We start from the raw sequence: 72,089 nt of genomic DNA on the forward strand, positions 1-72,089 counted from the left end.
TATATAATAAATAACGTGCATTACTAATAACTTCCTATGCAGTTATGAGCAAAATCTTGCAAACCAGATCTTCGTTTCAGTTATTGTCTCAACTTGAGTATGGCAATTCAAGATGCAATAATAGAATGTTTATTTAACTCGATCACCTTTGAGTGTTCTCAAGGCCTTACGCTAATCCACACTTTTCTTTTAGAATAATTCAATAATAAAACAGAAACCAAACAAGAAAAGAGAGCAAAGAACCAAATTGAAAAATCAAAATCATAAACAAAAAAGTGATCATGTACCTAATTCTGAAGTAGTGACTAACATACAAGTCTTGTCCCCATTGAGAGTATTTTCTCATATCAAATAGACCATGAAACCAAAGTAGACAGCCACTTCCTCCATCACAGATATCTAAATTTGCATATGCTGTACAACAACTATTTTTAAGGCATGACTTCTTACATTCATCAAGCTCAATAGTCTTATTAAACCATGATGAAATGATGTCTGGAAATTTCAAGTTTGTATACTTGAAGAAGCTATCTGTATAACTGTTACTGTAATTAGATTTATTATTTGAAACACAATCATCAGAAGAAACTTCTATATTCCATGGACCAGGAGAACTAGGAACAAATCCTCTCAAGCATTCACATGTTGCAACGTTTCCATCGTAATTGCATATAGAATTTACACCACAAAAGGCATAATTCTTGCGTGGATCTTTTGCCCCAATTGAGACTACCTTCTAGGTGCTGGTTTGAGTTGTCCAAACTAAAATCATCCTATTTCCTGAATGTGGCAGTTTCAATATCTTGAAGACCGACCAATCAAGAAGCTCTCACTCAAAAATACTCCTCTTTTTCATTTAACACAATTTTTTGCGATGCTTCACGAGTAGGAACCGGGTTACCAAATGTAAACACTCTGTTCCATGATCCTCCTCTTGATATCATAATGGATCACTTGAATTTAATTATTTGAGGATTTCCTCTAAGATCAATTTTTGCAACATAGTTTCCCTTCGCAGGATCGTCAGAACTTTTCCAAGATGATAGAAATCTTTCTAGGTCAGTCTCTAAGTTCTATCCAAGTTGCATTCCTGGCAACAATGTATTACCTGGATAATCAAAACTCTACCACTAGATGTTGTTCTTGTTTGTTTCCTGTCCATATTTCACTACAAAATTCCCGGAATCCAAAAGATGTGCAATTGGATTATTATTCACTTCTATGCTTGATATATTGGATGATGACCAAATGGCGATGCTTTTATGATTGAGAAGCTCAAGAACCCCTTTTTCATTGAGTTTGAGAACTCCTGAGTTATTCTCAATAGGTGTATTTCGGTTAGCCACCCACACTTTCGAACTAGGGTTTACATTTTTTAACCACACACCCAAATATCGCTTTGATAAATTGCCTAGTGTTAGGTGACATAGGTCATTTAATTTGTTTTAAGTTTCTGTTATTGATATTGTTATTGTTGTTAGGTGATGTGGGGTATTTGAATAAATTCTGTTATTGTTGGATATTTTTTTCCTAGTTATTTGGTTTGTTTCATTTGCACATTGGGCACATAGGAGTTAGTGGCTAGTGTAGTGGATCTTTTATAAATAGAGAAGATTGTCATTGAGTAATTGTATTCTTGCGGGAAGAAATAAAAGCCTTCTTCTTTCCTTATATAATTTCTCCTCTGCATTTTATATTTAACATTTGGTATCAAGAGCAAGGTTATTTTTTAGTGTAAAAAGGGAAGGGTGAGAGTGTAAACACGGAAAGGTTAAGTCAAAGGGAAACACTGGGAAGTGAGGCAAAGAGTCTGAAAAAATTATTTTGATTCCCATTTAGCAGCAACAATAAAGAACAATGGCCACAGACAATTTCGTGCAACCTGTTATTCCTCGATTTTATGGTCATTATGACCACTGGAGCATGCTGATGGAAAACTTCTTAAGGTCCAAGGAGTATTGGCAAGTTGTATCATATGGAATTCCTGTACCAGAGGCCAGCATGGCAATGACAAATGCAAAAAAAACTGAAATAGAAGGGTTGCGTTTAAAGGATCTCAAGGCAAAGAATTATCTTTTCCAAGCAATTGATCGCCCAGTCTTGGGAACTATCCTTTGCAAGGATACATCTAAGGACATTTGGGATTCTGTGAAGAAGAAATACCAAGGTTCTGCATGTGCATAGAGGCAGCAACTTCAAACACTTCGTTCGAAGTTTGAAACACTACGAATGAAGTCAGGAGAATCAGTCACATACTATTTTTCACAAACAATGGCTATCGTCAACAAGATGCGGATCCATGGTGACAAAAAGGAGGATATCACTATAGTTGAGAAAATTCTTCGGTCCATGACTCCAAAATTCAATTTTGTTGTTTGCTCTATTGAAGAAGCTCATGACATTAAGGAACTCTCAATTGATGAATTTCAAAGTTCCTTATTGATTCATGAGAAGAAAATTAATGACCAGGACATAGAGGAACAAGCATTGAAAGTCTCAATAGAAAATCGCTCAACATCAAAAGGAGAAAAAGGACGAGGAAAAGGGAGAGGTAAAGGCATCAGAGGTAGAGGTTGGGGAAGCAATGAGCATGGCAATCAACAAGAACATCAGCAACACCATGAGAATCAATTCCACAGAAGAGGAAGAGGTCGAGGAGGCCATCATTTTACAACTCACAAATCAAAGTCAGTAGACAAGTCAGATGTTGAATGCTACCAATGTCACAGGTATGACCATTATCAGTCAGAATGCCAAACTAACTTGAACAAAGACAATGGAGAGAAAACTAACTTTGTTGAAAAGGAAGAGGAGGTGTCTCTTCTGATGGTGTGTCATGTGAAGGAAGAAACTCAACAAAACATGTGGTATTTAGACACTGGATGCAGCAACCATATGTGTAACATCCCATTTTTCGTAAGCCAATCTAAAAAGAATTTTATTTTTTAAATAAATAGAGTTTTAGAAAAATGATCAGGTTTTTATAAATAAATAAATAATGAGAAATAATGATTTGAAGGAAAAAAAAGGAGACATTTGATTTATTCATCTGATAGAGAATAAAATAGAGTTCTTTTTTTATAAAATATTAAAAACAAATAAATAGAGTAATAATAAGTTGTATGTACCCTAGGTATAAATAGCGATATTAGGTAAGTTTTCAGAATGACGACGCCTCTCCTTTTCCTCATTTTTTCGTTTTTTCCCTTCTCCTCTCAAAACCTTTTCTTTCTCCAGTAGCCTACCAAACCTGTCTTAGAAAAATAATGATCTCGGACTCATTCACCGTTGGATCGTTGTGAAATTTGAGCACCACATTCACAACCCAATTCCTAGCATTTTCATCGTTGGGAATTTCGATATCATGTTTGATCTGAGAGAAATACTTTTCGCATCGTAGCCTTTTCCTTTCCCATAGAAACTCAAAACGGTCTCAGTAAAACTACGATCTCGGTTTCGTTAACCGTTGGATTTTCATGAAATTTTGATATGTGGTTTTCAGTTTAGTTACGCACACCTTCACCGTTGGGATTTGCGAGATAATATTTACAGAGTGATAAAAAGGAATCACACCAAGACAATACAAGTGGAGGCTTGAATTCCTTCTCTGTCTCTCTGACGTTTGGGAACTCTATCGAAGCAGTTAGAGAGAAAAAAAAATCTGGAGGAATCTCAGGAAACCGCTAGAGATGCTGCTATCGCTGTCTGAAGACACATGAGTCCGCTTAGAGGTAAGAGATGAGTTATTCACAATTGAGGATTAGTGAGAACATGTGTAAGGATCCTTATAGATATCAATTGGAATGGGTTTTGAGGTGTTTTTGCAATTTTCATTTTATCCTTATAATTATTACAGTGAATTATATATGTTTGATGAATCAGCTGATCTCATGAGAAATTGTTGTGAAATTGATGTGTTCTTGTGTTGAGTGTGAACCCCTTAGAAAAATTAAGCTCTTTTTATTAACGTAAATTATATTTTAAATAATATTATTCAATGACTTATTTTATACAGACTATTATCTTGTTCTAATTTTTCTACGACGATGATCAACGTGTTATATGTATATAATTATTGTAATACTAGAATAATAAATTAAAGAAAATTGTAAGGTTAATGCCTAGTGGTAATTTCTTTTTATGTAATATTAAATTAATTGTTATAGAAATTCTTTGATTAAAAATACTGTAGTTTAATTTACTATATACATATACATATATATATATATATATATATATATATATATATATATATGTTTTGTATCATGCAAATATTATTATTGTGTAATGTGTATATGAGTTATAAGATGTAATAAGTCATTATAATGATATTATAATATTATTGTGAAGATTGAGTAGTACAAAGTTGAATGTGTCAATTTGCGAGATACATGTAAAAATGATATGGTTGATGTGATATTATGAGATAAATTGTGGGCATGATATTAGATTGTGAATAAGTGTGTGTGTTTGACACTTGATGTGACAATCATTCTATTGTGAGCTATGAATTATACAATAACCCGACCAATATTATCTTGAGAAAAGCGTTGATGCGCAGTGTTTAAGAGAAAGTGTAAGTTTCCTATTCATGAACCAGTGTTAAATTGTAGCGCAATGTGTTAAACGTGTTTGAAACACGAGTGTAAGGTCGTGGGTATTGTATAATTCATGAGCAGTGCTTATAAATGAAATATGTAATGAATTGTGGAATAATATGTTGTCTTAAGATTATAATATTGTTATTGAGATTGAGTAAAAGTGTAAATTATAACAGGTGTTGAATTGTGAGATACATGAAAACATGTGATGGTGGATTGTGACATTATGAGATGTGAAATTGTGAATGAGTTTGGTTGTGAATAAGTGTGTGATTAACTCTTGATGTGACATTATTTGTGTTGTAAGCTGTGAATTGTACAATAACCCGACCAATGTTATCTTAAGAAAAGTGTAAATGCGCAATGTTAAAGAGAAAGTGTAGGTTTCCTATTTAGGAACCAGTGTTAAATTGTAGCCCAATATGTTGTATGTGTTTAAAACACGAGTGTGAGGTCGTGAGTATTGTATAATTCATGAGCAGTGTCTGTGTGTTAAAATGATTTTAGGGGTTGGACCTGAATCAGGAGGGAGAGGCCCTGACGGACTCTTCGGAGTGTAGACCTTGGGGGTCACCGGGTTTGAGTGCTCCTTTAAGCCTATGCTGATCCCATATGGCTGGAGCATTCTCACAAAATATCGTGACCCTGACTAGTCTCCCTATGATCTTACTTAGTAAGAGTGACCAGATCGACAAACTCATTGTGGGGTGTGTCTTGTCATGTACTCCTAAGTGCCCCAGGATGGTTTTTCACTGACATGGTACCACATTGCATATAGACTTGAGTCTTAGCATAACTGTCTCATGCGCTTGCTAATTGTTTATTATGAAATTGATGTGTTATTATGTATGGATCAGAGTGTGTGATTCTTGTGTAATGTGATTGATGATTGAAAAGTGTGATTGATGGATGAAAAGTGAACCTTGAATGACAAAGTGGTGGAATTACGTGAATTACATGTAAGTAAGTTTTATTTGGTTTATATGATATGTATATCTAGTTGTCTTGTTTCTCTATTAGTTAGGAATGTGATAACTCACTCCCCATGTGTTGTTTCTGTTTGGATCCTGTAATAATCTTGAACTTTGTGTTTGGGGGAGCAGATGACTAGGTGAATTGCTTTAAGGAACCTTGTGCTGAAGGACGTCGAGACACAACGCTCTGATAAGATGTGACATTGGGGTATAGGGTTTTATATTAATTGTATGAAGTCTTAGACGGTCTTGTTTGAACCGAGATGACTTTATTATTTATTTGGACAAGTTTGAATATGATGTAGAAGAAAGTGAATGTGAGTCTTTTATCCCTTTGAAAGGCTTGTATTTAAAAATGTAAAAAAAAATACTTTTAATTAATATTTGAATTTTTATTCCTTTGTTAGTATATATGTGAGGGGTAGAGGGTGTCACATTTAGTGGTAGATGATCTTGAACTTTGTGTTCGGGGGAGCAGATGATTAGGTGAATTGCTTTAAGGAACCTTGTGCTGAAGGACGTCAAGACACAACGCTCTGATAGGATGTGGCATTGGGGTATAGGGTTTTATATTAATTGTATGAAGTCTTAGACGGTCTTGTTTGAACCGAGATGACTTTATTAATTATTTAGACAAGTTTGAATATGATGTAGAAGAAAGTGAATGTGAGTCTTTTATTCCTTTGAAAGGCTTGTTTTTAAAAATGTAAAAAAAAATAATACTTTTAATTAATATTTGAATTTTTATTCCTTTGTTAGTATATATGTGAGGGGTAGAGGTTGTCACAATATGTGTGGAGACAAGATGATGTTCTCTGATTTAGAAGAAACCTTCTGCAATACAGTCAAGTTTGGTGATAATTCCACAATTTCTGTCTTGGGGAAAGGAACAGTAACTCTCCAAACCAAGGAGAATTCAAGTCACACTATCTCTAATGTTCTTTTTGTCCCAGATTTAAAAACCAATTTACTTAGTGTGGGTCAGTTGCAAGAAAAGGGGTATGAAATTTCTATCAAAGATGGAGTATGTCAGATTCGAGATGCTAAAATAGGCTTAGTTGCTCAAGTTAAGATGATAGCAAATCGTATGTTCCCACTTTATCTCCACAACACCAATCACTCATGTTTTTCAACCAAATTGAAGAATGGTGCATGGCTTTGGCATTTTCGCTATGACCACTTAAACTTTAGTGGATTAAAGATCCTATGGCATAAAAATATGGTGATTGGACTTCCTCAAATTACATCGAAATCAGTTTCCACAAGGAAAATCATGGCGAGCAAGAAAGGCATTGGAGTTGGTGCATTCTGATATCTGTGGGCCAATAAATCCATATTCAAATAGCGGTAAAAGATACTTGATCACTTTTATTGATGACTTTAGTCGTAAGACATGGGTGTATTTTTTGCAAAAAAAATCTGAAGCTTTCACTGCATTTAAAAATTTTAATGTACTTGTTGAGAAAGAAGCCAATAGCCCAATAAAAGTACTTCGCAATGATCGAGGTGGAGAATACAACTCACATGAATTTGTAAATTTTTGTGAGGCCCATGGAATCAAGAGGCAACTTACAGCTGCCTTCACACCTCAACAAAATGGTGTTTGTGAGAGGAAGAATCGCACAATTATGAATGTGGTGCGCAGCCTTTTGACGAGGAGTGGTGTTCCCAAAACTTTTTGGTCTGAAGCTGTAAATTGGAGCATTCATATTTTGAATAGAAGTCCCACACTTGCTGTTCAAAATATGACACCAAATGATGAACGACCTCAATGTGTTAGAAAAAGGCCAGCCTGGATGATCAATTATGAGGTAACCGGAATACACCAATCTGAAGATCCTCTTATACATTTTGCTTTATTTTTGGATTGTGACCCTACAAATTTCGAAGAGGCTATAAAAGAGTCAAAATGGAGAAATGCGATGGATGAAGAAATTGTAGCCATTGAATGAAACAACACTTGGGAGCTTATTGATCTTCCAAAGGGACACAAGACAATTGGTGTCAAGTGGGTGTACAAGACAAAGTTGAAGAAAAATGGAGATGTTGAGAAGTATAAGGCACGCTTAGTAGCTAAAGGCTACAAGCAAGAATTTGGTGTTGACTACAAAGAAGTGTTTGCTCCTGTTGCTCGACATGATACTGTCAGGTTAGTAATTGCGCTTGCAACTCAACATTCATGGCCCATTTTTCAATTGGATGTCAAATCGGCATTCTTGCATGGAGATTTGGAGGAACAGGTATTTATTGAACAACCTCCTGGATATATTAATTTTGGAAATGAGCATAAAGTATATAGATTGAAAAAGGCTATATATGGATTAAAACAAACTCCAAAGAGCTTGGTATAGTCGACTTGAAGCTTATTTCTTGAAAGAAGGATTTAAAAAATGTCCATATGAGCAAACATTTTTTTATAAAAATTAGTAATGGTGGAAAAATACTCATTGTATGTGTATATGTGGATGATCTTATTTTTACTGGGAGTGATGCTGCCATGTTTGAGAAATTCAAGAAATCCATGATGATTGAATTCGATATGACTGATCTTGGCATGTTGCATTATTTCTTGGGCATTGAAGTAATGCAATCTACTGCCGGAACCTTTATTTCTCTAAAGAAGTATGTGCTAGAAATTCTGGACAGATTTCAAATGAAAAATGGTAACTCTGTTAGCACACCTACTGAAGTGGGTTTGAAGCTTGTTCGAGATCCCGACGAAAGGAAGATTGACAACACTCTTTACAAGCAAATTGTTGGGAGTCTGATGTATTTAACAGCCACAATACCTGACATAACTTATGTTGTAAGTCTTATTAGCAGGTACATGGAATGTCAACAACAACAACAACGCCTTATCCCACTAGGTGGGGTCGGCTACATGGATCAACTTCCGCCATAATGTTCTATCAAGTACCATACTTCTATCCAAATCATTAAGTTCGAGATCCTTCTTGATAACCTCTCTTATAGTCTTTTTGGGTCTTCCTCTGCCTCGAATTGTTTGCCTTCTCTCCATCTGGTCTACTCTCCTCACTACAGAGTCTACCGGTCTTCTCTCTACATGCCCAAACCACCTAAGTCTATTTTCCACCATCTTCTCTACAATAGGCGCTACTCCAACCCTCTCTCTAATAGCTCCGTTTCTAATTTTATCCTGTCGAGTCTTACCACACATCCACCGCAACATCCTCTTCTCCGCTACACCTACTTTAGTCTCATGTTGGCTCTTGACCGCCCAACATTCTGTTCCGTACAAAATCGTCGGTCTTACCGCAGTCCGATAAAACTTTCCCTTTAGCTTGATCGGTACCTTTGCATCACATAACACCCCCGATGCTTTTCTCCGTTTCATCCATCCTGCTTGAATGCAATGATTCACATCCCCTTCAATTTCTCCATCATCCTGTATTACAGACCCAAGATATTTAAACCGTGTGACTTGAGGGATAATATGGTCTCCTATTTTCACCTCTGAGTTAGATACCCTCCTACTTTTGTTGAACTTACATTCCATATACTCCGATTTGCTTCTGCTTAGGCGAAAGCCATGTGTTTCTAGAGCTCGTCTCCAAGTTTCCAACCTCTCATTCAACTCCTCCCTCGACTCTCCAAGGAGGACTATGTCATCTGCAAAAAGCATGCATCTCGGCGCTATCTCTTGGATTTGTTCCGTGAGGACATCCAGAATTAAGGTAAAAAGGTAGGGGCTAAGGGTTGACCCTTGATGCAAACCAATTGTGATGGGAAAATCATTTGACTCTCCACCCTGTGTACTAACACTAGTCGATACCCTATCATACATATCTTGGATAGCTCGAATATATGCAACCCTAACCCCTTTCTTCTCTAGAGCTTTCCACAAAATCTCTCTAGGCACTCTATCATACGCTTTCTCCAAGTCAATAAAAATCAAGTGCAAGTCTTGTTGGTCCATGCGATATTGCTCCATCACTTGCCGTAATAAATAAATCGCTTCCATGGTCGACCTTCCCAGCATGAAACCAAATTGATTCTCAGTAACTTGAGTCTCCTTTCTTAATCTCCGTTCGATCACTCTTTCCCATAATTTCATGGTATGACTCATGAGCTTGATTCCCCTATAATTTGCACAATTTTGTATATCCCCCTTGTTCTTATAGATTGGCACTAACGTGCTTCTCCTCCATTCCTCCGGCATGCGTTTTGACCTCATAATTTCATTAAAGAGTTTGGTGAGCCACTCAAGACCTCTATCTCCAAGAGTTTTCCACACTTCAATAGGTATGTTGTCTGGCCCTACCGCCTTACCGTTACTCATTCTTTTCAACGCTTCCTTTACTTCCTGTTTCTGAATCCGACGATAATACTTATAGTTCTGGTCCTCTTCTCTTGTGTCTAGATTGCTAGAGTCATATCCATATCCATCATTAAATAAGTTGTGGAAATACACCTTCCACCTTTCCTTGATATCTTTTTCATGCACTAAGACTTTGCCTTCTTCATCCTTAACACACTTTACGTGATCCAAATCTCTAGTCTTCCTCTCTCTACCCTTAGCAAGCCTATATATAGATCTTTCTCCGTCCCTGGTTCATAGAGCTTGGTATAGTCCGTCAAAAGCTTGGGCTCTTGCCTCACTCACCGCCTTTTTGGTTTCATTTCTAGCTATCTTATACTTATCCCAAGTTTCAGAATTTCTACACCTAGAGCACTCCTTGAAACACTCCTTTTTTACTCTAACTTTGCTCTGAACACTTTCATTCCACCACCACGATTCTTTACCCCTAGGTCCAAAACCTCTAGATTCACCCAACGTCTCTTTAGCCACTTTAATAATCTCTTAGGACGTCTTGTTCCACATATCATTTGCACTTCCTTGTGATTGTCCACACCATCCCTCCCATATCTTTTGTTGGAAGATTCCTTGTTTCTCACCCTTCAAGTGCCACCATTTGATCCTTGGTGCTACCATAGGACTTCTTCTCTTTGCCCTATCTCTAATTCTTACATCCATAACCAAAACTCTATGTTGGGTAGTCAAGCTCTCTCCCGGGATAACTTTACAGTTCAAGCAATACTTCCTATCAAACTTCCTGATAAGGAAGAAATCTATCTGAGAACATGTCCCTCCACTTTTGTAAGTGATAAGATGTTCCTCTCTTTTCTTAAACCATGTATTGGCTATAGAAAGATCCAAAGCCTCCGAAAACTCCAAGATGGATTTACCCTCCCCATTCATCTCCCCTAGGCCAAAACCCCCATGCACCCCCTCAAAACCTCTATCCACGCTACCTACATGTCCATTGAGATCCCCTCCTAGGAAAACTTTCTCTCCTTGGGGTATATCCTGAAGTACCCCTTCTAGATCCTCCCAAAATTTTACCTTAAAGTGTTCTGCTAACCCAACCTGAGGTACGTACCCACTAATAACATTAAAGGTGTCTTGTCCCACTACCAATTTTAAGGCTATGATACGATCTCCTACTCTTCTTACATCTACGACATCCTTCTTCCACTCCTTGTCCACAATAATCCCTACCCCATTTCTTGATCTGATTTTTCCCGTATACCACAGCTTAAATCCCGAGTTGTCTAATTCTTTCGCTTTTTCACCTGTCCACTTAGTTTCTTGTAGGCACATAAAATTGATCTTCCTCCTCACCATAACATCCACTATTTCCATAGATTTTCCAGTAAGTGTGCCTATATTCCATGTACCAAAGCGAATCCTCCTGTCATGAACTAGCTTCTTTACCCACACCCGTTCACGAAAATGTGGGAACCCTTGCTTACTTTTCACTACATCCGGGCGGCGATGCAGCGGCCCTTGCTCTTTTGACACTGTACTCGAGCCATACAGCGCGTTGCTTCCGGGCAACGACCTAGCATTCACATTATTACGTAATTGATCCATGTCATAGAGATTCGACAAAGTTTTACGTTGGCTGTCGAAAGCCTAACACAACTCTCTCCTTTTATGGAATGTCCAAAAAAAGAAATGCATCTTCTAGCAGCAAAAAGAATTTTTCGGTACTTGAAAGGGACAGTTGGTTATGGGCTGTTTTACAAGAAAGGAGAAAGTCAAATTTAATTGGTTTCACTGATAGTGATCGATTATGCTTGAGATCAAGATGATAGAAAGAGCACTTCAGGTTATGTCTTTATGATTGGTTCAGGAGCTGTCTCATGGTCATCAAAGAAGCAGTTAATTGTCACTTTGTCAACAACTGAAGCTGAATTCGTTGCTGCGACTTCATGTGCCTGCCAAGCTATTTGGGTTAGAAAAATTCTTGAAGAGCTTTGTTTCAAGCAACAAGGACCAACTCCAATCTATTGTGAGCAGTTCAACAATTAAGCTCTCTAAGAATCCAGTTTTACATGGGCGCAGTAAACATATAGATGTGAAGTATCACTTCTTGAGGAATCTCTCAAATGATGGAATCATAAGTCTGATTTTCTGCAGAAGTAAAGATAAAGTTGCTGATATACTTACTAAACCTCTCAAAGCACCTTTATTTCAGAAGCTACAAAAATTGCTTGGTGTGGGCAGTTTTGAATAATTAGTTTGAGATAATATTTTGCTGCTTATGTTGTTTAAACTGAATATTGATCATTCAGTTTACGGGAAGGAATGTTAGGTGACGTGGGTCATTTAATTGGTTTTAAGTTTCTGTTATTGATATTGTTATTAGGTGATGTGGGGTATTTGAATAAATTATGTTATTGCTGGATATTGTTTTCCTAGGCACCTAGGAGTTAGTGGCTAGTGTAGTGGCTCAATTTCTTTTATAAATAGAGCATATTGTCATTGAGTAATTGTATTCTTGCAGGAAGAAATAAAAAAGCCTTCTTCTTTCCTTATATAATTTCTCCTCTGCATTTTATATTTAACACCTAGACTAAAGAAACCCAGTTCTGTAATTCCACCTGCTGAAACCAAAGGCTCATTCTCACCATCTCGGATGGATTGATTCACTGTTAAACTGTCAAGTAAAGTGCAATTTCCTGAGAAGTAGGAAAATAAGAACGAAATACATAACTTTATGATGCTATACGCATTATGGAAGATGTGGTTTTGTGTTGAGTAAGGGCTCTTTATTATACAAATTGCAATAAAAGACAAAATTGAGAAGAAATTAAACAAATTTCAATAAAGGCTAGGAATGCCGTATGGGATGGAATAAATAATGTTACACTGCTTAATGATTAGTGCCAATTGTTGTTCGAAGAAGAATACTGTTGTATTTTAATGGTAGAGACTAGAGACCATTTTAGTTGCCACTTGACGGCATAGAAATATAGCTTCGTAGAATAGGTTGAGCTCAATAGAATAGGTAGAGACTAGAGAGCATTTCAGTTGCCACTTGACGGCATAGAAATATAGCTTCGTAGAATAGGTTGAGCTCAATAGAATAGGTAGAGACTAGAGACCATTTCAGTTGCCACTTGACGGCATAGAAATATAGCTTCATATATAGAATAGGTTTTTTTTTCCTGAAAAAAAAAAAGTTGTTTTCATCAATCTGAAAAATTGTAATTAATGATTATTTCTCAACATATTTCCCTTTCAGCACTTTTTCTTATGTAAAAGTTGATTTTTCGGTGCATCCAAACGAATACTTGCCTAAACAATCATTTATTCTCATTATAATCAATTATAAAAACAATCAAATATACATGTAATGGATTATTAATGCAATTTAATTTTCCCAATTGTCCCAAACACACCCATTACACTACCAAACTTCATAAAGCCCTCGTTAGTTTACTTCTCTTTACCTTGTTCCTTTGCCATTTGTATTTGCTCTCGCACATAGTAGCGAATGATCAAAACCTCTTCCTTGGAGCCCTATATACTAAGCCTTCACGAAATTCTTTCTAAACATGGTTGTTAAAGGACAACAAGTACCCTTTAAACCTGTGTCCAATTTTCCTGTAGAGGTTCATGAAATGTGAATGAAGACCAAGTGTGTGCTGGTGAGATGGTGAGTAAAGAAGTTTAGGAAAATGTGAATGAAGAGCAAATGTGCATGTGATGAGAGAATGAACACAATAGGTAATTAAGGAAATTTTGAATGAAGGGCGAGTGTGTATTGATGAGAGGGTAGATACAATGTGTTAGGAGAATTTGAATAAAGAGCAAATGAGTAGAGTGAAAATAGGTTAGGTTATGCGGTTTGTCTTTCGTTAAAAGTACGATTTGAGTCTGACTTGTTTACTTGTCAAAAATAAAAATATATATGTTAAACTTTTTTTGATGAAATAAAATATTCTTTCGTCAAAAGTTAAAGATTCATTCTTTAGGGTAATAAGATTCATGAGTTGATCTTTTCTAACAAATATCAAAGATAAAAATATGTGTTAGACTTAATAAGGGTTAAATATAAATTCTTTATTTAATATAAGCTTAATTATTAATTTAGTCCATTTATTTATTTAGAATAATTTTCAGTTAGCTAGATCCTTTATTATTTTAAAAATTCTCCAATCTGGCTTTTCTTTCCAATTGGAATTGCCAATGTTAATTTGCAACATTCTAATATTTACTCCAATGTTTACATCTATGAATAATGACAATTTTCAACCATTATCACATTTATTAATATTTTAAATTTAAAAAAACAAATCATATCAGTGTGTGATTTTAATATATTATTTTAATTATTATATCTGAAGAAAATAATATTTTTTAGAGTTATTGATAGAATAACTCGATCTCTCCTCTTATAAGAAATAATCAAATTACTCTAGAATAATTTTTAAAAAATCACACTAATGATTTAAATAAGTAACTTATATTTAATTATTTTAATAAAAAATAAATAAAAATAACTATTTTAAAATTATTATTGAACAACTGTATTTGTAACCTAATTTAAATTCTTGATAAATTTACCATTGTATACAAAATTGCTACAAACTCGTGAATGAATTAACAATGTCTCAAACCGTAATAAAATATGAGAAAGCTTGGGACATTTATGTAAGGATCCAAAAATTATTATACTTTATTCTGTTTGACGTCACCAGTGACGTCCAAAGTCAATATAAAAATGCGTGAGCTACACCTTTATCAGTCAATAAAACAAGTTGAGAAACAAAACGAATAAATACTCTATTACCTTATCCAAGCAGAGTGGGATCCACATTGCTTGCCCTGCTTCTCCTTAAATTTTTTAATTTGTTTAATCTAAGTATGTAATATTACAAACGGAAAACTCTGGCTTGCAGCGGACACCGACTGTGAGAGTGAGGGTGAAAGTAAAGTATCCCGTTGTAAAGGGGGACCTTCGGAAGAGAGGAAGTTCCGAAAAAAGACGTTTCACAATAATAATTTAAAGATGTTAAATAATTTTAACAGTAACAACCTATTAAAAATCAAATGGTAAATTACATAAATTAAAAAATCATTTATTAACGATAAGAATTAAAATAAATAAGATTAAAAATTATAAAAACTAAATGAGTAATTAAATTATTTAAATATTATAGCCACCCCAAAATTTAAAATTTTCTATTTTATAATTACGTAGTGCTTGGGCTGTTGTTGCAAGTGTTTGTTTTTTAGCCTTTATAACCTCCTTCTTTTTCTTTTCAATAAAAAAACTTCTTTTTTATTCTCTTTTCCAAATTATTTTTTCTTCTTCTGCTCTTTTTTTAGAATTAGTTAATAAAAACAAAACAAATAAGTGTTTAAATTTTAAATTATATCAACGTATATGTAAAATATTTTTAATATTTTATTATTTTTTTACACTTTATTTTTAGTTGTCCAATCAAAATTATATTAGTTTCTCTTAGAAAAAATCATGTTATATATATATATATATATTAATTTTTTTAATATATATTAGGTGAAATCCAACTAACTTGTAATTTATCGATTCATTACTTTGACCGTAACAATGATAGAATCGATTCTCAGAACATTGGATATATGTAACTGGGGATAATGACAATAATAATTACCTTCAATAGGATTCAGCTCAACGATCACATTTGACTTTTTATCTCATATGATATAACCACAGTAGTACGTAGTTTCTGCTACTATTTTCTAAGCACCATTACCTTTTAACTCTTATTTTTTGTTTAAAAGCTTTTTTTACTCTTCTTTATTCTTTAAAATAATGGAACTTATAATGAAATTGAAGGCCGGCCAACGAAGTAGTAATAAATGTCCTAGTCTAATCCCCGTGTGACGTCGTAAGCAATGACGCAAAAGTCAAAAGCCTATAGAGAAAGTCAAAAGTTAAAGTTTTTTACAATTTTACCGAATATTCTTTTCCTTTCATATTTCCCTTTTGGACATGAAGCCGAACCCTTCTTAAGCACCGTGCATTCCTCCACTTTCACTCAAGGAAGCATCACGCAAACATGTCCACCGCAACAACTCACGTGCTCGCTTATCCCTTCCCTACCTCCGGTCACGTGATCCCTCTCTTAGACTTCACCAAAACCCTAGTCTCTCGCGGCGTCCATGTCACCGTTCTGGTCACACCCTACAACGAAGCCTTACTTCCAAAAAACTATTCCCCTCTTCTCCAAACGCTTCTCCTCCCCGAACCTCAGTTCCCGAACCCGAAGCAAAACAGGCTCGTATCCATGGTAACCTTCATGCGGCACCACCACTACCCGATCATTATGGACTGGGCCCAGGCCCAGCCCATTCCTCCTGCGGCTATTATATCAGATTTCTTCCTCGGTTGGACCCACCTCCTCGCACGTGACCTCCACGTGCCGCGCGTAGTCTTCTCCCCCTCCGGCGCCTTCGCGCTCTCCGTCTCCTACTCCCTCTGGCGCGACGCCCCCCAAAACGACAACCCGGAAGACCCAAACGGCGTTGTTTCGTTCCCAAATCTCCCAAATTCCCCATTCTACCCCTGGTGGCAGATCACGCACTTATTCCATGACACCGAGAGAGGAGGTCCCGAATGGAAGTTTCACAGAGAGAACATGCTTCTCAACATTGATTCCTGGGGCGTCGTTATCAACACATTCACCGAGTTAGAACAAGTTTACTTAAACCACTTGAAGAAAGAATTGGGACACGAAAGAGTCTTTGCGGTGGGCCCGGTTCTGCCGATTCAAACCGGTTCGATTTCAACAAAACCGGAAGAACGAGGCGGGAACAGCACCGTTTCGCGACATGACATCATGGAATGGCTCGACGCACGTGACAAAGGTTCCGTTGTTTACGTGTGTTTCGGGAGCCGTACGTTTCTAACGAGTTCACAAATGGAGGTGTTGACACGTGCGTTGGAAATAAGTGGGGTGAACTTTGTTTTGTCCGTTAGGGTTCCTGAAAAAGGACACGTGGCGAAGGAGCACGGTACGGTGCCGCGTGGGTTTTCAGATAGGGTGAAAGGAAGGGGATTTGTGATAGAGGGATGGGCCCCACAGTTGGTTATACTGAGTCACCGCGCGGTGGGGGCTTTCGTGAGTCACTGCGGGTGGAACTCGGTGGTGGAAGGGTTGGTTTCGGGGGTGGCGATGCTGACGTGGCCGATGGGTGCGGATCAGTATACGAACGCGAAGCTTCTGGTGGATGAGTTGGGCGTGGCGGTTCGCGCCGCGGAGGGTGAGAAGGTAATTCCAGAAGCTAGCGAGTTGGGGAAGAGAATTGAAGAAGCTTTGGGGAGAACGAAGGAGAGGGTAAAAGCGGAAATGTTGAGGGATGATGCGTTGCTTGCGATTGGGAATGGTGGCAGCTCGCAGAGGGAATTGGATGCGCTCGTGAAGCTTCTAAGTGAAGTTCAGCGTGTGGAAAGCACTTCTTGAAAACGTGTTTCTTTTTTGTTGGGGTTAGGGTAATTTGGGAACCATTGGGATTTTTAGTGTGATTGGTTTTGAGCGGCGTGTTTGGATGCATCCTGCACTAACTGAGCTCACTCACGTTTGGTAACTAGTAGGTTTTTTCAGTGAGAGGTAAAAGTATTATTGCTTCCGTTCTGATTGTACTACTACTAAATACTAATTTATCGTTCTGGTCTTGACCGACGAAAATGCGGGTTGTTGACTTGTTTAAACGGTTTGACACTTTTGGAAGAAGTTCAACGTGAAAACTACTAATAAGTAATTATGATTTGCTGCTTTTCATCGTTAATTAATGTTGGAGTATATACAAGAGAAAGTTGTCAAAACTCACCATTAAGTGTTTCTTCAGTTCTGTCCGCGACAATGTTTTTAAAATATGTATTTAATTATAATATTTTTTATTTTTTACATGCTATATATATATATTCTACATAATAAAATAATTTAATAGTAAAAGATAATGTACAAATATAATACAGAGTCGCTAATGTTGATTACATAGAAGTTATTTTAAATATGAATTTAGAATAATTATTTTACAAAATCAATAATTTTATCATATATTACAATTTATAATTACGATGGTATATGAAAAATTTATACAGTCAGAGTGTTTTAATTAAATTTGTAATAATATTGTTAAGTAATTAGGTCATTGACATGTCAAAACAAAAACTAAACTAATTCAATAATGCTTAATTTAAAATTTCTAAGAGAATTCTAAGGTTGATAATATCAAGTTATTTAAATAGAAATTTTTTCTTTAATATAACTATCATTCTGTTATCGATGATTTCACATTCGTCCTATTTTATGGGTAACTAGTTTAGAAGTGTCATGAAATTATTAACCTGCAAGAGGAATTAGTAATATTGTTTTTCCTCTTTATACGAATATATAACACAGGATATTTTCGTGACTGTAATTGCTTTGGAATTGACCAAAAGGCCTTTCTTTAATAAAATTTATAAATATGTGAACTAAAACAAGAAAGGTGCATGCCGCATGCGTTCTGTTTCTTGTTTAAATTAGTCAAATGGATTTTCACTTCCATGTATACATATGCATTGAATCACTTTGTGTATAATGTTTCCTCCAGTGGGTATTAGCGCTTGGTTTATAAAATAGATAATAATGTTTGCACTATTCCTTGTTTATATATGGATGACTTGCTTATCTTTGGTTCTAATATTCATGTAGTGAAAAAAAATGTCATGAATGATTTATGAAAATTTTGACATGAAGGATTTCGATGAATTAAATGTAATTCTTGAAATTAGAATTACTAGAACTAAAAAGAGAATTTATGTCCTTCCTTAGGTTGTCGTTAGGATTTTTATCCTTGCACCCCCAATCTTGTAATGAAGGAATTAATACCTCCATCAATCACCATGATCATGTTATCCCAAAATCTCTTGGTGACCGTTAGAATATGATATAGATTGTGAATGTTAAGTGAGATCCTTTGGTCGGTTATTGACTATTATGGGAATATCTTGTGAAGTCTTGAGGGATCAGATGACAAATGATCAACACGTTACATAGTTTTTCAGTCTTAAGCATAGAAGTGTAAAGAGGCTTGGAGTGAAGGGAATGATTGGTGAATGATGGGAAAGATACACAATCTCTAGTCTCAAGTGCGCAAAAAAACAAAGAGGCTTGAAGTCAAAGGGTCGATCGACAAACGACTAACATGTTAGTCTCTTATCCTCAAAAGTACAAAGAGACGGGGAGTCAAGGGGTTGATTGGCAAATGATCAATAATGTACAAATATAACATTTATTTTAAATTTAACATTACAAATATAATTATTTATAATTTTTACTTGTGACTTACTGAATTTTAAAATAATTAGTTAATAAGTAAATCATTATATCAATTATTTTGTATTAATTTACTTAACAAATATAAGTGTACTAATTATGGATAGAAATTAATTATCATATAAATGAAATGACTTAATTAGGTAATTTTAAGTAAAAATTAATCAGTTGATTACATTGAGACATATCATATAAATCAAATCACAATGTTTGCGTCTTCGATTGTCCGCCTAAAATAATATACCGAATGTTCTAATTTGAATACAAAAGAATAAGAAAATAAAGTTGATGTATTTATGGGCAATGTTATAGATTTTATTATTAGAAAAGTGTGATCAAGTACATTTCTATTACTTTTTTGTAAATCTATTTATTCTTACATGCGCAACAATACACTTACACGCCAATATTGTATTTTGCGGCTTATCATATGTTTTGCAGATGTGTCAACCTCCTCCAATTCCTCACCTTTCCTCTTACCCTCCTACAATTCCTCACCTTTCCTCTTACCTCCTATGCTCATAGAAACTACTACTAAGAAGTTAAATGAATTAATTGTCAGACCACATGCTTAGTTAGAATCATTAGAAGCTGAAAATAAATTAAAAAGGAGATTAACGTATCATTCGTCGGGTGAGATAAACATAACCTTTATATATTAATTATTTTCATTGATTGTCTTAAAAAAAAATATTATCATTGATTATTATACCTCCAGCCGTTACAAACATTTTATACGCATGGTCAACGACTCAACATACAAAGATTGAAGTTGAGTGAATATATGTATTATGTCATGACTTCAACATTGCTAGACCTCAGGGCTATAAATTAAGTCATTTGAATTAAGAGGCTAACATACTGTGCTGCTGTACGAATCTCTCTAAAAAATGGGTATGTTGCTACTTCCACAATATTTTTGTCTTTGATTTTCTCTCTCAATATATTGTCTGATTATTTTAGTCAATGTTTTTTGGCATGTCATTACATTGCAATGGCTATATCTTTTTACAAACTATAAGCACTTACAAATAATGGCTTGCCTTTGGTAAACCCAATGACTGGTGTTTTAAAGTCATTAGAGATACCAACATCCCCTGTTGCTGCATGCAGGAATTTCTCCCAAAAATTGGATATATATGTTGATACTTCTTTGATTTTCAATATGATTTTATCATTTAAAATAAGGTAACCACTATTCACACTCATCTATTTCAAAATAATTCACAATTCTTTGAAGTGTCAGCCCAAGAAACTCCATGAATGGTCAGAGAGACTATGTTAAGGGATGGAACCTTTGGGAGAACCGCTCATGTATGATGTAGAATCTCCATGGATTAGAGCCGGTCTTTGGTGGTTATGATTGGTGTGTATGATGATGTTTGATTGATAAACTTATGATGATGATATATTTGATGATTGAGTTATGATGTCGATTACTTGATTGTAATGGTGATGATATGATAATTGTAAATTAAATGCTTTTTTTATGTAAGTTGAATATTCTTATTAATTGATCCTAAAAAGCTTTGTTTTAAATATGATAAAGTTTAGATATGTAACATTTCATTAAGCTTTAAATTGTTTTAATTATGTTTTTTTTTTGTGTATGCTTATCCTTACATTGTGGCACATGTGATTGTTATTGTTATTGTGATAATCTAAAACCTTGTATTCGTGGGAACAAATGATTAGGCGGTCGACATTTCTTTTGGAAGTATCTTAGAGATGGGCATAGAAGGACATGAAGATGTGATTTTTGTTGTTATGTACTCTTTGGTATAATGTCAACCAACTTAGGTATTTAAGATATTAATCTTTTTTTTGGGAAAAATGTAAATTATATCAAATCCAAAATGATACAACAATAAACGGGGCATACCCCGCAGCTAGAGAAAATCAAAAGTCTCCCTAATACAAGGAGACCTATATCAAGATGTTAAAACAAATGCAATAGGTGCGCTTGTCTATACATAAGAAACTTAATCTTGCTAATAACCTCTATTACAAAAAATTGATAATCTTCAAAAATCAGCTTGTTCCTAGACAGCCAGATGCAATAGACCGTAATTGCTATAGCCAGACAATGAAATTTTCCTTGAACACCTGATGTGGATCTGCCCCTAATTAAAGAGTCAGTAATGCGCTGCAAAGAAGTGAAACGCCTGCGGAAAGGAGCCAAATCACGAATGTGAGCCCAAACTTGGAGAGATTTCCTACAAGAAAAGAACAAATGAACATTTGACTCAGCCTCATTTGAGCATAAAGGGCAGAGGGAACCCTTGTTCAAAAAAGCAACTTTGTCAAGAGTAAGCAGCCGGTTCCTTTTAGCAAGTCATAGAATGAAAGACATCTTAGAGGGGATTGCTGGGTTCCATATAACAGAACACCAACTAATAGTAGGCTTGGCACCTCTAATGTATTCATTGACTTTGCCAACAAGCAATTGTTCATTGGTGCTCCAAGATTGAATCCTTTTTTTGGCCTCTTCCGTACTTAGCTCTTTGGAGATAATAAAGTCCCTTATTTGAATGATTTTCTTTATCAAAACTGAATCTGATGAAGAAGTATTGTAATTCCACACATCGCTCCCTCTAAAATAGTAATGGTCAACCCACCGAACCCATAGAGAATACGGGAAAGAAGCGCAAGGTTCCAGTCCTTGAGATTAAAAAGGCCTAAACCCCCTTCGTTTTTTGGAGAACAAACTACTGACTAAGCAACCAAGGGCTTTTTTGTGCCAATATCCACTTTGCCCCACAAAAAATTACGACACGAAGCGTTGATCCGGTCCAGAACAGATTGAGGCAAAGGAAAAATCCCCATCCAGAAATTCACAATTCCTTGAATAACTGCTCTGATCAACTCTAGCTTACCTGCATAAGATAAAGACTTCCTGCTTCATCCCTGAATCAGACCAGTAATCTTGGAAAGCAAGTGAGCATAGTGGCATACATTTAATCTAGATGATAAAAGGGGAACACCCAAGTATCTAAAAGGAAAGCCACCCAAGCTAAATCCAGTAAGTTGCTGAATATGAGAAAGCTCATGAGGCCTAATACCGGCTGAGTATATTGCAGATTTATCAGAGCTGATGGAAAGCCCTGAAACCCTATAGAAGTGCTGAAGCTTGGCAAACATAGTTGACACAGAAGGGATATCTCCTCTAGATAGAAGCATAATATCATCTGCAAAAGCCAAATGAGATAGCTGAATACCTGCACAGTTGGGATGAAATTTAAAATTGGCATCATCCTTGAGGCTGCTCATATCTCTGAAAAAGTACTCCAAACAAAGCACAAACAAATAAGGGGAGAGAGGATCCCCTTGTCTAACACCCCGCTGCCCTTTGAAGTGGCCATAAATGGATCCATTGACTGCCACACTAAAGGAAGTGGAAGAAACACATTCCATGATCCAAGTACAGAACTGGGCTGGGAAGCCAATGGACTGAAGCATCCAATTCAAGAATTCCTAGGAAATGGAATCATAAGCTTTATGCAAGTCAATTTTCAGGAGGCATCTCGGAGAGGATCTTTTCCGTGCATATTTGCGCAAAATCTCTTGAACGAGGAAGATGTTGTCCATCATCTTTCTGTTCTTAATGAAGGCAGTTTGAGTTTCCCCAATAATAGTCTCAAGCACTGGGGCAATGTGGTTGGCCAGAATTTTAGACACAATCTTGTATAATAAATTACAGCAAGATATGTGTCTAAAATGGTTAACTTGGGAGGCCTGATCATGCTTAGGAATAAGCGCAAAAATAGCATGGTTGATCTGCTTTAAAATTTTTTCAGTTGTAAAGAATTCATTAACCGCCTCAAAGATATCATCACCAATGATATTCCAAGCCTTCTTGAAGAATAAAGCATTGAAACCATCTGGTCTTGAAGCTTTATTGTTATCCATCACAGAAATAACATTCCAAACCTCTTGCTTAGAAGTTGGACAAAGTAAGGCCGCAAAGCAATCGATGGGAACCTTAGGACCCCTGTTGCAGATCGAAATGGAAGGAGTTTGGGTCAGCTCATGAGCACTAAACAAATTCCAAAAGTGATTCACAAAAGCAAGGACAATTTCATCTTTGGAGGAAGTGTTATACCCATATAAGAGTTTATAAATACGTATATATAGATGTGTGTGGATTGTTTTGATGTGGTAGCTTGTGATAGATATTAAAGTTCCATAAGGCTCATGGTTTTATTCAGTTTCTCATTTTATGCATGGAGTTTTATCTTGAAGTTTTGAGTTTGACTTTTGGATTTTACAAAGTGAAAAGTTCACAATGATGTCATAAATAAAATAATTGAAGAATTTGAGATAAAGCAAAATAAAGTCTTCTACTATATCAGTTATCTATTTAGCATGTAGTGACGATAGATCGATATAATCCATGTTAAGGAAAGTAAAAAGTTTGAAATATTTTGGACTTAGATGGCCATATTTGAGAGCAAGCAAAACATTTGGGGATTAGATCCCAATTTTGAAAAATGGTGTATGGGAGAATAATCAAGAGAATCCAAACATAAACTCTTGCATAGCATAAATATGCTTGCAAAAATTGGATAAACCTAAAATGACAATTCCTTGAGGAGATAGCTAGTTGTAGTATAACATATTAATATATTCACAAAATAAAAGAAAAAGAAAAAAATAAAGTGAAAGAGAAGAAAAACTTGGGTGTTCACACCAAGCACCAAGAAATTGAAAAATAAAATTAGAACCCATCAATTTGCAGCCAAACCGAGATCCACCACTTGGATAACCTAAATCAACCTCAAATCACACCAACCCATCATCAAGACTACCCAAAATAAAATAAAATAAAAAATCAAAATACCACAAATAAATACTAGGGGTGTGCAAAAAAACAAAAATATTTTAAAGATTCAAACCAATTTAAAAAGTCAAATTGTTTTGAGAAAAAGTGAAAGCAAACCACTTCTGTAAAGTGATTCAGTTCGAATCAAATCATTTTCATAAAGCGGTTTGATTTACTTTGGTTTTATTATTTGAAAAAGTTGAACCATACATGTGTATCTAGCATCGGTTAAAAAAGCCTATTAACATCGATTCTAAGAAAATGAAATCTGGTAATTTTCATTGATATAAAACAGTGAATAAATACATGATCCTCTCTACCATCTTTCCATGATTATTGAAGATAAAATATCAAAACAGAATCACAAAATAAAAAACGAGAAAATATATATAGATTTAGATCAATTACAATTTAAATTTAAATTATATCTAATCCCTACAATTAATGAATTCTAACACTACCTCTAAGGTTGGTGCATTGATATCACACATTCTCAACCTGTCGAGAGAATTATTAAGGGTCTTTAAATCTTCATGTAAAAAAACATTTTTACATCAAATTGAAGAAGTGACTAATCTTGATTTGCTGTCAGTGATAATAACACCCTCACTGTATTGAACTTTGTAATTGAAAAATTTCTTGGTAATCAACCCCAAAGGATTGAGTGTAATCCTAATGCTTACGACCTCTGTTCTTGTTCTCTGCATTTAGGACACATTTAATATAATTTGTACCATTAAGACACTTAGGTATAAGGATTGGAGACATATCATGCATATGTGGAGTAGAATCTGATTTATTTGACCTATCATCCATTTTCATACTTAGAAGCTAATCTCCAATTCCTAAAGAAGAGAGGTAATTGAAATTGACTCTTATACCATGTTAAAAAAATGAAATATGGTAATTCTGATTGATATGAAAGAGTGAATAAATACATGATTCTCTCTACCATCTTTCCATGATTATTGATGACAAAATATTAAAACAGAATCGTAAAATAAAAAGGAAAAATATATAAGAATATGGATCAATTACAATTTAAATTCAAATCATATCTAATCTTTACAATTAATGGATTCTAACAGCAAACAAACTCAATAATAGCAGGAACCCAACAACAGAAATAATAAGCAACCTCCTCAGGGGAACAACAATAACAAGTAATGAAAATCGTAAAATGAAAACACTCAAGAATAGAAAATGCATGTCATCACGCTACATAGACATTGGCATGCTCATCCGCATCTGATAGAGCGTCTGAAGGTCCTCGTCGCGGCGTACTTGGGGAACCTAGTGGTGGATTTGATGATGCCTTTGAATCTGATGTTGAAGCCTGCATCGGCAGCACCGTTCAAGGCTCCACTCCACCACTGGTAACTCGAGTGCTGAGTTGACGAGTTGGGCGAGTTTCTCGTTGAGGGTAAGTCCCGAGACAAGGTCTTGGGTTCGCTGGGCGATAGGGAGCTTGGTGTTAAGCAGAATAGGTAAGGTGAGTTGGAGGACAAGTTGTAGGAATAAGGAGACTGAGTTAACTCGACGTGGTGGTGGAGAATGAGGAGAAGGAAAGAGATAATAAAAGTCATGATGGGTTTGAGCGGAATCGATTGGGTGGGGTCATGTAGGAAGGGATAAACTTGGAAAGAGATTAAACTTCAAAATTATAAATATTTACTGTGAAACTAGTTGACAGGTGTCAATTTTCAAGGTTTCAACGCGTTCAGGTGTTTTGTTCAGACGCTATATCATTTCTCTTGTAAGCTTATCCTTCTGATGAATAATACCTCGAGAGGTCTTCTTTAGAGCTTGCTGTTTTTGATTCATTGCTTCTGAGCACTACTGCATGACTTCTGATCTTCCTTATTCAGGTGTGTCTTCATTCTCTATTTAGTCTTTGCATTTTCTGATGATATTTGAATCATATGTAGCTTCTGATAACATTTGACTAAAAATACCTTCATTGGTCATAACCATGCTATGTGATCTTATTTAGCTTTTGATATTTACACTTTGATGTGAGAAAATATGATTGTCTTTCATGCTTGTGATCAACTTTTTTTTTGGTAGTCTTGCGTTTGAACTGACAAAATTTATATACAGATTGCCGATGTTTCACACTACCTTACCTCAAGCTTCTTGAAAAAGTCCTATTTTATAAGCACATCTCTAAGTAAACAATTAATAGTTAAGTCTAGATAACTTATAATTCGCGTTTTAGAAGTTTGTTGGGAACAAAACATAAGCTTCAGAAGGAGTTTTGCACATCTCAACAGTCACATGTTATAAGGACGGGATGTAACCCAATATTAAGGATGAACTAGTTTAAAATTCTAAGTGTCCTTTCCTTGCTTGCTTCTTGAAATTAATTATTTTTTGTTTGATTAACTTATGCTGGTTAAGAAATCTTTATATTGAGTGTTAATCTAACTATAATTGAGCTTAAATAGATTTTTCAAACTACTCTTTTACTTTAATTAGAAGCAAGCAGCAATACAAATTGTAGAGAATCTGAAAAAACCAAATTTTGAACCATATCTCAGAAACTGAGATATGATTTTACCTACCGATTTTGAGAAACAGCTTCAAATAACTAACTTGGTGTGTACCTTATTGTATCCAAGTTGAAAAAGGGGTTTCTTGGCTCCTAACTTACTTTTAATAGCCAAGCAGAAACTTGAGCAAAGAGATATAAAAAACTTGTGTGTTTGTGAAGAAAAATATATTATTTGTCAAGAGATTTTCTCTTCTAGTGTCTCTTAGATACATTTTAGTTTCACGTAACCAAAATAAAATGAAAAGTGGTTCAGATAAAAATATATTAAAAAACAAAGAAGGTACTCGATCACCTCTGCACTTCAAATATTAAAGCATTCTAGTGTAAAATTTGTTGTCATAATCGGCCGGATTTCAATTTCCACATTCAAATATAGGTGCATTTGCTAGGTTACACAGTTACGGGTCACATTTGCATATATTTTTATCCAAAAAATAATTATTAAAAAAAAGTTAAATATAGGAGAGACTAAAAAAAGAAAAAAAATGCTAATTTAATTTCTCTAAACACTTTGCCAAGGAGCTATTTCCCATAAAAAAAAACCGAATGAAAGTGATGACACTTAACACAAAAGAAGAAAAAACAAAGAAAGAATTATGTAAAACATGCAAAAAATAATCAGGGACAATTTTTTTTATGAGAGATAGAGAACATGCTTAAGAAACTCAATCCTTTATCAATTGTATCTTATTGGTATAGCATGTGAGAAAGTTATTTAGACTTTAGAGATTTTAAATCTAAAAAATCAAATATTTAACACTCATTAATAAATAAAGTTACAATTTTTATAAAACTAATACTAAAAAAATAAAATTAAAATTACAAAAAAGTAATTACAATTTGTAAGGAAAAGATTGACCCGGACTAGCTATTTCACATGATTGTTGCTAATTGCATTATTTCAATGTTTTTCAACATTCATCCTACGTGTGAAGGTTGGTGCTCCCATCCAACAAACCAGTAGCCACTTTACCCGGTTACAATCCACTGTCCCACTTGCACACTAGTTTAAATTATTCTATTGCTTTTTCAACTTTAATTCTCATTATGATTATGTAAGACTAATGTGTCGTCTCGTATGAATCACTTTCATTAGCAAAATTTTTCCGCCTTTATTTATTTGTCAGGTTATATATTAACCCTTAAATATGTGGTTAGATATCGAATTTGTCAGGTTCCATAAGAGAAAAAAACTATACAGTGTGACTTGTATAAACTTATGATTCCTAATAAATGTCATCTAACAAGGAATGATATTTTGGATGAATAAGGATATTTCTCTATGGAGAATTAAAGACTAATCTCTTAATTAACGAATTATTCTCTTGCAACATTTATTTTTCTATATGCATAGGTTAGAGATCCTGACCCACGTGCTTAAGAAATAAAATTATCTATAAATTAATCATATTATGTTGGTTAACAAGGAAGAATTAATATGCCCGAAAGTGTGTTTATTTTTTTATTCTTTTCAGAATTCAGATCTAATTTTATTGACTGGGTCAGGTGGGAAATTTTGATAAATTTAAATTTGCTAACAGATTGATTCCTTCTATATTTGCTGGGTCAGGTTAGGTGTGAAATTTTGATATATTTGTCAACCCTCTGTTTTCGTGAGAGGAGACATTAACGTAGAATGGCCTTTCTAGTTATTGTCATTCTTGTGAGCAAGCTAATTTTTTTCTCCTCTAATTTTTTAGCTGCAACAGATATGATTAACCAGTTCCAGTCACTTGAAGATAACACAACCTTGGTTTCAAACGATGGAACCTTTGAGTTGGGTTTCTTCACCCCAGGTAGTACTTCCCCAAACCGCTATCTCGGAATCTGGTACAAAAACATACCAATCAGAACCGTTGTTTGGGTTGCCAACCGCGACAATCCAATCAAAGACAACTCCAGCAAGTTGAGCATAAACACAGCAGGCAATTTCATACTTCTCAACCAGAACAACAACACCGTGATTTGGTCAACAAACACGACAACAAAAGCATCCCTTGTCGTAGCACAGTTGTTAGACTCAGGCAACTTGGTCCTAAGAGACGAGAAAGACAACAATCCTGAAAACTACTCTTGGCAGAGCTTTGACTATCCTTCAGACACGTTTCTACCTGGAATGAAAGCAGGGTGGGACTTGAAGAAAGGCCTCAATAGGGTCCTAACCGCTTGGAAAAACTGGGATGACCCTTCTTCAGGGGACTTCACAGCGAATTCTTCACGTACCAATTTTCCTGAAGAGGTTATGTGGAAGGGCACATCAGAGTACTACAGAAGTGGACCATGGGATGGCAGAAAATTCAGTGGTAGCCCCTCTGTGCCAACCAATTCAATCGTAAACTACTCGGTTGTGTCAAACAAGGACGAATTTTACGCTACCTATAGCATGATCGATAAGTCGTTGATTTCAAGAGTTGTGGTGAATCAAACTCTTTATGTTCGTCAGCGCTTGACATGGAATGAAGATAGTCAAACGTGGAGGGTGTCGTCGGAGTTGCCCGGTGATTTATGCGACAACTATAGTACTTGTGGTGCATTTGGGATTTGTGTCGCTGGTCAGGCACCAGTGTGCAACTGTTTAGATGGATTCAAGCCAAAATCACCCCGGAATTGGACACAAATGAACTGGAATCAGGGGTGCGTGCACAACCAAACTTGGAGCTGCAAGGAAAAGAACAAGGATGGTTTTAAGAAATTCAGTAACTTGAAGGCGCCAGACACTGAAAGATCTTGGGTTAATGCAAGTATGACACTTGATGAGTGCAAAAACAAATGTAGGGAAAATTGTTCATGTACAGCCTATGCAAATTTTGACATGAGGGGAGAAGGAAGTGGCTGTGCCATTTGGTTCGGTGATCTGTTCGATATAAGACTGATTCCCAATGCTGGACAGGATCTGTATATTAGATTGGCAGTGTCTGAAACAGGTATGCGCTTCAATTTTTTAAGATGTTTAAGCAGAGAATTCGATAAAAGTTAACTGCATAAGTTGATTTTGATTTTAGCTTACAGGCCACAGGGCCAGGATTGGTTTTTCTATTTCTTTTTAATTTCCTTATTTTCTTATTTTTCAAGTGTTTATAAAGAAATTCATCCAAACACGACTTTCATCACCATAGCTAAAGAGAAAATGTATTTAATAGTACTCAATGCCCAATTTACTTCTTATATTGATTCTTTATTTCTTTTTCTCTGTCATGCTCAACAAAATCAAGATGAAAAAGATGATTCAAAGAAAAAGGTGGTTGTGATTGCAAGCATCGTTTCCTCTGTAGTTGCTACGCTATTAATTTTTATATTCATTTACTGGAGCAACGCAAAAAATATCAAAGGTAAGATTTTGCCCAACTCTCACATTCTCTTTTCATAAGGATTTTCTTAGTCATTCTATATAAAGCTGATGCAAATTTAGAATGGCCCCATAAAGACTCACAACACCATTGTTGTGTCCATTGATTTTGAAATCAAAGGAAAGGGTGTGATCGTAGTCAAAAGGCTATCAATTATAAGGAGAATAAATACTATAATTTTTCACCTAATACAGCCCCAAAGGCAACTTAATTAGTACGGGTTGGAAAATAATTTTTCTTTTCACATTGTTTGGGTGAAAACAGAGATCATACTTGGCATTGAAGTAAAGAACAATGAAAGCCAACAAGAAGACTTCGAGCTACCTTTGTTTGACCTTGTCTCAATAGCACAAGCCACAGATCATTTCTCAGATCACAATAAGCTTGGTGAAGGTGGTTTTGGGCCTGTATACAAGGTATGTGAGCAATGTACCATCAATAATTAAGAAATGACAAAGCTTGGAAATTATTATTATTCACTACATTTAACTTTCTTTCCCACAAATGTTGTGTTTAGGGGACACTTCCAGATGGACTAGAGGTCGCTGTTAAGAGGCTTTCGCAAACATCTGGACAAGGATTAAAAGAATTTAAGAATGAGGTTATGTTATGTGCAAAACTCCAACACCGAAATCTTGTTAAAGTTCTAGGATGTTGCATTCAAGAAAATGAGAAATTGCTCATATACGAGTATATGGCCAACAAAAGTTTAGACGTCTTTCTTTTCGGTTAGTGTCTCTTAATTTAAATATTAACTGAATGTGGGATTTCTTTTTGTTCTTATAGTTCTGCGAGATTAAAAGACGATGACCATGAAATTTGACAGATTCTGATCGAAGTAAACTTCTTGACTGGCCAAAGCGATTCTACATTATAAATAGAATTGCTCGGGGACTACTTTATCTTCATCAAGACTCAAGACTAAGGATCATACACAGAGATCTTAAGGCAAGCAATGTATTATTAGATAATGAAATGAATCCAAAAATTTCAGATTTTGGTTTGGCTCGAATGTGTGGAGGTGATCAAATTGAAGGGAAAACAAGAAGAGTAGTCGGTACATAGTAAGTACCTTATATTCATGCTAACATCTTACTTATTATGCATTAATCAGACATTAAATTAACACTTTTGTGGTTTCTTTGTAGTGGTTATATGGCTCCTGAATATGCATTTGATGGACTATTTTCCATTAAATCAGATGTATTTAGCTTCGGAGTATTATTGTTAGAGATAGTAAGTGGCAAGAAAAATAACCGACTCTTCTATCCAAATGACTACAATAATAATCTCATTGGACATGTGAGTGACATAAATTTATTTTATTTTTCATATATACAATTGAGCAATAGATAACCATTATTTCAAAATGTATTAGGCATGGAGTTTGTGGAATGAAGGAAATCCAATGGAATTCATTGCCACTAGTTTGGAAGACTCATGCATTCTATATGAGGCCCTGCGTTGCATTCATATTGGTCTATTATGTGTACAACATCATCCTAATGATAGGCCAAACATGGCATCTGTGGTCGTATTATTGAGCAACGAGAACGCATTACCTTTACCAAAGTATCCTAGGTACTTAATCACAGACATCTCAACGGAAAGAGAATCTTCTTCTGAGAAGTTTACATCCTATTCTATTAATGATGTAACTATCTCAATGTTGAGTGATAGGTAGAGAAAGATACTTTACTTCTTACAAAATATTAAATTATTTATTTTGTATATGTCCTAGTAATTTTTGTACATGTTTTTAATTGTTTTGAAATATGTTTCTGTCTATAGACTTTTCTCTAATGTTACTCTAACAATTGAATGCAAAAATTAACTAAAAGTAGAATATATTTTTGTTAAATAAACGTTTAGAGGCAAAGCATCAAAGATAAATCAACCATCCCAACTGCGTCGGCATTGAAGATTCATCTCATTCCACGCTAAATCCCTAAGAATTTATTCAAATAATAAAAAAAGAAACAGAAACATGGGAGGACATGGACCAAAGCCCATGAGGTAACAAATTCAACAGATCACCGAAATCTATAAACTAGAAAACCCTGTCTATCAGATATAAAAACATTAACTCTAAAGAAAACTAGGCAATGAATCCCACCACACCCAATTTCCACTATTGAAACCAATATTTGCAATTTTATGTACACATGCATTCTTTCCTAAAGATATCAGAAACGCGTACGCACAGGCCCTGTAATGTTTTCATAGTTATGGTATTGAAATATAAAATTTAACATCAAAAGTTTAAATTCAACGGTTAGCACAAGTCATTCAATCTTGTCTAACCTCATCTTTCTTTCTGAAGGGATTTTTGAATGTAATACGAAAGATTTATAAAGCAATCCTAGTTATTAAAAATAGTATGTGGATCGTCCAACACAGTTTAAAACGATTATCTCTAGAATCATTTTTAAGAACTCGTGCGTCCAAGGTGTGTTCACAGATAAACAAGAGAAAACAAGTTAGAGATTAAGAAAAAAAAATAAATCCTAGATTTATATATACTGGTTTACTTAAACTCTTGAGTTATGTTTAGTTTTCCAATTTGATTACAAAACATTTTATCCTATCACTTTTGACTTAGCAAAATATTCTCTTAGACACTTTTGACACACCTTCAATCTATCTAAGATTGATGATACACACCCAAATGTTATTTGATTACTAAGTTACTCCTATCTTTCCAAACAACAACATGAATGATATCAAAATTTCAAATCCAACACTCACAAAGAGGATGTACAATGAAGAACAAAATACAAAACAACTTTGCTAAACAAATAATACAGACTAAACCTCAATGTTTGATCGTCCAAAGCAAGATTGTATAAGAGCAAATTCACAGCACTTGAAAATCACTTATTGCAGAAGTTGTTCACATGTAGTGCAGTGTGGTGTTATCTAAAACAGTACACAGAATTTCCTTTTATAGGTGTCAGCTCATAAGTGGTGCGCTAAGGGCAAAGAATTTTGTGCTAAACGAAGTTCCTAAATGACTCATCTAAGTTTCAGGACTTCTGTCAAAGCACAAAATGAATTTGTGCTAAGCATGGTCTTCGAAATATTCTTCAGGAACTTCAGGCTAAGCAAAATTGCTTTCCGTGCTAAACGTTGAACATGCTGAAACTAAATCTTCTCTCAAAAAACTCTCAGGCAGTCTGGTGCTAACCGTGATTTCCCTTTTGTTCTGAGCGCAACTCCCACACTGTTCAACTTTTCACTTCTTTTCTACAATTTTCCCTACAAACAAAGACCAAATCTAATGAAAATTTACTTAACAAGTAAAAGGAAACATTCTAAACTAAAGTTAGTTTCTATTATTAACACAATTGAGGCCAAGTAAATATCAAAAGAGAGAAACCTGAGATAAGTGTAAATTTAACTGATCAATTTATAAGTGAAATTGAGCCTTATCACGGGTCATTTTCTAGTTCTTAATTGTAATATCTTTCAACCTCCGCGAGCAGCCTGGCGTCCCCATGCAACAAGCAAGTAGCCTCTGAGTTTAATTACCCGATTCCAATTTCAACAATTCGGTCACTTTCCACTTGCACAATAGTTTAAATTAATCTAATGCTTTTAAAACGTTAACCCCAATTGTAAAGACTGATTTCTTAGTCAAATTCGTGAACAAAAGTTTCCCGAGTTTATTTATTCCTTTAATTTAGTCGTTAATGCTTATTTTATTTTAAATCCAAGTCAACATTATAAACTGAATTTGAACAAAACTTTAAATATAATTTTTTAGTGCAACAATTCAAAGGCACATCAATTATTAATATACAATAAAAAATAAATTAACTGCTACTGAAGACAGGACAACTAACATAAACTAATCACATAAAATGCTTGCTAGAAACTACCAATTCAACAATAAAATATGATAATTAGAAGTGTAACTTTGAAGTAAGCAATGTACGTACATTGTTTGTAATAGTTTTGTGATATACACCAATTAAAAATCATTCTTGAAAAGGATATTGTAGTAATTTTCCCATTATTTTGTTTGTGTTATACATTCTTGCACCAAACAATGCACAATGTAAAAGGTTGTCAACTTAAGCTTTTATTGTCGTTTAATTTGTTATTCTACTTATGTTATATCTAAATGTGTATCAAATACGCAAAGTATACTTAAGTTTCAGGGTCAATATTCAACAACAAACTTATTTTACTATCAATATATTTAGAGTAAATTATAATGATCACTTTTGTGGTTTGCTTTTATTACATTAGGTATTTTTATTTTTTTTAATACTATAAAGAAAATCACAATTGTTGGTTTTTTGTTTCACTTGTTACCGTTTGGTATTTTAGATGTGAGAAACGTTCGTTTGAGACTATCGCATGAGGAACACATGTCTTTTAATGAATTTTCTTTGCCAAATATCTCCTTATTTATTTCTTTTAACTTTACAATTCTTTCACATTAAAATGATGGTCAAGAAGTGCATGCATGTAAAATGATTCACATTAAATTCCAACAAGATGAATCAATATTTAAAGTTCAATTAAGTAAAAAAAATACATTTAATTGAATATTAAAAGGGCTTCCGACAAAATTCTTCATGTCACTATTTAAGCATTATTTTCTTTTGCCTTTATTTTTTCTTTCATAAATAAATGGTTTTTTTAAAAGTAAATTTACTAATGAAAGTTTCATGGAGTTAACAAATGAGGTTAAAAATAATATCAAAAAATGAAAAGGCTAATGAGTGAAATAAAAGTAAACCAAACAATATTGGTCATTGTAATTAACTCATACATTTAAAGCTTCAATATGTTTTTAATCCTTAATATATATCCGAATTTCGCATTTGATTTCTGATAAATTTTTTCTCTGCATTTGTTCTCTGATATTTGAAAAGTTTTATTTTAGATCATTGCCATCAATTAAGTAATGTCGTATTCATTAAATATTTAATAATACGATTTGTAACAACTAAAAAATAATCAGTATTTGTTTTAAAATCTAATTTAAATTTTCTAGCAATTAAAAATCACCAAAATCAATTAAAGTAAAAAAAATGAGTAAATTTAACATTGAGAATCCTCTTTTGAGTCATCCACCAACCCTTCACTTACTTTCTTCTTCCTTTAACCTTCATCTTTCAAAATAAATCTCATTTTTTTTTTAAAGAAATGAAACACATCTCAATCTTTTTAAAGAGAAAGTCCTCTCCTTCTCTCTCGTCTTCAGCGACCACCTCCTCATCCTTGTTGTCGCCTTCGACCACTCCTGCATGCTCTATGTCTCTGCCAGTGTCAATCCGTGGTGGGCCCTCACTCCGCCACCACCATGGGCTTCTGCTGCCACAGTCGCGTCTCCCAGATCTCCAGTGCCTGATTTCCACACACGCCTTCCCCTGCCAAGACAACCACCGAAGGAGACACAATTTGAATACGATGTTGGCAGATAGGCACTTGTGCCATTGTAGTGGAACAATTTCTCATTAGAGGGGGAAGTTTTTTTTTTTTTGTCAACTGCATAATTATGCAGAGGTGGTTAATTTACTGGCCTTTTTTTTGTATATGGTTATACTCATGGGTGATAACTTGGGAACAGGGAAGCACACATGTGATTTACTTGTCCCCATCCCCTTTCTTTATTTGCACATGATTTTCCAGCACATGAAATGGAAGCCACAATCCAAAAATGGCCATCCCCTGTTAAACCATTTCATTTGGAATTCACTTAATGATTATTAACAAAATAAATTAGAAGATAAATTTCAAAAATAGATTAAGATAGACAATCAAGAATGTGAATAAAAACATATCAAGTTCAATATAATACAAATTCTTCCAAACTTAAAAGATTAAAAACAAAAGTCACTTGCTCAACGTAAATTTCGTCAATGAAATTACAAGAACAAATGAAACGTTACAGTAATGTCTTGGTGTGTTGCACATTGGCTTGATGTCACTGAACGGGTAAGAACCAGATCTGTATTCATGGCACGATGCGGCAGAACTCCACCAACAACGCAATAGTGACCACTCATCCTTGAACCCCTTCATCGTCCTTCGCAACAGTAGACAAAAGTCATGGCAGATTTGAATTTGTGTGTTGCAACATGGTAGATCTTCGACAAGGCTGTGACGGTGACCGATCTCCTTTCAACCCTATCATTGTCCTCCACTGTGACAGACTAAAGTTGCCCCAGATCTAGATTGGTGCATTTCCCAACATGTTGTTATTGTTGTTGTGCGGGCGGAAGTGGTTCGGCATCAGCATCAGCGGTGAGGATCAAATTATTGTTGTTTAATTAATTTTGATGACTTTTAAATGTCAAAAAATTTAAATTTGATTTTGAAACAAATATTAATAATTTTTGAGTCGTCATAAATCTTTTTATCAAATATTTAATGAACATATCATTACTTAACTGACAGAAATTTAAACAAAATTTTACAAATATCAAGGAATAGATGCTAAAGAAAAATTTATAAGGGATCAAACCTAAAATTTTTGGGAATATATAAGAAATCAAAAACATATTTAAATCTATATTTCAATTAAATTCTAATTTTATTAGCTGGCTTTAGATGGGAAACCTTGATATATTTTAATTAGAATTAGTTACCGATCGATTCCTTCTACATTGAACTTTAGGACTATCACAGGTCCAGCTCATGATACTACTAACTTCAACGCTTGTAGATAATTCTCTGTATTCATTAGGAGACTCTAATTTAGAATGTCCATGCTTAATGTTCTCCTTCATGTCATCAAGCTAATTTTATTCTCCTCTAAATTTGCAGCTGCAACAGATTCCATTAACCAGTTTGAGTCACATGAAGATAACACGACCTTGGTTTCGAACGATGGAACCTTTGAGTTGGGTTTCTTTACCCCAGGTAGTACTTCCCCAAACCACTATCTCGGAATCAGGTACAAACACATACCAATCCGAACCATGGTTTGGGTTCCCAACTGCGACACTCCAATCAAAGACAACTCCAGCAAGTTGAGCATAAACAAACAGGGCAACCTTGCACCTCTCAACCAGAACAACAACACCGTGATTTGGTCAAGAAACATGACAACAAAAGAATCCCTTGTCGTAGCTCAGTTGTTAAACTTCGGCAACTAGGTCCTAAGTGACGAGAAAGACACCGATCCTAAAATCTACTTGTGGCACTGCTTTGGTTATCCTTCAGACACGTTTCTACCTGGAATGAAAGTGGGATGGGACTTGAAGAAAGGCCTCAATAGGGTCCTAACCGCTTGGTAAAACTGGGATGACCCTTCTCCAGCGTACTTTACAAACCAGTTATCTTGAAGAGGTTATGAGGAAGGGCATGACAAAGTACTAGAGAAGTGGCCCGTGGCATGGAACCAAATTCAGCGGTAAGCCCTCTGTGCCATCCAACGCAATAGTATACTATACAATTGTGTCAAACGAGGATGAATTTTACGCTATGTATAGCCTGACCGATAAGTTAGTGATTTCAATAATTGTGAACAACCAAACTCTTTTTATGTAACACCTTATTTTTAGTAAAATAAATTAAAATTATTTTATTTAAAAATAAATAGAATTTTAAAAAAATAATGAGGTTTTTATAATTAAATAAGTAAGAAAAAATAATTTTATTAATTAAAATAATAGTTTCAATATAAATAAAATAAATATATGCTCTTAGAAAATAAAAAATGTTTTATTTATTCATTTGATAAGGAATAAAATAAAATTTTTTTTATAAAATAATAAAATAAAGTAAATAATAGACTGAGAGTACCCTACTTATATATAGAGACATATTCAATCATTTTTTTACATTTACAATACGTCTATACCTCCTCTTTTTTCCTCAAATTCGTTTCTCCCTCCTCTTGTAAAACCTTTTCTTTTTTCGCATATGCTCAAACTTGCCCTAGTAGAACTACAATCACGGACTCTTTAACCGTTGGATCATTGTGAAATTTATACATTAGATTTGGAACTCATTTTCTCATATCCTTACCATTGGGATATGCAAAATAATGTCTCTGGTGAGAAAAATGTCTCTCGCACGTAGCTCTTTTTTTCTCGCGTACACCCAAACATATCCCAATAAAACTATGATCCCGGACTCGTTAGTCGTTGGATCGTCGTGAAATTTGAACATCAAGTGCAAAAAGCATTTTCTGCAAATTCTCACCGTTAGGATTTGTGACATAATGTCTATGGTGAGAGAAATGTCCTTCGGACGTAGCTCTTTTTTTCCTCATACACAAAACTTGTTCTAGTAAAACTACGATCCCAGACTTGTTAACCATTAGATCACTATGAAATTTGAACACCAGGTTCAGAATGCATTTCCTCACATCCTCACCATTGGGATTTGCAAATATTGAGGCTTCAATCCCTTCTCCCTCTCTGTAATGTTTGGAAACCCTAACAGATGAACTAGAGGAAAAGCTTGAGGAATCCTAGAGAACCACTGGAGATGCAGCTATCGTTGTCAGACTACACGCATCTATCATTTATACGTATCATATAAATGAAATATAGCTTACTTTAACACAACTTATGTCATTCCATCACTTATTGCGTAACATCACATCTTAACACTACATGTCTCACACATTTTCACATCATTCACATACTCAAGAAGGTAGACTTCACGTTCGTCTAATGAATTCTCCACTTGTGTTGAGCTGCAAGAGAGAGTATTAGACTTATGGTCTCCAAGCGAGCGATCGGAGCAAACACCTCATCATAATCAATACCAGCCTTTTGACTGTAACCTTTTGTAGCTAGTCTTGCATTGTATCTTTCAATTTCTCCTTTGACATTCTTCTTTGTTTTGTACACTCACTTGACACTAATAGTCTTGTGTCCTTTTGAAAGGGAGATGAGTTATCATGTGTCACTCTTCTTGATGGATCTAAATTTCTTCTTCCATTGCATCTCTCCAACTTTTATCTTGCGCAGCTTCTTCAAAGTCCACTAGTTCACAATCTGCAAAAAGACAAAATAGTGTGATATTATCCAATCTCTCAGTTTGATCATAAAGATCTTGGAGGGTTCTTGTGTGTGACATGACCCTTTCAGTCTTAGGAGATAGCATATTGTCTTCGAGAATGGTTGATGTTGATGGGGTGAGCTCTTGCTGAACATGTTGAGGCGTCTTGTCTTCTTCAAGTGGAGGAAAAAGGTTGTATTCCTTTTCATGAGTCTCAAAGTCTCATTGTCCTTCTTCATCGAAAACCACATCTCGACTAACTACCATTTTCTTGTTGTATGGGTTGTACAACTTGTACCCTTTTGAACTTCAATCATAACGGATGAAGATGAATCTCTCACTCTTGTCATCAAGTTTTGCTCTTCTCTCATCTAGAACATGCACATAAGCTATATTCCCAAAAAACCTCAAGTGAGAGATACTAGGCTTTCTACCACTCCATGTTTCTTGTGGTGTCTTCCCCATACACTTCTTGTCGAACATTGATTGGACAAATAAATTGCACACGCCACAACTTCTGCCTAAAATTCTTTTGATAGTTTCTTGCTTTTGAGCATGCTTCGAACCATATCAAGGATTGTTCTATTTTTTTCTTTCCGCCACACCATTCTGTTGGGGGAATCTTGGAACTGTTAGGGGACATCTAATTCCATTCTCTTCATAGAACTCATGGAACTCTTTGGAAGTGAATTCTCCTCCTCGGTCAGTCCTTATGACTTTGTTCTCTCAACCATTTTATTTCTCCACTATAGCTTTGAACTTCTTGAAGGCGGAAAAGACTTTTGATTTTTTATTTAAGAAATAGACCCATGTTTCTCTTGAAAAATCATCAATGAAAAGGAGGACATAATTATTTTTACCTAGTGAGCTTGGCTTGATTGGCCCACAGACGCCAGCACGTGTTAGCTCGAGTGTCTTCTTAGCTCTTGACTTTGACTCCTTTGGAAAACTCGTTCTAATTTGTTTGCCAAGTAAACACCCTTCAGAGAGTTGATCAGCCCAAGCTGTCCTCGACCTCTGCCTCGACCTCGTTGACTTCTCTCATTTCCTTGACTTTCTTCCTTCTCCTTCAGTTACATCTTGAAGAATTTCTCAGTGATCTCTTGCTTCTTCTTATTCTTCTCCTAATAAGCTTGTAGTGATCCTTGAAGTTGTTCCATCGTCATAGTTTCTAAATATTTGGTTTCCTCTATTGTCACAACAATGTGCTCAAATTTGGGATCTCATGAGTGTAGTATCTTCTCCATAATTCTTACATCTTCTAACTTCTCACCATTTTTTTTAGTTGATTTGAAATAGTGAGAATTCTTGAAAAATAGTCAAAAATGGACTTTGACTCTTTCATATGTAAGGATTTGAGCTCACTTCTTAGAGTTTGGAGACACACCTTCTTTACTTTGTCTTCTTCTTTGTCAGAGGTTTGAAGCTTATCCCATGCCTCCTTAGCGTATGTTTCATAAGAAATTTTCTCAAACTCATCATCACCTAATGCTTGATAGATGAGGAAGAAAGCTTTCTTGTCTCTCTTTCTTGAATCCTTTAAAGTCTCCTTTTGTGCTTGGGATAGTGAAGTCTCATCTTGCGGCTCCTTATAACCTTTTTCAACCATTTTTCAAACATCATGTGCTCCAAGAAGGGCCTTCATTTCGATGCTCTAATTGTCATAGGCGCTCCCCTTTAGAAATGAAACTTGGAAGGATGCCGCTCAATTGCTTGCCATAACTATAGAGGAATTTCTTATCAAAACCTAAGCTCTAATACCACTTTGTTGGAAAGGAGATAGGAAGTATTTGAGAGAAATGGAGGAGGAGAGAATATTTGAAAGAAGGCTAGTTTTTATCACTTGAGAAATGTTTTGGTTTTGACCTCTTTTTGGTTCTTTGGATTCTTTACAAATAACAACCTCTCCCCCTTTTATAGGCTTCAAGGGGGTATTCTAGATACATCAAGAAAGATTCCACACACTTAAATTGAGAGTTTTACACATTTTTTCCAACTACTTAGTTCTAGACACTTCTTCCAATTAAATATTATTTTCACTTATTTCTACACTTCTCTAGAATTTTCTTTGGAGTAGTAGCACAAACTTAATGGGCCTAACACTTGATTAATGGGCTAAATCAAGTTTATATTATTCAACAAGAACACTTCTCAGATCACAATAAGCTTGGAGAAGGTGATTTTGGGACTATATACAAGGTATGTGAGCAATGTACTATTGATAATTAAAAAATAATAAAGCTTGGAAATTATTATTCACTACATTTAACTTCCTCTCCCACAAATGTTGAGTGGTTAGGGAACATTACCAGATTGACAAGAGGTCGCGGTTAAGAGGCTTTGACAAACATCTAAGCAAGGATTAAAAGAATTTAAGAATGTGGTTATGTTATGTGCCGAACCCCAACATCAAAATCTTGTAAAAGTTCTTGGATGTTGCATTCAAGAAGATGAAAAATTGCTCATATACGAATATATGGCAAATAAAAGCTTAGAGGTCTTTCTTTTTGGTTAGTTTCTCTAAATTTAACTGTTAATTTAATGTAGGATTGCATTTTGTTCTTACAATTGTTGCAAAATTAATTAAAAGAAGATAACCATGCAATTTGGCAGATTGTAATCGAAGTAAACTTCTTGACTGACCTAATTGTTTCTGCATTATAAATGAATTGCGCGGGACTATTTTATCTTCACAAGACTCAAGACTAAGGATCATACATAGAGATCTTAAAGCAAGTAATGTTTTATTAGATAATGAAATGAATCCAAAAATTTTAGATTTTGGCTTGGCTTGAATATGTGGAGGTGATGATCAAATTTAAGGGGAAATGAGCAAAGTAATTGGTACATAGTAAGTATCTTATTTTCACACTAGAATTTTATTTAGGTCCTAAATCTTTCTAGGTTGTTCTTAACAATATTCTTATACTTTTCTTGTACATTTAACTTCTACATAAATCATGAGTTTCTAGGACCTTCTTTTCAATTCTAGAAATTTGTATCATATTTTAACACTCCTTGATACAAATTTCGATAACTCCAAACATAGCTTGAACTTGATTGTTGGTAGTGGCTTCATAAAAGTGTTTGCAACTTGGTCTTCTCACTTGTATTACTCAAGCTTGATTTGCTTAATTAGTTGCCTTTGCTTCTTTGAGGATTTTTCATAGCATTTAGGCTCAACCATAGCTGTGTTGCAAGATTCATATATATCCACCAAAGATCTTACTCGACTTTGAGTAGACTTTGATGAAGAATCTTGTTGTAAAGGTGACAGAAGGATACTTGCTTCTTCTGCTACTTCTTGAGATTGTTGCACTAAAACAAGAATATTGCTTTTTTGCAACATTTTTCTACTTCCCAATTCCAAGAAGCATTTTCATCAACTTCAATATCTTGACTAATGGTGAGTTTCTTCGTTTGCAAGTTGTAGACCCTGTAGCCTTTTGATTGTGTACAATATCCCAAAGAAGATTTCTCTTGTAGTCTTGTCTTGTAGCTCATGTCTCTTATGATGTGGAACATGTATGTAGCAAATAGATCCAAATACTCCTAGATGTTTAGCTAATGGCTTTTGTCCACTCAATGCTTCAATAGGAGTCTTGCCTTGAACTGCCTTAGTAAAACAACGGTTGAGTATGTAGACTGCAGTGTAAACTGCTTCTGCCCAAACTGTATTACGCAAACCATTTTTCTTTAGCATTGATCTAGCCATCTCCATGACTGTCATATTCTTCCTTTGAGACACACTATTTTGTTGCGGTGAGTATGTGATTGTAAGTTGTAGCCTAATCCTTTCATCTTCACATAACTTATCAAACTTGTGTGAGTTATATTCTTTGCCTCGATCAATTCATATTAATCTAATATGTTTCCCGCTTTGTTTTTTGACAAGAGCTTTGAATTTCATGAATATTCCAACGACCTCTAATTTATCTTTGAAGTATACCCAAGTCATTCTAGAAAACTCATCAATAAAGAGGATGAAGTACATATTCTAGTTTATTGACGAGTCGTCATCGGTCCACAAATGTTAGTGTGGATTAACTCTAACAAGTCTTTAGCTCTCCATGCTTTGTTAGTTGAAAATGGTAATTTGTGTTGCTTTTCTACAAGGCATCCCTCACAAGCTTAATTATTTTCATCTAGGCATGACAAACCTCTCATCATATTCTTTTGATGTAGCAACTTCAAGGCTTGAGTTATGAAGTGACCAAATCTTTGATGCCACAACCATCAATCATCAATTGTTGCTCTCATTGCAATGTTAGTATTAGTAGTATATTTTAAGCTTATTGGAAAACTTCTATTTTCTTTCTCCATTTCAACTTTGATAACACTACTATAAAAATAGTTTTTTGCAACATTGATTTTACGTTGGTCGATCAATAATCGACTTAGAAAGAAACACAGTGGCATTTTCATAAATAAATATAAAAGTTTTACGACCGTTTTATGAAAATCACCTTAGAAGACTGTCATTCTAGGATGGTCTTATAAAACCGCCTTAGAATACTATCATTCTAAGATGGTTTTGTAAAAACCGTTTTAGAATATTTTTTAATATTTTTAAAATTTCATTTCTCTCTCCACTCTTTCGTCCTTTGACTTAGACTTCTCCTCTCACTCTTTACTCCCCCTTTAGGTTTCCGTAGCCTTTGTGAGAGGGACCAAGGCAATGTCTCCGAAAACGTTCTCTATAAGGCTGCCATAAAGGTTGTTGACATTTTCACCGTCATGGCCGTCCCCCGGAAGACATTCTAGAAACCCTAGGAGACTTCACAAGCAAAGAGAACTGGGACAAGTTCTTCACCCTTCGCGGCGATTCCTTCGAGTGGTATGTTGAATGGCCCAACCTCAGGGGCCCACTCCTCTCCCTCCCCAAAACCGTTCCTCTCCCGCTTCAGCTCCTCGTCCCCGGCTGTGGCAACTCTCGCCTCTCTGAGCACCTCCACGACGCCGGCCACACCGCCATCACCAACATCGACTTCTCCAAGATCGTCATCTCCAACATGCTCTGCCGCAACATCCGTGACCGTCCCCTCATGCGATGGCACATCATGGACATGACTGCCATGCAGTTCAAGGATGAGAGCTTCGGTGCGGTTATTGACATAGGTGGACTGGATGCTTTGATGGAGCCCGAACTTGGCCCCAAATTGGGGAACCAGTACTTATCAGAGGTATATACGTTTCTCTACGTTGTTATTTCTTATGAGTTCATGTTTTTGATAACTTAGCCCTTTTATTTTTGTCAGGTGAAGAGAGTTTTAAAGCTTGGGGCCAAGTTTGTGTGCCTTACCTTGGCTGAATCTCATGTACTAAGTAAGTTTCCTTAATTTTGTTTCACCATGAATAATAAGTGAAAACATGTGATATGTAGAGAATACAATTGAAAGCACTAAGAAGGTGTGATGGGGTTTCAATTGCAGACGTTTTGTTTTCCTTTACTCTTACTGAAAGATTCATGGTACAAGGCTCATATGTGGTACCCACATTTTAGACTTTCCTTTATGTATTAGCCATAAGAAAAGAATACTTGAATGTGAATGATTCTTGGAAGAGGGTTTGCACAAAGCCCTTCCTATCTCCTTGACGTCTTGCTAACAAAGAAACATGCTACCAAAAAGCTATCCTGTGTTACCTTTAGAGTTAATTGTGGTGCACTTGGACGGGGTGCTTTGTTACTCTGGATTGCAATGAAATGATTTTCTGGAACTGTTTTTGCATTTTATCTTTTTCATTTTTTGACGTGCTTGGTTTGGTATCACTGGAGGATAAATATCGCTAATTCACAATTTCCAGAGATGATCATAGTTGGGAATCTAAGCATTTATTGAATTTTGACATGAACATCATAGGCATATACAAATCTACCTTCCACCAAAATAGATAGAAAAAAATGGCTTGCTGTGTGAATTCAGATAGCAACCCAAATTGAAATTCTTCTATTCTGTCTTTGAATGGCAAATAAATTGACATAAACTAAAAGAGAATATGGACAACTTTTACCAATTCTTCAAAATCTTTTCATTTTTTGTTCAGATAATACTATTATAAGCTGATTAGTGATAATTTGATAATTTTATGGCCTACACTAAAGGTTAGTATATATATGGATTACCATATTTTGCAGCACCATAAAAAGTTTACTATTTTTGGGGTAAAAAATTGATCATGATGCTTTTGTATTATTTTGCTTCTGAAATGCACTCTAATACGATCCTATTCCCCTTGTTATTAGATGGAAAGGAATGAAATTGAGGCTGAACTTGAAAATAGCAGGAAGTCTTTAACTGATTAAATGATGCCTGATGCTTCATATATTCAGAAAAAGGATTCTAGCATTCTTGGTGATGTGAGCCAAAACTTCATAGCAATATGCGCTTTGTAGGTTATGCATTTGGATCCTTGCTAATAATTATTTTCTTTTCTTTTGGGGGATTATTTACAACAACAACAACACCATTCCACTCTGCTGAATTATTTTCTAACTAAAATTCATGGCCTCAACAGCTGAACCACTTCCTTATAGCTCAAGAAGAAGAGATGAGTCAGAGTTCAATTTGAGAGGATGGGCAGTGAAAGCTTGAATCAGCCATGAGGTAACCAACTGCAGAAGGTACTCAGGATCATACATGAGAAGCTTTAGAGAAGACACAAGATCATTTAGATCAAACATGCACTGTTTCTTCACCCAGATAGATTTTAAAGATCCTTAATTATGATAGAAATAAAAAAAATCCTTAATTATGATAGATTTTAAAGACAATATGATATTACACTTTTAGTGCATAATTATTTTTCTCGAAGTAAATTAATAATAATAATCTTAAAAAATAGGACTTATTCAAAAATGTTTTTTTAGTTTTTAGTTATGAAAAAAAGACCAAATTCAAATTAAAAAAAATTGAAAAAATTGAAAATATAATTAAACTTAAAGTTTATAATAACAAAACAGTAGTATATAACTTATATTTTCCCTCTCGTCTTACCAATCTTATAAATATATTTTAGAAATTTTTTTTATCATATCGTTAATCCGTGTCATAAAGATCCAATGACTAGTGACCTTTTTCTTTTTTTAATTCAGACTTGGGACCCAAACTGGCTATGTAAAGGTTTGCATAACATAGACAGAAAATTTAACTACTAGTCTATTATGAATATGAAAATATTTATATTATATTTGTGAATCAGCTCATGAGCTTGCAAAGAACATATTCATTTCTTTAATGTACAATGACACATTTCATGTTCTCTGACACACGTATGTAAGCTAGAATTTCTCTGACACACATATTCATTTCTTTAAAAAAATAACTACTTTTATTCACTTGTCTTTCTTCTTTGTGAAGGAAATGCATAATGTTTCTCAAAATCCTGGTACAAATGATGGTAGGGCATATGTTACAAAAGGAAAAGTAGCAGGAGCTATGCATAAAAAGCAACCAAAGCCTTCATATGATGCAAAGTCAGAGGCTGCCCAAGTGGTGAATGGTTGCAATGGATACAGTGTATACTCAGGACCGGCACCAGTCTCTGGATATAGTGTATACTCAGTACTTATTTTTAAATATTATTGTTGCTTTGCGAGCATGGTTTTATTATTATAGAGCTGATTGGGATCTTTATGCAGGTTCTCGTACTATTGGATATTTTTAAATTTATTTTTTGGAGCTTTCATACTGACTTTTTTAGGATTTTCTTTTTAGTTTGCTTAATTGCTCTGGTTGGAAATGACACAACACATTTTCAATGATGCAGTCTAGGTATTACTGCTACTTGTAGTGGTTTGATGCTAAGGGCAGTATGCTGGTTATAATTGGAGGAAATGCAAAGGTATCATGCTGGCAGCTGCACTAGTGCAGTTAATAACAGTGCGGTTACTGTAGTACATGTGATTAAGGTACTACATATTTCAAATAAATGTCGTCGTGATACAGCTTGTGCTTCAGTCCCTGATAGCTAGTAGCTTTTTTTCTTACAACAACGATTGATTTTATATACTTGACGGCATTTTGAAACTTGAAAAACTCTACTTTAAACCCGGTTCATTTATATGTTCTTATGCATTTAAATGATTGAGATATTACAAGGAGTTTTATCTATTGTAACCAACTAAACATTTCCTCCCTTTTCAAATTAGAGAATTGGTAAATAAAGGGTTGAAAAGTATCTATTTCTTTGATTATGTTGGTTCTGAATAATGGTTTATGTTTCAAATCTATTTTGATATTCTATCCTAATATACTTCAAAACAGTGGCATACTTATTCACTAATCACTAGAGATTGTTATACTATAATTTGTAAGAACTGTTCAAAACTTTAAATATTTATCCTTCTGGCTGTGTTGACTAAATAAGTGAAGTAAATGGGTCTTTTGCTTCTGCTTCTTGGTTTTATCTTGCCTCCCAGTGATGGTATTGGTGTTGTTGTTGATGCTTCTGTGTTTCACGAGTCGTTTCTTGCTGGCAGTATTGGTAAGTTATACACTTTAGTAAGCGTAAATAAATTTGGATAGAAATGTGCCTGCATTCTTTTACAAGTTTTATTAAAAAAATTCAAATGAGCATTTATTTGTTGTTATTATTACAAACAAATTAAATCCCATGACTGCCGAGTATATCACTAATTATTTATATTTGCTGCTTCATTCATTAAATATTTAGAAAACCAAAATGTAGTGGCAATTTTTATTTATTATTTAGCAAAGCTACTTCATGGTAACAATATTCTCAAGGAAGGAACTGCAATTTCTATCAACTTGTGAATATCATTTGGTAACGTTCTAGAGGACACAACTTGTGAATATCATTTGAGATAATAGAAATTTAATATTATGTAGATTCTAAAATATATTGGAACTCAAAAAATAATACAATAAATTAATTGATTTTGTAAAAATTAAATTACATAGTAGTAGTTTTATATTCTATTAGTTCGTATTATTTTATATTTATATCTTAATTATAATATCTTATAATGAATTAATTTATAATATGAGAAGATATATAAATAAAGGAAGAAGAAAAAAAATTGCTTTATAAAATAATTAATGAAACAAAAGAAACAAATGGAGAAAGGAATTGAATAAGCTGTCGGGATTTTTTTTTAAAAAAAGAAAAATACATTCTGAGACGGTTGTCTAAAAAATCGTTTTAGATTGTAGACATTCTAAGATAGTTCTTTAAAAAACCGTTTTAGAATCATAAATTTTTTAAATCTTTTTTAAAAAAAATTATATTCTAAGACGATTCTTAGATTCTCTAAGATAATTATTTTCCTGAGAACCGTTTTAGAATGTGCAGTTTTTCTAAGACAGTTGTTTAAGACCCGTCGTAAAAAGTTTTGATTTTCAACGTTGTTCTACAAAATTGTCTTTAAAAGGGTCATATAACTTATGTAAAATCATCTTTTTGCAGTAGTACAATCTATTGACTTTTGTTACTTCTAGAAACTTCTCCATCTTTTTTCATCATTTTCTTTATTTTGAGACCATAATTTGAGCTTTGATTGAAAGGCATTTTTAATAGAGTCTTCATCATGCCTTTTCAATCTTTGCTCATACGTTTCAAGAGAACCCATAAGTTTTATCACTGATAAAGTAGATAGATCTTTGGTTTGGCCTATTGCAGTCACAATTGCATCATATCTATGCGGAATAGAAATAAGAATTTTTTTCAACAATTTTTTTGTCAAGAATATTTTCCCCGCATGCTTTCATTTGACTAACTATTTATTTTATTCTAGAATAATAGTCTTTAATGGTCTCAAACTCCATCATCCTTATTAATCAACTCAAAAGTCTTGTCTTAGACTTTAAAGTTTAATGACACATATCTTGATGCTGCCCTAAAACTCCTTTTGCAATGTACTCCATGCATCTTTAGCATTTATGGTATCCATTATTCTTGGAAAAAATAGCATCCTTGAATCTTTATGCTTATTCTCCTTCAACTCCTTCTTTTGTGTTGCAATAAGAGTAGGAGTGTATGTAGAGGCAATGAATCCTTCTACAATGTCCCATAAATCTTGAGAGCAAAAAAATGTATTTATTTTAATGTTCCAATAGTCATAATTTTCTCCTATGAATGAATAGATGAAGTTTGGGTAGTATTGGTCATGGTTTAAGATCATTTTTTTGAGTATTTTAGAATATGGTGAGATTTTTTGAAAGTAGTAAGCTGGATGATATTTTTACACCTATTTGATGATCATGAAACGTAGCTTTGGTACCACTGTTAGTATTTTTGGGGAATAGAAAGATAGCTAGTTGTTGGATGGTGATTGATAGTTGCATTTAGGATGAAGGTGTAGTCAACAATATTAATTAGAAGTAGTAGATGACTTAGTGACTGTGTAGCTCTTAGACAATGTGGAAGGAGAAATTTACATTGATTTCTTAGACCCATTACATTAAGGTGTTGTAAGCCTATTTATAAGCAAACAAGGTTGTTGACATCATAATTCTAGAGATAAATTTTTCTAGACTTTATACAATTGTCTAGTATACTACCATCTACTTAGGTCTTAAATCTTTTTAGATTGTTTTTAACAATACTCTTATACTTTTCTAGTATATTTAACTTCTACATAAATAATGAGTTTCTAGGACCTTGGTTTTTTATTCTAGAATTTTGTATCATTTTCTAACAAGGAGAGAAAAATATGAAAGTTAACTAAAATAATTTTAAATAAGTAGCTATCAATTAAGAATAAAATAAATACTATAATTTTCAAACTAACACAGCCCCAAAGGCAACTTTATTAGTATGAGTGGGAATATACTTTTGCTTATTCACATTGTTTGAATGAACACAGAGATCATCAGGGTTAAAGGAAATAACAACGAAAGCCAACAAGAAGACTTTGAGCTACCTTTTTATGACTTTTCCTCAATATTAAATTCCGCAAATAGCTTCTAAGATCACGATAAGCTTGGCAAAAGTAGTTTTGGGCCTGTGTACAGGGTATGTGAGCTATGTGCCTATTGATAATTAAGAAATTACTAAACTCAAATATTGCTATTCACCACATTTAATTTTCTTTCCCTCAAATTTGGTGTTAAGGGAACACTACAACATGGACAAGAGATTGCTGCTAAGAGGCTTTCACAAACATATGGACAAGGTTTAAAAGAATTTAACAATGAGGTTATGTTATGCGCCGAACTTCAACATCAAAATCTTGTTGAATTTCTTGGATGTTGCATTAAAGAAGATGAGAAATTGCTAAGATATGAATATATGGCGAACAGAAGCTTAGACTTCTTTCTTTTTGGTTAGTGTCTGTATATCTACTTGTTAATTGAATGAAGAATTTCATTCCTATGGTTCTTGCAAGATTAAAGAAGATAAACATGACATTTGACAGATTCTAACCGAACTAAACTTTTTGACTGGCCTAAGCGTTTGTACATTATAAATGAAGTTGCTCGTGGACTACTTCATCTCCATGAAGACTCAAGACTAAGGATCGTACACAAAGATCTTAAGGCAAGTATTGTTTTATTAGATAACGAAATGAATCCAAAAATTTCACATTTTGACTTAGCTGGAATGTGTGCAGGTCATCAAATTGAAGGATAAACGAGAAGAGTATTTGGTACATAATAAGTATCTTTTTAATGTTAAATTCTTATTCCAAATTAATCAAATATGAAACTAATTTTTGTGTGATTATTTTAGTGGTTATATGGCACTTGAATCACTACAAGAAAAAACCTTATTATTGAAAGAATATTTTTCACGAAAAATAATTCGTTGAAAATGCTGAAATCACCGACAAAATATTTTTTACGGAACATATCATGTCGGAAATATTAAATTACAGGCGAAATTTACTGACGGTCATTTTTTCAATAGGAAAATATAAATTACTGACAAATATTTATTGATGGATTTAATTTTGTTGGAAATTTAAATAATTCTGACGGATTTTTTCGATGGAAAATATGTCCGTTGAAAATTAAAATTTTCCCCAAAACAAAACGACCCCAGTCCTGGCTAGTCCCTCAGTAACCTTGCATTCTCTATTTGCCTAGACCCCACACCGCCGTCGCACTCTTTCCACCACCCTCACCATTATTGCCCACCCCATTGAGCCCACACTGTTGTGCCAACACCGTCATAGTTTACTGGTTCGTGCTCACACCATCGCACTCACTTGCAATTTTTCTTTGATTTCAAATCGTAAGATTTTCATTTTTTACCATGGTTTTCATTTTCTCTTCCACTCTGTGTATACTGTTTAGTTCTTGTTTAGATGAGTCTTTAGCCTTTCTGTCGGTTACAATGTAACTTCCAAGTTTGACTTTGGGTAAGGGATGTCTGCCACATTCATCTTATTTTTCCTTAAATGAACCAATGCCTCACATTTAATTGTACTATAAGGATTCGATATTTTGGGGTTGGTTTATTTAGTTGAACTAATCTATCATATAATGCCTATGCATAAAAGTAAAAGAAACTATCTAGACGAGTATAACCTTTTTTTATGGTAAAATTATACTTTTGGTCTCTTAGTTTATCTTCAATTTTGGATTTGGTCTCCCTATAATTTAATTCACAAATTTGGTCCCCCAGTTTTATAAATCCCTGCAAAATTGATCCTGGAAGCCTGATTTGGACGTTGATCGTTACCTCAGACGTTGATTGCCACGTGTGACTATCACGTGTCAATGCCACGTGCTAACGTCTGAGTGGTTCCCTGTAAAGACTTCATTTTTTGTAGGTAAAATTGCACTTTTGGTTCCTTAGTTTTACTCCAATTTCGATTTTGGTCCCCTTATAATTTAATTCACACATTTGGTCCCCCAGTTTTATAAATCCCTTTATAAATTCATCCAAATTTCTTTACTGGAAAAGTTGTATTTCAAATTTCAAACAAAAATATCATTGTCATACATAGGCCACTTAAGCAGTCGTATACACATAATATGGCATGGGGGAGCAAAAAAAGAAAAAAAAAGAGGGAGTTATTATAGAACCTGTTAAAGTAAGAGATTTGAAAATTTCAGACCCAAGTTGAGATTCATGCGCCACTTTCCCAAGTTGAACAACTCCGGAAGTGGGAGAGAGACAAAAAGTGATTTTTCTCTGGGTAGTCAGTGAAAAACTTGCGACAAAAAAGAAGTGCGAGATTTATCAAGACCTACCATGTCTCTAGCACAAGTGGCTAAATCATTCAAAAGACCAATTTTGCAAGAACAATTTATAAAGAGATTTATAAAACTGGGGGACCAAATGTGTGAATTAAACTATAGGGGGACCAAAATCGAAATTGAAGTAAAACTGAGGGACCAAAAGTACAATTTTACTTGCAAAAAATGAAGCCTTTCGGGGAATCACTCAGACATTGACACGTGACATTGACACGTGGTATTGACATGTGGCAGTCAACGTCTGAGGTTAACGGTCAACGTCCAAATCGAGCTTACAGGACCAATTTTGTAGGGATTTATAAAACTGAGGGACTAAATTTGTGAATTAAATTATAGGGGGACCAAATCCGTAATTGGAGATAAAGTAGGAGACCAATTTTGCAATTTTTCCTTTTTTTAAAAAAAAAAACAGTGCAATTTTGGATTATTTGTCTTTGGAATGATTAGCAAAATCTTAAAAGAGTTAGGTGACAAGTAATTTTTGTGGGTCCTAGGGAGCCTGTTCAGAACGCTTCATTTTCAAATTTATTTATAGTAGTTTTCTTTGTGAAAATTGAATCATGGCAGATTGAGTCTCACGGCACCAAGATGAAAATCCAAAAAGTACAATTTGATTAGAGCAATGGGGGACAATCATGATCTTATCATTATATATCATAAGCCCTATTTGCCAAAAATATTGTCATTATTACTTTATAGTGGAATGGTCACCCCCAAAGTTTCAAACTGGAAAATTCTTTAAAATTCCTTTCGTTGATCACTTACACTTATGGGCACCTTTAATCACATAGCCTTAGTCCTGTTTCTAAAGAAGAAATAAGCCTTGGCTTGGCTTAATGAGAGTGTGAGTGAGTGTTAGCCAAGGCAATTTTAACTTGTGTGACAAAGCATCTAGAGCAAGTCAGCAAACTACTGTTGGTCTAAATGGTATCTTTTGTATTGCATCAAGAAAGAATGAAAAAAGAGTACCAGCAGTGCTTTAAAAGTGACACAAGAATCCTATTACAAGCAAAATGAGGCATCTCTCTCCCTCACCAGTCACCATTTCCGCATCACATGGCTGCCTTTGATATCGTCTTTTTTAATCTTCATGTTTACTAGTCCATTTACTAATGCCTTTCTTCATTATTTCTTCTTTTTATATCTTCATGTTTACAAATCCATTTACTAACCTAGTAGAGAAGCCTCTACCTTTCACACAATCGTCACAATCATGGAATTTCAAGAAATCATTACCCTCCAAATATAGGGTATAGGAAAAAAACAAGTTATTTAAATTTAGGTTTCCTTAAAAACAAATGTAATCTAATTCAAATTGAAATCCGTTGTAGTGTGCTGATCAAAATAATAACGTGAGTGTAATGCTACTGTTATGATTTGTTTCAATAAATTTGTTGTGAAACATTTAGGATGCTGTTGAACATTTAGGATACTGTTATGTTTTACAGTATTGAATTCTTTTTTTCTTTGGCCCTCTTAGTCTGTTGTGACCAATTGATGATGATGACGAGGATCTGTGTCTCTTGCTCTTTTGTTTAGTTTAGTACGATGTGAATAAACAAACCTTGCAAGCCGCTGCTGCTATTTTTATTTTTTGCTCAATGTTCAAAAAGAATTTTATATTTAAGAGAGGGTGTTAAATTAAATATGACTGTTGAAGGTTTTGAACAGCCCGTTTGAGTGGAACAGAGAGGAAATTGTATGCTTTGTGGTTGAATTCTTAGTTATGACCACTAATTTTCTATATGGAGCAAACTTTTAAGAATGTATACCTAATTTTCACTTTCTAAGGGATTTGTCTTAAGAAACCTGAAGGTTTAAGACTACACACTCCATTTACCAATGACTAACCAGTTGTATTGAGGTGATCTAAAGGAACTGATAATTAACCATATTTTAAAAATATTAAATAAAGATTTTAAAATCATATAAAAAAGTATTGTCAATCTACTTCAATGTGATTTCATTTCAGCACCCTTTTCCTATAAGTATCAGCGTTGGTGATGATTAGGTTGTTATATTTATACTATATATTTGTGTATTTTGTCTACTTTTTAGGCTTTTACCTTCTATATAAGGTCTTTTTTTTTTCCTTTTGTATTGGTTTTGAAAGGTATGGTGTATATTTTAACCTCTTCATTTATACGGTACCTTCCAAATGCAGTTTCTAATCATTTTTGAACATTAAATTAATTAATAAGTAATAATAAAACTATTCAGGCTGTTGCTCAAGAGATAGTGTAGTTATACGTTCAGTAACTTAATTGATAGTATTTAGCATAATTAAGTAATTAGGATTTTATTAAATATATGAATTTTGGTTAAGGGATCAAATTTGTAGAATGATTTATACATATTTAATACTGGAAAATATTTCATGGTGTTAATTAAGTTGATAATAATTGCTTACTTAATGACTAATTGATTGATCATTGGGTTATTAGAAATGAGTTGCATGTAAATTTTATTCAATATTATTTTATAAAAATATTATTGTTGTGTAGTCTTAATTTTATTTTTTTTATCTATAATTGAATTAGAATGTGGTGGCTCTACAGCTAACAGCCATCCATGTCCAAAAAATGAATCGTCTTTTAACGGAGTTGAATGAACTATTGGATTTTTTTTTTATTTTTTATTTTACCGAAATCATATATCTAAGAATAACTTGCATTTAATGTTGATTTGAAAGAGATATATCGACGGTTTTGGTTTAAAACTGACTCTATAAGTAAATATTTGATTTAAAACTAGATGTTTACACTAATTTGGGGACTATTAGATGCATGGATTCTACACTTGTTTAGAATTGTAGAGCTACCTGTGATGTATGCAGTTTACGCTGACAGACTTACAGTTTTCGGGAAATTAGCATTTAATGTGTTGATTAATTTTTTTTCATTTAATCAATTTATTTTTATTTTGGAATCATTTTTTTCGTCAATGAATTAATTATTAGAATTTTATTTTGATTGATTAATATTTTATTCTTTTTTTAAGTTTTATTAAGTTTATAAAACAATTATAAATTGTAAAATAATAATTTATGTTTTAGAGATTTTTATAAGGCAAAACACATGTTGATTACTTGCAAAAACACATGTAATTTTTCATGATAATCATTTTTAGATAGAAAAATTTCTAATCATTTTTAAATTTTTCTCTCTCTCTCTCTTACTCTTAGGTTCATAGGTTAGATTGTCTTACGTGATCACTCTCTTACACGTATATTCCATTGTTTAAGTTAGTTAAGATTTTTTTATTCTAGTTGCTTGAAATTTTATATTTTAAATGTGTTTAGTATATTTGTGGTTGTGATTATGTTATTCATATTTCATGCTTTGTTTATTTAGAAAGTCAAACAATATATGTACGTTATTTTTGTTTTCACCTAAAACATGATCGTAATTGTTGCTACTAATAATAAAGATCACTTTAAGATTATGTATGGTTCATGAATGTTTGTATTTTTTTCTTAAATACATAGAACATGAACTATATTCTTTTGAGTCGTCGTTGGTTGTACGATAGATGTTATAATGATAGAAGCAATTTGAAAGAGTCTTTTGTTAAGGGGGTTGAAGAGTTCATAAGAAAAACTAATCAGCAAAATTTTTATCATAATAATGGGGGGATCATATGTCTTTGTGTTAAATGCGATTGTACTAGGATTTTGGAGGATAGAGTTGTGAAGTTTCACCTTACAAAAATGGGTTCAAGCTTAATTATTGGATTTGGATTGATTACAATAGTTATGATGCTTCAAGTAGTGCAAAATATGTGGCTCAAGGTGAACAATTTATCTTAATGCAAAAAATGTTTATTTAAATGATGGCAATAGTTATGATGTTTATTTATGAGTGGAATAGTGTTCTCACTTATGATGTTTCAAGAAAGCAAAATTAATTTGATGACGAGGACAACTTTGATGTGGACTATTAATTTTCCTGCATATGGCATGTTGTCTAGTTGGGGGACACATGGTGGATTGGTATGTTCGTATTGCATAAAGAACAAAAAGGTCTTCCAGTTGGCAAATGGGGAAAAAAATTCTTGGTTTGACTATCATCGTAGGTTCTTATCAAGTGATCATGCATTTAGGAGAAACAAAAATGTCTTCAAAAAAGGGAAGTAGAAAGGGATGAGTCACTACGTATATTGACACCCACACAAGTTTGGCATAGGATTAGGGATTTTCCAAAAGTCATAGAAGTTGGTCTGCCACCACCAACAATACACGAATATGGAGAGTGACATCGTTGGACAAAAAAAGTATCTTTTGGGATCTTTCGTATTTGAAAAATAATTTGTTGTGACATAATCTTAATGTTATGCATATAGAGAAAATTTTCTTTGACAACATATTCAACACTGTGATGAATGTCAGTGGTAAGATAAAAGACAATGAGAATGCTAGGATGAACTTAGCTTTGTATTATAGGCGGAAAGACTTGGAGTTGAAGTCGAGGGCTAATGGGAAGTTGTTAAAACCAAAAACAAATTACACTCTAACTGCACACCAAACAAAGTTAGTCTATTAATGGATAAAAGAACTAAGAATGTCAGATGATTATTCTTTCAACTTGAGAAGATGTGCCAATGTTGATAAGGGAACCATGCATGGGATGAAAAGCCATGATTGTCATGTATTCATAAGTGTTTACTTCCTATTGCTTTTAGCTGATTGTCGCCACATGTCTTAAATCCACTTATTGGAATAACTCATTTCTTCAAAGATTTTGTGTTCTACAACTTTGATGGAGGATGACCTGAGTAGAATGGAACAAAATATTATATTCATTTTGTGCAAGTTGAAGAGAATATTCCCTCCAATTTTTCAATTCAATGGAACATCTGCCTATTCATCTGACATATAAAGCTAGGCTTGGTGGACCAATCCAATATAGATGGATGTATCCATTTGAAAGGTAATAAAATCATCATTGTATTTTATTTAAAGTTAATTTGTTTAATGCTCATCAATCATGACTTGTTTATGCAAATTTGTAGATTCATGGGTGATTCTAAACGAGTAGTGAAACATAAGGCCAGAATTTAAGGATCCATTTGTGCGTCTTACTTACATTGTGAGATGACTCATTTTTGTTGCCATTATTTCAACAACTTTAGTTATCGCTGTGCAATATTAGGAATCAAATTGCAATTGAAACTGAAAGGCGTCCACCAATGTTATCAGTGTTTGACCAGCAAGGTCATCCTTCTGGAAAGGAGTTCATTCACTAGTTAAACTGATCAAGAGAAAGACTCAGTCTATGTTCATGTGTTGATTAATTGAGCCAAAGTTAAGCCATACCTTGAGTAAGTGGGAGACATTATTTCCTTTGGGTTTTAATAATAATTGTTATCAATTGCATTATGCTCCAAATATTGAACCTTCATACATTATATTTGGACAATTCATTACTGCACTTCCAACAAATTAGTGAATCAAAAGGCTCTACTCATAATATACATGCAAATTTTCCTACTTGGTTCTAGGAACAAGTATGTATGTTATAGTTTATTTTGTTTTTCTATTTTATGGTAAATAAAATATAGCTTTTCATGCTTTTTATATTTGTAGGTTATAAATGAGCCTATAAATGTGAGAAACCAACCCTTAATGGATTTATCGCATGGCCCTATGAGTTACATTAAAGAATGAAACACATACTTTGTCAATGGGTATAAATTTCATACTCAAGCATAGACTGAGGGGAAGAAAATAATAAATAGTGGGATTCATGTAAAGGGCCTTATAGAAATAGGCACAGATGATTTTTATGGGATCATTCAACATATATATGAGCTAGAGTATAATAGTACAAGTTATCCTAAGCGAGTAGTTTTATTTTGTTGTGACTGGTTTGATCCAACAAGTAGAGGAACAAGAGTTAATCTAAATATGGCACTGTGGAAATTTGAATGGATAAAAGATATAATTTGTTTGAGCCATTCATCAATGCACATAATGTAAGGCAAGTGTATTATGTGTCGTATCTAACAATAAGAAGGGACAAGTATGGTTGGTGTGTTGCAATTAAAATGAAGTCAAGGGGTTACATAGAATCTGATAATGTACAACATGATGTGCTTTACCAAGTAGAGGAAATGTCACATGTCAACAAAGTCATTGAAGTCGAAAGTATTTTTGGATTACAAGATTTAAGAGGTGGTGTTGAAGAAGTGAACCCTACTAATCTATTGAGAAAGAAGGAGAATTAAATAATTTTGAAGAAGGCAATGAATGGGAATTAGAAGATGACTTTGAAGCTTATAATTTTGAAGAGGATTAGACACTAATGTTTTTTAGTTAGTCTTAATGTTTGTTATTAGTATCATCTTTGTTTTGTTGTAATTGTTGAACACTTTATTAGTGTATTTTATTTTTTGTGTGAAATGGAATTATGATAGTTATCTAATTTTAATTCATCCCATCCAATTTGATTCATTATTTTAATATTATTTTTCTATATATAGATATGTCATCAGGTGGTACTGATCCTCCTTGACCCCCGTCACATGACAATAGTGAGAAAGGGACAAGTGGAAAGAAAAAATGATATGTGATTAAACTACTGCCACCTTGAGATAGTCATCCATCATCTACCTCATCCTCGTCTATTGCATCTATCACTATTAGAAAATATGCTTTCTACATCGGTTATTTATGACTTTCAACATCGGTTTTTGAACCGATGTTGAAAGTACCGACGTTGATAGTATTATCGTTAACATCGGTTTTTGAAAAACCGATGTTAACGTAAAATTACCAACATCGGTTATATAAATAACCGATGTTGCTAATAAATAACCGATGTTGCTAATATGAATTACACCCAGAAAATCTATATTAATGTTGAAAGTTAACATCGGTTTTTTGTTAATGAATGTGTTACTGTTGACAGTTAACAACGGTTTTTTTGTAAAAAACCGATGTTAACCCACGTTAACATCGGTTTTTATAAAAAACCGATGTTAACGAATGTGTTATTATTGACAGTTAACATCGGTTTTTATAAAAAAACCGATGTTAACGAATGTGTTATTATTGACAGTTAACATCGGTTTTTTCAAAAAACCGATGTTAACGAATGTGTTACTATTGACAGTTAACATCGGTTGTTATAAAAAATCGATGTTAACCAAGTTAACATCGGTTTTTTCAAAAAACCGATGTTAACGGATGTGTTATTATTGACAGTTAACATCGGTTTTTATAAAAAACCGATGTTAACGAATGTGTTACTATTGACAGTTAACATCGGTTTTTTCAAAAAATCGATGTTAACGAATGTGTTACTATTGACAGTTAACATCGGTTTTTTCAAAAAACTGATGTTAACGGATGTGTTACTATTGACAGCTAACATCGGTTTTTATAAAAAATCGATGTTAACGAATGTGTCACGTCGACCTTATCACGAGCGACAATCCCCAAATATGTTCTTAATTTCTTCTTGTGGGGACCGTCGGCCTTGCCAGTAGCAGGATCGACGTTGACCACAGGTCTTTCTGCCCCAGGTGGTCTAGTGGCCAATGATCGTAGCCTTGTCGCCTTGCGTGTCCGCTTCAACGTAGATGGAGACGCTGATGCGTCTGCAGGAGGAGGAGGAAGAGGAGGAGGAGGCGAGGCAGGTGGAGTAGTCATGGTCCTTTAAAGAGAAAAAGTTGAGTTAGTTAATATTATCAAAAAACACTGTATGAGTTATGTAAATGAATGTACCGAAATGAAATATTATATTAGAAAATTACGTTAGACGATGTTAATTAATTCTCCTTCATCATGATCATTACGATTAACATGAACGTCGTCAGCTTCTTCTTCTCCGACGCTGTTAGAAGTCATTTGTGTAGACAAAGGACTAACATAAGTGTCCATGTATGAATCATCATCTTCTACATTAACACCAATTGTTTTCCCGTGTAGAACCACAGACCACCTTTCATCACAAGGGTCTTGCACATAAAATACTTGCTTAGCTTGTTCTGCCATGATGAAAGGGTCATTCTGGTAAGCTAGTTTCTTTAGATCTACCAACGTAAATCCTACATCATCAGTCCGCACACCGGTGTTGCTGTCAACCCACTTACATTTGAAAACACAAACAGTAAATTTGACATAGTTAAGCTCACATATTTCATCAATAAAGCCAAAGTAAGGGATTGAAGCTACACATGGATTGCCATCATGTACAGTTGCAAAGTGTTGAGATTCAGCCCTTAGGGTGACCCCGTTGTTTTGCATTGTACTTTTGTCGTCTTGTGCTTTTGTGTAAAAGGAATACTTGTTTATGTCGTATCCTTGCCAAGTTATAACATTTCTTTTAGGCCCATGAGCTAGTTTTCTTAATGTTTCAAAAGCATTTTCGTCAGCAAAGATTGTATCTTTAAACCAATCAGAGAAAGTCTTGTTATGATTTTTCAAGACCCAGTTCTTTGACATTTTTGGATTACTTTGTTTGACTAAACGTTCATGCTGAACTATGTATGGCAAAACTTCATTACTGTTGTTCAACACATACAAGTGAGCTTGTAACAAATCTTCTACACTTGGAGTGATAACATGCAGTCCTCTTGAATCCTTACCGCCCACTCTGTCGTCATGGCGAGACTCAGGAAGGCCAACAGGTTTAGCCTTTTCAATGTACTCTGAACAAAATTCAACGACTTCTTCTGCGACGTACCTTTAAACAATAGATGCTTCTGGATGATGTAGATTCTTGGTATACCCTTTTAAGATCTTCATGTAGCGCTCAACCGGGTACATCCAGCGCAGATAAACAGGACCACAACATTTGATTTCTCTGACCAGGTGAATAATTAAGTGGACCATGATGTCAAAGAAAGCAGGAGGAAAATACATCTCCAACTGGCACAGTATAATTACAGCCTCGTTTTCCAAGTCATCAAACTTGACAGGATCAAGGACTTTGCTACATATGGCATTGAAGAAAAAGCACAGGCGAGTTATGACTAACCTGACTTTGTTAGGCAAAATGTCTCGTATGGCCATGACTAACAATTGTTGCATCAACATGTGACAATCATGAGACTTTAACCCCACCAGCTTAAGCTCCTTGAACTGCACAAGGCTCTTAATATTTGAAGAGTATCCTTGTGGGACTTTAACCCGACGTAGACACTGGCACAAACTGATATTCTCCTTTCTAGATAAAGTATGACAAGCTGGAGGCAAGTATATTTTTTTACCATCAGACCTTGGATGCAACTACGATCGTATGCCCATGTCAGCTAGATCTTGACGGGTATTTAGACCATCTTTCGTCTTGCCCTGAATGTTAAGGAGTGTCACAATGACACTGTCACATACATTTTTCTCTACATGCATAACATCAATACAATGTCTAACATCTAGATCAGACCAGTACGGAAGATTAAAGAAAATGAACCTCTTCTTCCATATGCAACTCTTACTTTTATCCTTCTTTTGGGTCTTTCCAAATACAGTATTAAGGTGTTCAACCCGCTGGAAGACCTGCTCACCAGTTAACGGTGTCCGCGCAATTTCGTGCTCTTGACTTCCATTAAAAGCTTTTTTCAATCTTCTGTAAGAGTGATGAGCTTTTAGAAAATGGCGATGTCTAGTGTACACTGTTTTTCTACCATGTTTCAGTTGTATGTAGCTTGTGTCTTCTTCACAGATGGGGCATGCATGATGACCCTTAATACTGTAACCGCTGAGATTCTCGTATGCTGGAAAGTCATTAATGGTACAAAAAAGCATTGCACGCATTTGAAAAGTCTCCTTGTGAAACCCATCAAACACTAAAACTCCTTCATCCCACAACTTTCTCAGGTCTTCAATCAACGGACTTAGATAAACATCAATGTCATTTCTTGGTTGTCTTGGGCCCGATATCATCATAGACAACATCATGTATTTTCGCTTCATGCACAATCGAGGCGGAAAATTGTAAATTACTAGTAGAACTGGCCATGAACTGTGTTGAGTGCTTAAATTGCCATATGGATTCATTCCATCACTGGCTAGTCCAAGTCTAATATTTCTTGATTCTTTGCCGAAATTTGGATACAAACTATCAATCTTCTTCCACTGGGAGCAATCAGCTGGATGACGGACCATTCCATCAGATTTTCTCCCATTTGCATGCCAGGTAAGATCTTTTGCGTCGTCCTCATTAGCAAATAAATGCTTAAACCTTGGAATGATGGAAAGATACCACAACACTTTCGCTGGAGGGCCCTTCTTTGAGTTTTCATCAGAACTGCAGTCCTCATCATCCTTCACCTTGTACCGTGACGCCCCACACCTAGAGCATTTCGACATTTCTTCAAATTCATGTCTGTATAGTATGCAATCATTAGGGCAAGCATGAATCTTCTAATACTCCATACCCATCGGACACAATATCTTCTTTGCCTGATAGTAGCTTTTAGGCAATGTGTTATCCTGTGGAAGCAGATCGTGCACTATTTGAAGCAATGAAGTAAAGCTTTTGTCACTCCATCCATATCTGGCCTTGACATTAACCAGACTTAACACCGCCGACAATAGCGTCAAGGAATTGTTACACCCCGGATACAAAGGCTTCTTTGAGTCACCTTGCAATCTTTCATACACAGGGGCATGTGCTTGCTGGAAAGACTCTTGTCCAAGGTCACGAATCATATCCTCCAAGTGATTTTCCATTTCTACATCAAACGGTTCGGATTGTTGCCCACTCTGCATGTCTGTCATTTCACCATGCCATATCCACGTCGTATAATTTCTCTTAATTCCATTACAAAACAGATGCTCTCGTATGTCATCCAGTATTTGTCGTCTTCCGTTCAAACAATTGATGCAAGGACAATAATATTTTACATCTTCATCTGGTTGACCTCTTTGTGAAGCACATTGTAAGAATTGCTCGACGCCTTCCTTATATTCTGGGCTGATGCGACTTTCATTCATCCAACTTCGATCCATCTAAGTAATAACTCGGTCATACTCTCAAAGTTATTCGATGCATGAAAATCTCACTTTTTTATTAAAGGTGTGGCCCTATCCCATTCGGCAAGACCGTCTTTTATGGTAGCTTCATACATCAGGGTTAATTCTATTTTGTTAAATTTGATAAAATTTTGGCAGCATTTCGCATTGGTCTCTAAGTACACGACATGAAATCGGTGAAATTAATTTTCCGATAATCAAGTATGCACTCAGAGAACAACTAGAAATGCATTACCAAAATTTCATCAAATTAAACAAAATAATTTTAACCTTAACACATGAATCTACCATAAAAATATCAGTTTCCCCAAACTGTCCAAACGGACAATTCAAGATTGAATACAATGATTAATGCAAACTGTCCGCAAGAATCATTGCATCCAATCTCAAACGGGAATCTAAGGTTCACTCATCATGAACACAATTTGTATAGCATATATCAATTGTCATTAATGGCAGTGAACACGTAATAAAAATATTCATTGGTAACAAACATTTGTACCTGTGATGATGAGCAGCACGATCCAAAATGAAAGCAAGAATCAAAGAAATAACTGAATGAACACCTACATAAGACAATCTTGTGTATGATAAAAAAAGAGAGTAAGATTAAGTATAACAAGCGCTCAGAAGATACGAGAACAATTTATTCTAAATTATATAAAAAAAATGTCTTACTTCTTTCTCTTTTCGGATATATATATATATATATATATATATATATACACACACACACACAACTTCTATTACCTCTCACAAGATCACAGAACTGCATTGTGGGAGGTGAGAACAATTTTGCATATAGTTTAATTTTGTCTCCAACTCATAGAAAAGACATAATCTAAGTAAAGAAATAATTATATATGGAATACAACTATAAAATATAAAATATTAAGATAAGTATATGGTTATTTTCAAATAAAAAAATCTTTAAAATTAATTAGCCTGCTTCCGAACGTTATTAGCCCAAAATTATTAGATAAATTTATTTCAACACGAGTTTGAGTCCAATATGTTTATTGGATGAATTAAATAAGCAGAGGTCAACTAATCCTAAACTTAAATACTGCTGCACTAATCCAATAAACTAATTAATTGTTTCCTATTAGCTCTAGAAAAGTGATTACAATTAGATATATACCTAGTAGTACGTTTCGATAATTTTCAGTGGCCCTTCAGTTGAATTAGGGAGTACGTGCCCTCAAGTTGAATGTTATAGAGTTGTTGATGTCTCTTAAGCAATCTTCAAGTTGAAAGTGAAGCAAGAGCGACTGTCTACTAAGCAAATTAATTATTAATCGTCAATGATATGGATAAACAAATTAAAAATAAGACAAATGTTAATCACTAACATTTTTTATTAAGAAATTAAATGGAATTTTTTTAAAATATATAAAATTATATTATTCATGATATTTTTTTTACATTCTCATATAATTTTTACAATAAATATATTTTTCTCATTAATTAATGATGTAAAAATAGTTGTTAGCATAGAACAAGAAATAATTACTTATTTTGAACTGTAACTCACGAAAATCAGAAACTCCAACCTAATAATAATAATGAGAAACGAGAGTTGTATTCCAAGTCTTTATTTTCTACATTAAGTTTCCTGAACATGTTGAATACTAATAGTTAGTCAATTGGTGTAATAGCTATTCTTGGATTATGTATGAAAAATAATCATTTTGAATAAAAACACATATGAACTGATTTTGGAGAGTTTGTTTGAATTGATTCGAGATCTTCTAGTATTTCATAATTCATTGATAATTATAAGAATACTATTTTTATTATTTTAAAATTTTGTGTATGAAATAATGTAAATAATTATATTACTTTTCTTATTTTTATATCAAAATTTGAAATATATATATATAAGTAAGATAACATATTTATAGTTGTTGATACATAAAATTTCTTTTTAATAAATTAATATTTAATTTTTTGAAATGGTCAATTAAAGTAATAAATTAAATATTAAATAGAAAAAAAGATTTTCTTTCTAACCAATTAATATTTATTTTTTCAAAAAGGTCAATTAATATTTAATTAATTCGACATTAACTTTTAGAAGGCGTTAGTATAAAAAAAAGCTTTTAAGAAACCAAAATTAAATGTGAATACATATGGAGAAACCGAAAAGATTTTCTCTCAATCTTTCTCTAATTTCCACCTACAACCCAACATACGGTATATGTTCATACTTTTCCTTTGCTAAATGAATAAAGTTAGTATTAAGGAATTAAAACAACAATGGCTTCATACCACATTCATCAGAAATGAGCATATAAATTCAACAATGTTTATTCGTCTTTGAAATCGTGAATAGAAGTCTCATTTTTCTAATTCCTCTTCTAGAATCATCTTTAAAATTTTGAGTATATTTTTTTTTACTAATCTCTTTTTAAATTAATCCTTGAAAATCTGAACATACTTCTCATTCTAATAGCTCTATCCCGAACACTCGCATAAACTCCAACAACAACATCTTAACACTCACATTCCATGGAAGAGAATCAAAGTTTACAAGAAAACTAAAACATCCAAAAAAAGCCCTTTTACAGTTTCGGATAATGTATGACTAATTTTGAAGTTGCTAAACTAAATCCTCACAAGTAGCTAGTGTGTTCAACAATTGAATAAGAGCAAAACAAGAAAAACAAAAACAAAGCCATTGCAATGCTTACCCGGTTGAAGACCATGAAACCAAGGTCAATATCAACCCCCTCGTCACTTTCTCCTGCTTATACATTTTATCATTCATAAACAGAAGAATAATAATACATAGTTTAATAGCAACATAAAAACTGCCCAAAAAAACGGCATAAAAACTTTACGCAAAAAATAAAATCAAATGTAAACTCCATTGATATTTACCAATATTCGAAAAAATTGTTTAGCATAAATCTCTAAGGTTACATTCACATGAGATTACCTGGTTTGTGCTGAACGTGCAAGTGAAGGGTAACAAAGGAAGGTGAGTGAGTGAGTGAGAGTGGGGAAGGAAACAAAACAAAAGAGTGAGAGTCTTTGTCACTTCACAGAACTCAACTCCAGAGAAGAAAATCGGTTTCAACTATCACTTTGCGTCCGTATTATTCTCACCTGCTCCCCTGCACTTTTTTTTAAAAGAAAAGAAAACAATCTTATACCTCTCTTTATAAAGCATTGCTTCCTTTCATTCTTTAAGCTGGGTCAATTTTCTCTTTGTATATAGTTTTTTTTTTACCAACGATAACCACACACACCGCATCAAAAGTAAGAAATACATGTGATTTCTGAGTGAGAAAAAAAAAACTTACATAAATAATACTATTACTATTTGAAATTTTGAATGTAATTTGATGTTGATGCTACTACTTTTTAATAAGAGTCTTGTTAAACGGTGCAGATTCGTCCAAATTAAAATAATTAAAGTCTAAGCTTTAGGCGACCAACTTTGATATCAATTTTGTAAAAAAAGTCACATACGTTAACTAAAAGATCCCACAAATCACTATTTTCTTTAAAGTAGAAAATCCTTTCTCAATTTACGTTTTAAGCTTCATTTTATGTTAGGCTGACATTGAATTGGTGCTCATAGAATATTAATTAAAAAATTTTAAAAAAATTATTATATAAATCACAAGACATTATAAAAAAAAAATTATGAGTAACATAATTTTTCATCTTTCAATAAAAATATTTAGACTTTAATTTTTTTAATCGATATCCTTAAAATAATAATTGTGATTTGTATTTTAATAAAAAGATAGGTGCAGTAGTTGTATTTTGTTTGTAGCCATAAGTTTGAAAATATTATAGAATATATGAAAGGGAGATAAAAGGAAAGAGGTTAATTGAGATTGATTGAATGGAATGAGGTGAGTAGGAGGCGCAGGCACTAGCCTCAGTAGTAGTTCACCTAATCCAACCAAATCAAATCACACACCTAATGTGAAATAAAAATACTTATCAGTATAATTTTTATTTAATTTTATTGAATACTACTACCAGTATAATTTTTATTTAATTTTATTATAAATACTTATCAATCAGTTGTTCTTAAGTGTATTTTCGGTTTAGCATCTCCTAATGTGAAATCCACGATTGCAGTGAAACTGTTAACTAATTTTATTTTTTTTTTAACTTTTAACCAATTGATGTGGTATTTTATATTCTTTAACGTTTTTTTCTAAACACTTTATTTGGATCTGTCATAAAGGTACGAAGGAAAGAAGAAAACAAACAAGGTTATAAATTCTAATAAAGGTGACACCTTGCATATTAGCCAAAACACATAGTAATTTAAATATTACGTTCTACAACTATCGACATAAATTCTTAATACATTTTTTCATATCATCTTATATAAAATGAACATAATAATATATTGATTATAAATATTTAAAATGACAAATTTTTATATTAAAAAAATACAGTATTTAATTTTTTGTTAAAGTTTCTTACAGTTAACTACTTTTTACATAAACAAAGTTGTATACTCTAAAAATAATATGTCAGTTTGTTTAAGTTTATTTTTAAAGAAATATTTTTTAAGATAAAATAAATAATTTTTTGGTTTTCTAATTTATTTGTTTAAAATATAAATCATTATTTAAAATAATAAATTTTATCTATTTTTTTAAAAAAATTATATATATATATATATATATATATTTTATTTTTTTTTGGTTTAAACAAATTGGTCCAATGATGAAGCATATTAGAGTGGAAGTGATATGCGTGACGAATTGGTATAAAAAATATAAAAAATTCTATTGTGTTTTATACTCAAATACCTGAATATCCTCCCATATCAAATTCTATTGTGTTATTTCTTTGTATTTTTCTATTGGAATATTGTTGTGTCATATTTTTTTATTTTTTGATGAATGATTCTTTGTAGTGAATATATGGATTAAAATATATTTTTTTATGATGTTACAATGCTTCATAGTGGCTTTAGACACATGTTTGATGATAACCAAAATAATTTTTATCATCTCAATCAATTAGATGAAATATTCTAGATTAATCAAATAAAATGGTTGAAGATAAAATGCTTAAAGATCCTACATATGAACTTGATTACCTGACTTTTCAAATAAAATGATTTCATATGTTCTTCCCTCTCAATCAAGAAATTATTAAGTGATTCGGACTATCATATTATCTATGATCCTAATCAATAATTATGTGACATATAGATAATTTAATATTTTAAATTAATTAAAATCCCTTAGATCAATGAATAATACAATAATTATTATTCACTTATTATGATTATTGGTCGGAATCATGGATGATGTGATGGTCTTAAACTACTTAACAATGTTTTTTTTTCATCTACGAGATCCAAATTCAAAATCTTACTTTAACCTACTACTATTTGGACCAACAATTTATCGAAATACAACTTAATATTTGATTTATTTTTCTATAATCAAAGTTTTTAAATAAAAATTTAAAAAAATCAGGAATACATGGATACTTATGTTTTTCAATAATCATGCATAGTGCATTTTAATTATTAACAAATATTTTTTATATAATAAATTGTAAATTTTTTCTATTTTAAATAATCATCATAATTAAAGTTTTTGACTCTATAAAGCTCAATATAATTTTAAAATTTTGGATCCTTTTCAGCAAATCAATATAATGTTGATTAATTTTCATGGGATATAATCACATTTTTTAAAATATGTATCTTTTTAACGGCATGTATTTAATATTATGCAAGAATTATATCTTAAATTAATTTTTAGAATTTTTTTATAAATAACAATGATTTTATATTTATTCTGAAATATGTCCATTGAAATAAATTATTTTATCGGTCAAAGAGATCTGACTAAACAATTATTTTTTTTTGTCTTTTCTTGGTTGAATAGTTATTATATATTTTTATGTTTAATTTTTACGAATAAAAAAAATTAATCAATCCGACCCTACACTTACTTGGATAGTAGTCACACACTACATTTGGACATTTGCAGTAGATTGATCTTTGACAAAAAAAAGTTACGCAAGATTTTAATTTCTATAAAGAAACCATATAGTTTTTTTAAATCATTCATTAGTTAAAATTTATTATTACTACAATTTTTAGGATAACTAACATGAAAAAAAAATTGTACATAATAATTTATTATTAAATATTAGTGTAAAAAATTAAATTATTAACATACACTATTTACTCTTTTTTTTAGTAGCATCCACTATTTACTCTTAACACAATGCATTTGGTAATAATCAAAATATTAAATTTCACCTCCATTTGTATGTTGGTCATTTAAGCAGTGAAGAAAAAACTTTGCTTAATCAAATGACAAAAAATATGGCGAAGTCTGATCAAATTTTGTTGATTAAATAATAATAAAATTAAATTTACGAAATTCATTTTAAAAATTTAGTTTAATTTTTAAATGTTTACCTTTTGAATTTATAATTGTTTCTTAATTATTATATTTTTTTAATTAAAATATAATTAATAACACAATATATGATTTTTTTAAAATATATAAATAATTAAAAAAAAAATTATATTAACATCGGTTTTTTGGAAAACCGATGTTAACATATCATACGTTAACATCGGTTTTTCAAAAACCGATGTTAACTAATGATGTTAACATCGGTTTTCAAAAAAACCGATGTTAACGTGTATGAATTAACATCGGTTTTTTGGAAAACCGATGTTAACATATCATACGTTAACATCGGTTTTTCAAAAACCGATGTTAACTAATGATATGTTAACATCGGTTTTCAAAAAAACCGATGTTAACGTGTATGCATTAACATCGGTTTTTTGGAAAACCGATGTTAACATATTATACGTTAACATCGGTTTTTGAAAAACCGATGTTAACATCATTAGTTAACATCGATTTTTGAAAAATCGATGTTAACGTGTATGCATTAACATCGGTTTTTTGGAAAACCGATGCTAAGAATGATACTTTATTTACAAATATGTCACCGCGTTTAACTGAACATCGGTTTTGTACAAAACCGATGTTAATAAGCCGATGTTAAAACTACTTTTTGTAATAGTGTATGCCAATCAGATCTTCGGATGTTACACCTACACCATCTCCACCTCTTCTTAAAGAAGGTAGACCATCTCTATCTTCGATTGATGCACATGGATTGTCCCTAATACCTACATCCACACCATCCCCATTCCCAACTATAGTGAACATGCCTATTGATGAAGACGTTCCAAATTTGGCCATGGAAGACTCCCCTCCCTAAATGATCGTCCTATGGTTACACTTATTAATGGAGCGTAAGTATTAAAAAATTTAAATAATTATCATTACATATCATACATCATTTTATCTTTCAATTTTTAATGAATTATTTTTTCTATTTAGGTTTAATCCATCTAAGGTTGCAACAAAGGCTATCACATTGTCCATTATGCAATAATTTGCTAACCCATGGCCTACATGGGGAGCAATTCCAAAAGATCATTAAGAACTCTTTTTTCCATTGTTTTAAGGTAACTTATTCATGTCTTAATGAATTAGTTCAATGGCCCAAGGAAATTGTAAAACTGGTATTTTGCTAATTGTGTATCATTTCATGACTTTTTGATACTTCAGAGAAAATTGGTATGGAAACCCAAGGAAGAGAATGAAATTAAGGAAGTTTTTAACTCGAAAGCCTCGACATGAAAATAAAAGGCCATATTGGATTGGAGATTATGTCTGGAATGATCTGCTATCACATTGCAATGCACCTGGGTATCGTTCCAAGTATGCATAGGCTAGAAGAATTCAGGCATTTAAAAAGGATAGGTGTATGCACACATGTGGTTCTATTAGCTTGCAGGATCACACCATTTGTTTGGTATGTAAATTAAAATTATAATATATACTTCTTTGTACTTGTTTAATTTACCACTTAATGTTTATTTTATAATGTTTGTAAATAGTCAGAGGAGCTTGGTCGATCTGCATACATAGATGAAGTCTTCAGCAAACTCATTTACAAAAGGATACTAGTCAATTTATGGATGAAAGATCTAGGCAGACACATGTAAGACCATTATCTTGCATGCTCTTTTATTTTTTTAAAATGTTTATTATATTTATGAAATAATGATTGTTTATGAATGATAGAAACATTTTGAGGCTAGTCTATCTTAAGCTATGTCTGATGTTGTATCAAGTGCTAGTAAATCACAAATCACTCCTTTAGACCCTGTTGAAGAACAAAGACTTAGGACTTTGTGTTGCGTTGCAGCTGCAGGACCAAAGCGAAGGGATGCCTTTACGGTTTCGGAGATCTTGCTCATACTTATAAATGTGGAGATGATAGCTTCATGCAGCATATGCAAGGATCTTACACCCGCGCTTAACATTCAGCGAGATTAATTGACAAAGGGAGGAGCTTCTTCAATCAAAGGAGGATATGTGTATATTTCAGTCATTTGTACTTCAGTTCCTTCCTCTTGATGTGCGGAACATTATTCATCAACATCAATAACTTGACCAGCAGCAACACGACCAACAACAACAACAAGACAATGACCAACCAGATGACCAACAACAATTAACAAGATGATGACCATTAGAGGAACTCTTCCCATGAATATTTTGATTACTAATTTAGCAACACAAAATTACTATTGACATATTAGACATTGTGTTTTTATTTTGGATTTATTTTGAATTTAAGTGAATTTGTTTTGGATTTATGAATTTGACTATTTCATTAATTACATGTATATGTTAATTTAAATATTGACGTTAAATAATATAAATGAAAAATATATATACCTAAAATAAATGAAATAAATAATTCATGAAAAAAAATTACTGACGGATATATCTGTCAAAAATTTCTCACGGATATTTCCTTTGGTAATTTCTTACAGATTTATTAACCAGAAAATCCTTCGGAAATTACTCATGATCTCTTTTCGATGGATATTTCAGTCAGAAATTACCGACAGACAACAAAATTCGTTGGTTAAAATTTTCTACGATCATCTTACCGATAGATTTTGATCCGTTGAAAATCCGTCAGAAATATTGAATTATCGAAGGA

At 33.6% G+C, this 72,089-nt stretch overlaps 2 protein-coding genes and 2 long non-coding RNA genes across 13 annotated transcripts; 3 read left to right on the forward strand and 1 right to left on the reverse strand.

The window, feature by feature from the left end:
* The first annotated feature begins 15,871 nt into the window (after positions 1-15,871).
* On the forward strand, positions 15,872-17,644 carry LOC114416964 (UDP-glycosyltransferase 89B2-like). The gene has a single exon (XM_028382021.1). The coding sequence runs from the start codon at positions 15,935-15,937 to the stop codon at positions 17,336-17,338; it is 1,404 nt and encodes a 467-aa protein (XP_028237822.1). The 5' UTR covers positions 15,872-15,934; the 3' UTR covers positions 17,339-17,644.
* An 8,078-nt stretch (positions 17,645-25,722) lies between these two features.
* LOC114416960 (G-type lectin S-receptor-like serine/threonine-protein kinase At4g27290) lies at positions 25,723-50,697 on the forward strand. Of its 4 annotated transcripts, none has more exons than XM_028382017.1 (8): positions 25,723-25,888; positions 28,275-29,498; positions 29,787-29,903; positions 30,186-30,337; positions 30,439-30,649; positions 30,748-30,985; positions 31,070-31,223; positions 31,300-31,711. In XM_028382017.1, the coding sequence occupies exons 1-8, from the start codon at positions 25,864-25,866 to the stop codon at positions 31,603-31,605; spliced, it is 2,427 nt and encodes an 808-aa protein (XP_028237818.1). In that variant the 5' UTR covers positions 25,723-25,863; the 3' UTR covers positions 31,606-31,711. The 4 variants fall into 4 exon arrangements, with proteins under 4 accessions (XP_028237818.1, XP_028237819.1, XP_028237820.1 ...); XM_028382018.1 differs by having other exon boundaries at positions 28,284-29,498; XM_028382016.1 differs by lacking the exon at positions 25,723-25,888 and having other exon boundaries at positions 28,129-29,498.
* On the forward strand, positions 43,509-50,393 carry LOC114416970. 7 transcript variants are annotated; one of them, XR_003667672.1, is made up of 9 exons: positions 43,509-44,077; positions 44,153-44,219; positions 45,139-45,284; positions 45,411-45,516; positions 46,253-46,447; positions 46,662-47,378; positions 49,720-49,868; positions 49,968-50,178; positions 50,272-50,393. It is a non-coding gene; the product is annotated as an uncharacterized LOC114416970 (long non-coding RNA). The 7 variants fall into 7 exon arrangements; XR_003667673.1 differs by having other exon boundaries at positions 50,307-50,393; XR_003667674.1 differs by having other exon boundaries at positions 46,662-46,803; positions 47,314-47,378; positions 49,968-50,393.
* A 13,482-nt stretch (positions 50,698-64,179) lies between the features above and the next one.
* Positions 64,180-66,085, reverse strand: LOC114416972. The gene is made up of 3 exons (XR_003667678.1): positions 65,980-66,085; positions 65,732-65,784; positions 64,180-64,313 (listed from the first exon to the last, which is right to left on the reverse strand). It is a non-coding gene; the product is annotated as an uncharacterized LOC114416972 (long non-coding RNA).
* Positions 66,086-72,089: the final 6,004 nt, after the last annotated feature.

This window comes from Glycine soja, chromosome 6, assembly GCF_004193775.1.
Source record: "Glycine soja cultivar W05 chromosome 6, ASM419377v2, whole genome shotgun sequence".
Classification (NCBI taxonomy): Eukaryota; Viridiplantae; Streptophyta; class Magnoliopsida; order Fabales; family Fabaceae; genus Glycine; species Glycine soja.

Coding starts and splice junctions, on each gene's coding strand:
- LOC114416964 (XM_028382021.1), top strand. CDS start 15,935: ATGTCCACCGCAACAACTCACGTGCTCGCTTATCCCTTCCCTACCTCC.
- LOC114416960 (XM_028382016.1), top strand. CDS start 28,211: ATGGCCTTTCTAGTTATTGTCATTCTTGTGAGCAAGCTAATTTTTTTC. Junction 30,338..30,438: donor GTTTTGGGCCTGTATACAAG/GTATGTGAGCAA, acceptor TGTTGTGTTTAG/GGGACACTTCCAGATGGACT. Junction 31,224..31,299: donor ATAATAATCTCATTGGACAT/GTGAGTGACATA, acceptor AAAATGTATTAG/GCATGGAGTTTGTGGAATGA.